The 71921-nt window shown below is 41.5% G+C and overlaps 4 protein-coding genes, 1 long non-coding RNA gene and 1 pseudogene across 8 annotated transcripts in view; 2 read left to right on the top strand and 4 right to left on the bottom strand.

The window, feature by feature from the left end:
* LOC113010258 (uncharacterized) overlaps positions 1–731 on the top strand; it is a 1717-nt gene extending 986 nt beyond the window's left edge. Inside the window, exon 2 of the long non-coding RNA XR_003270311.1 lies at positions 266–731. This is a non-coding gene — a long non-coding RNA (uncharacterized LOC113010258). The remainder of the gene's footprint in view (positions 1–265) is intronic.
* The window catches only part of LOC113019570 (uncharacterized), a 23889-nt gene extending 21510 nt beyond the window's left edge, over positions 1–2379 (bottom strand). For all 4 annotated transcript variants that reach the window (XM_026163332.1, XM_026163333.1, XM_026163329.1 and 1 more), the window contains exon 1: positions 2299–2379. The gene's annotated coding sequence lies outside the window, so the exon portion shown is untranslated. The remainder of the gene's footprint in view (positions 1–2298) is intronic.
* Positions 2380–16166: 13787 nt separating this feature from the next.
* On the bottom strand, positions 16167–19157 carry LOC113014847 (uncharacterized). Its single transcript, XM_026156611.1, has 5 exons — positions 18874–19157; positions 17193–17495; positions 16830–17099; positions 16625–16708; positions 16167–16502 (listed from the first exon to the last, which is right to left on the bottom strand). The coding sequence occupies exons 1-3, from the start codon at positions 19155–19157 to the stop codon at positions 16997–16999; spliced, it is 690 nt and encodes a 229-aa protein (XP_026012396.1). The 3' UTR covers positions 16167–16502; positions 16625–16708; positions 16830–16996.
* Positions 19158–21349: 2192 nt separating this feature from the next.
* Positions 21350–34344, bottom strand: LOC113019588 (protein NLRC5-like; the record flags this gene model as incomplete). The annotated part of the gene is made up of 8 exons (XM_026163361.1): positions 33910–34344; positions 33252–33360; positions 30929–31338; positions 29173–30796; positions 28343–28600; positions 27658–28092; positions 24304–24708; positions 21350–21662 (listed from the first exon to the last, which is right to left on the bottom strand). Coding segments are annotated over exons 3-8 (3417 nt in total), but the record flags the coding sequence as incomplete, so codon positions are not given.
* A 3246-nt stretch (positions 34345–37590) lies between these two features.
* Positions 37591–46025, top strand: LOC113019592 (NACHT, LRR and PYD domains-containing protein 3-like). The gene is made up of 13 exons (XM_026163365.1): positions 37591–37679; positions 38432–38545; positions 39231–39335; positions 39453–39578; positions 39947–40072; positions 41438–41516; positions 41651–41870; positions 42036–43833; positions 43935–44108; positions 44251–44424; positions 45292–45338; positions 45512–45720; positions 45894–46025. Exons 1-13 carry the CDS (start codon positions 37591–37593, stop codon positions 45951–45953), a joined length of 3321 nt encoding a protein of 1106 aa, XP_026019150.1. The 3' UTR covers positions 45954–46025.
* Positions 46026–65004: 18979 nt separating this feature from the next.
* Positions 65005–71921, bottom strand: part of LOC113019578 (protein NLRC3-like) — a 576297-nt pseudogene continuing 569380 nt past the window's right edge.

The raw sequence follows: 71921 nt of genomic DNA, 5'->3' as shown, positions 1-71921 counted from the left end.
GAAAAAATAATATTACAATTGTGTATTAAACAAGTAGATTTTAATGTTTATTACAGTCACTAACTCATCATGTAAAATAAGCCACAGAAATTAGCATTGGTTACACCGCACAGTGCAAAAGTCTTGAGCCACCCATGACATCATTATATTTCCCTTCTAAGGATCCAGATGTTTTTCTAATTTCTTAATGCAACAAGTTTCCAGGTTTCTTTGAATATGGTGTAAATGTTTGTTTCTTTCTCTGCCTGCTACACATCTATTGTAGGATTTGCCCAGCTCGCCTCTCCCGGACAACCTTCTGCTCTAAGCTTCACCTCCACCTACGTCAAGTAAGGCTGCTGCAATCTGCTGCATTGATGACCCCCCCCCCCCTTCCCTTTGTGACTCTTAGCCCTCACCCTAGCACATGTGGGGACTCCTGGCACTATGGTGGCTCACTGAAATGTTTACTCATAGTACTGTTTCATAGTTTATAGCGTTTTTCTCACAGTACTGTTCATACCGGTTCCTTTAGTGCTTCGACAGCATCTCATAGCTTGTAGATCATTTCTAGTGATTCATTTTGTTTCATGCAAAGTGATGTGACTCCTTGTAAAAGAACATCCCTCAGAACTGGTTTTTAGGCTCTCGTCTTTAGTTTGTCTTTCACTAAAAGTCTTGTTTTCATTACTCTCTTTTGTCACACCTGACTTCCTGTAATAAACTTTGAGATCTGAGAGTTATTTATTTCACACTTGGTTCAACAGTTTCCCTTCATACACACACAAACTGTGATTTCCCTTAATATCACACTGCACCCCTGAGTGAACAGGAGCAGGAAGAAGAAAATATTCTTATTAAACCGTGTCCCCTATCTGCACTCCAAATGATATTACAAGTGGGCACCATCAACCAAGGAACACATTAACGTTTGTCTACAGTTCGTAGCACAAAGCACGCAACAAGAATATAACCAGCAATATACCCCACCGCATAATAGCAAGGAGAAGAGAATGACCCCCAGTTAACTCACATTTCTTTCAAATTCATCATATTGATTTATCATTTTAAACATAGCACATTTTAAAACAGCGCATGTTTGTACAACTCTTACAATTATAATGAGCAGTTCCACAATCTTATAACCGTTGGACTCATTTGTGTAGTCCTGCCAACTGATGCTAAAAATGATATTTCCTTCTGTCCTCACCTCCTAAACAAATTGAAAATGATATTTGTAACTTGAGGGCTAATATATTATTTTTTGCCTTATTTTGTCTGTAATTTCACTAAATCTTTCAATAGTTTCAATTTTATGAACAAGTGATTCGTTTGTCCTCTGTATTTAACGTGAATATGAATCCTTTGTGTCACTTTCTTCTGTAATAAATATGGAGGTTTTATGGTATTTACATATGTATCCCCCCAAATTTCTACACAGTAACTAAGATACAGGAAAAAGTATAAAGTATGCATCGCCTTGTAGTCTAATAAATCTCTAACCTTACCCAAAATATAAATGTTTTTAGCCATCTTATTTTAAGTGCTTTTGAGTTGTGTCCACTCCCTCGTTTCGGGCGTGACAATCTGTTTTATTTCTCCACTATTAAAAACACTCTGGGATAACAGCTGAATGATTACTGGTTGATCTCCGGGATTTCACAAAAAACATTAAACAACATAAACTTTCTTTACTGTTTTGTAATGTCTGTAGTTTCTAATTATTGCTTTTAAATCGTATTATTTCACTGCTTAAACTCTTCTGCACAAAGTTTGAAGTCAAAAACATCCCTGGCCTTTGATTTGGTCACTTCCTGTAACCGTGACGGGAAAAACACGAACAGCTGTGTCTGTCAGAGACCCTGCAGTACTGTTAGAATGGTTTATGCATGTATTTGTTGATTGTTGTTATTAACATTATACATTTCTGTGTTACACTGTCTGCTGTAATGTACAATAATCCTTCCCCTGAGTAGCCCGGTATGGCCGACGCATCGCCGTAATAAAGGCAGCCATATAGATATGACCTATATATTTTACAAAGAAACCAAAAAACGTTTGCCGTACATACAAGTTAGAGTCGTAACACTTGTGTCTCTCTTTAAACGTTTACAGCTCAGTTTATGGTTCCCGTGTCTGCAGGAACGACTATTTAACCTCGGAGTATCCTATCATATCCTGAACACATGCGGAGAGTTTACCGCGTGGATCAAGTTTAAAGCGAAAATAACTGAATGTGACGATGTTATGAAACACACACTCGAAGTAACGGCGGGAGTCTGACCGCAAAACATCTTTAAAACTAAAGAGAAAACATACCTGAGCAGCGAAGCAGAGCCTCCGAGCTGAAGCTACTTTCATTCATAAAGAAACACTTCCTGTAGTTCCTCCTCAGCTGTGTAGGTCCTGCTGGTGTCCACACGATGGCGCCATTATAGTAGCAGACAGATGACACAAACCACTTCTGTGGACTTTGAAAATGTTTTCAGTGAGAAACGGAAAACATTAAATGACTGAAATAGAAAGATCATTCTATAAATACACTGACAACAATAAATAGCGTGATATACACAAGGGCACAAATATAAAGAGTGAAAATGTGTAGTCAAAAGCTTCACACTGTCAGCTTTCACCAATACAAAGATCGAGCAGACGCAAAACGAGTACCAGCAAAATATCATTGCTCACTCACATCACTCAGTCGTTACACTGCACCGACAGTTTGCAGCTGCATGCCTGAATGTCTTCACATCACGAAGGATTTAATGTATAGATTTATTTTGACATGTTATTAATATACTGTACTACTTGTTGTAGTTAAAACAAGTCAAACTTGCATCAACACAACTAAATTTCTCTCCACCAGTCTAAACCAGTCCTACAAATATCTCCCAGTGTGGCAGCACAGATAACCACTGGTGTATAAGGTGCTTCTGAATTCACAATACTTTGATGAAGAACCTGCTGAGTAAACAATCAGCCTGTTATTATTGCTTCCTACATCTGCTTTTTGAAAACCTCCCAAAGGCCCGTTTAAGAGCCACGTCAGTGTATTTGTATCTGTTCTTGCTGCATCTTCATTGGTCTGTCTCTCTGTTGCTATCTGTCGTTTTGTCTCTTTAGCTCTTCATCTTTTTGTTTTTGTCAGTTTTTGTCAGTGAGCTGGTTAACTTTTGTGTGTCTGCTGCCTTTGTTTGTGTGTTCTCAACATGATGCGCCCAAATTCAAGCCCTGCACATCTTGCCAGACTCCCAATCAGGAAGCAGAAAAACCTGCTGTCTCCGCTCTGGAAGTCTGTCCACCAAGAAAAGCTCTGACTTCTGCTAAATGGGCCAAACTGGGCAGAAAGTATACAAACACATCCTTATAGAATATGATGTAACACTATAATTCTGAAATATAGTGGGCCATGAAAGATACACCCGACTCATCCTGCAGCCTTCAATTGGAGCCTCCAAAGGATGCAGACCCTGGCTGCGTCCCAATTCAGGGTCTGCGGCCTTAAAGGCCACATTTTGAGGCCAATTGCATCACAGTGACGAAATGAAGGCTGTCCCAACTCAAAGGCTGCTCGAGATGCGGCCTTCATTTCCCTGACAACAACAGCAGACACGTGGTGTGTGTGCGGGTGTCTGCCTCTTATAACCACAGTGATTCTCCTGTGGTTTGAAATCTCACATGATCTTGTGACGTGATCACGAGTCCAAACACTAACAGGTCACCTCAACAAGAACAGATTCGATCCTAATGATTTAGTTACCATAGAAACATGAAATGGTTTGGTTGACAGCACATGTTAGACTGTTGTAAACGTCGCAGCCACACAGTCACACTTCCTGAGTGTTTCTAACATGATGGATGTGAAACACTGAGTGATGCTTCATCACATTCACACTCACAGCTCCTCTGTCAGTGTCTCAGCTATGCTGGCAGCCTGGAGTCACCTGTAACATGACTGTGGGCTGATGCTGAACTCTGACTCTTATATGTGTCTTATTAACCTCAGAGCTGCTCAAACTGAGGGAGGCGGGACTTACAGCACAGGAAGTGATGTCAGAATATAAAGGCTTTTAGTCCTGAGTGAGTGACAGGTTTGACGGTGACGTGGATCTCCTTCAGACCTGGATCACAGTCTTCACACTAAACCCTTTAAAAAGTGTGTCGTTGTGCAGTTAAAGCTGTTTGTGTGACACTCTGCTGCTGCCTCAAACCACATTGTGCGCTGTCTATCTTGCGTGCTGCACAATAGCGTTTAATATTTAGTATCTACTGTTATCTACTGCTAGCTAGTTTATTGTGATGGTGCTGTATTTATTATGTTGCTCTTTTTTTGTTTGCTTTCTCTTCTGTTTTTTTCTCCATACAGGTGATCCAGGTGTTTTTTCTCTCTTCCCCCCTTCTCACCGTCTCTTCTCTCCTCTGGTTTTCTTTCTCTCCCTCTCTTTCTTTCATTCTTTCTCCCTGTCCTATCCCTCAGTCATGTCTGTCCTGTTTGTAACAACCGAAAATAAAATAAACTCATAATTATAATAAAGGTCAATCAAATGGACCAATATGGCAAGGCCATGATGATCCACTGGGTAAAATAAATCCGCTTGGCATCTTTCTTGGCCTTAAGACAACAATTCTGATGGTAAAGATCCAAACGGGACACACAAAAAAAAAAAAAAGTAGAATGGGAGGCAGAGCCTTCAGTTTTCAGGCCCCTCTTCTGTGGAACCAGCTTCCAGTTTGGATTTAGGAGACAGACACTATCTCTACTTTCAAGATTAGGCTTCAAACTTTCCTTTTTGCTAAAGCATATAGTTAGGGCTGGACCAGGTGACCCTGAATCCTCCCTTAGTTACACTCCAAAAACTCTGTTGTTGGATGAACACAATTTAATCATGGCACCTTTTTCTACGTGATTTAACCAAGTACAATAACCGATTTTTGACCATGTCAAACCAACACATTTGGCATTTGGTTGTTTGATGTAATCAGATTACCTTGGATCATTGTAGTATACTCACATTAACTTGAAGAGATTTATTTAAGCATGTAGATTGAAAGTTTTAATTCATTCAACACAAGTTAAAAACTTCAGGAGAACACAATGAAATCTTGTTGTTTGAACAACTACTTTGTTAATCAAGGGAATTGCTGCTAGTCTTGCTTAACGAACCAATATGTGGGTTGATGGTTTAATAGAGACAAACAACCATTTACACTTACATTCATGGGTAACTTAGAATCACCAATAACTCTAATTACACCCTGCAAACCAGCCAGATTGTGGATTTGAACCCAGGCCCTTCTTGCTGTGAGGCTTAACAAAACTAGGAAAGTTGTGATTGATGCAGAGTTTTCTGTATGTTTTTGTCTTTGACAGGTTAAACCACAATAAACAGCAAACACGTAGTGTGGGTGTAGTTGTCTGTCTCTTAAAACTCCAGTGATTTTCCTGCAGTTTGACATCTCATGTGTCATGGTCCCCGCACCTCGCCAGCTGACAGCAGTCAGGCTTTGTTTTGTTTATTCTCCTCTCTCGCCTCTGCTCTCCCTTTCTCTCTCGTCCTCTCCCACTCTCTCTTTCTCCTGCCGGGGCGGAGCTCAGTATGGGCTCCTGCTCCTGGCCCACGCACCTGGAGATGATCAGCACACCTACCGCTGATTATGAGAATTGGAGTCCTACTTAAGATGGCGAGTCTGCTCTACTCGTCGCTGGATCGTTGAGCCGTCAGCGTCAGTCGTCCTGCACTCTGCAAAGTTTGTTCGTGAGTACGTCTGAACCAGGAGACTAACTGTCTCTCTGTCTGTGTATAGATTTCCCCTGGACCTGTTTTCCCTGTGCACGGTGACTGAGCGTGAGCAAGAGTGATAGAGGAAAGAAGAGGAGCTGTGTGTGGTTGCGAGGGCTGTATGGAAATCTCCCGTCCCTGGACTCCTGCCCCTTTCACTCCCGGACCCTGGAACCACAGCCCCTTTTCCCCAGACACCGTTGTGTGTGTATATATATTTCACCGTGGAGAACACTGTAAATAAATTCACTTTTGATTTGAAGAAACTTGTGGTCTGCGCCTGAGTCCGCTCCACTAATCGTGACATCATGGTATCTTGTGAATTTCGTGAGTCCAGGCAACAAACCACTCTTACTAGATTGTATCCTGTCATCTCAACATGAACAAGAATTAAGTTGCTGAGTTTCATGCAGATGCTACATGATTTAATTATGTTCACCATAGAAAAATGAAATTATTTAGTTCAAATTACAAGTTTGAATCTTGTACATGTAACAACCACCCAATAGGTGTAGGCTGCTGGGGGGCTCCCATAATGCACTGGGTGTTTCTTCTTCACTCACTATGTGTTAATACACCTGTACGTCTTTAATCATTAGTTATTATTCATATCTGGCTCTCCCACAGCACATCTTTGATGTCTTCTTTCTCTCACCCGAACTGGTCACATGGCTGCCCCTCCCTGAGCCTTTGGCACATCCTGTGGCTGCAGAATAAGCAGCAGCTCAGGAAACAACACCTACAAAGTGTTTTCAGTTTGACCCACAGAGCTGCAGAGCATGATGGGACCCGGTGATAAACTGGAGCAAAGCTCATGCTAACATCACACACAGCAAACATGTTAAACAGGGAGGACGGTAACAGAGGGAATGATCAGGACAGTGAGCTGCGGTCACCACAGAAACACTGTTTACACAGACTCCACAACATTGTGTCAGTGTTGTGTAATCTGTGCCGAACACAGAACACAGACGTGATAAGAAAACCTCTGATCAAACATGATGAATCCTCAAGTGTCAGTGAGAATAACAGAAAGGGAAAAGTGAGTCATTTGTCTTGAGAAGTGGGGCTGAGGAGGTGGAGCAGGTCACCTGACAACAGAAAGGTCGGTGGTTTGATCCCTGGCTGCTCCAGTCTGCATGCCAAAGCATCTTTGCTGGTCATGTTACTATGGTAACCCAGAGGAGTTTAATATGATAAGTATTCATTTATTCATTAAATGAGACAATCAATCAAAAGACAATCAGTCATTTTTAATCAGCAGTGTTTTTGGAATCATCACATAAATTTAAAGCAAAACCAAAAATGCTGAACAAGTTTGTAAAGTTTCTACAGTGTTTCCACTTTTCTTCTCTCACTTCTTCTTCTTCTTGGTCTCCTCTCTGGGCAGACATGCTTTCACTTCCAGCAGCTGAAACATGAAACATGAGTTACACTTTGCATGTTCACAGTGATGCACGCGTTTGTAATTTTACAAGATTATAACTGATGATGCTGTGACAACATGTTCTGTTGAAACAACTTCACCACAGCTGACACAGAACAATACAAACACGTATTTTAAAGCTATCATTTTATAATTGAATGTTCTCAACAGTAACAGAGTTACAGTGTAAATAAAACTTATTCACAGCGCTGTTTGCTACGATGAGTCACCGTCCTGCACTTTATGAGTGTTTAAGTTCTTTGAGTCGTCAAGTTTACGTCTCACGGATTATTCTGGAACTCCTGTTTGTCTCGGTGTCTGTTTCCCTTCCTCTCTGCATCGAGTCTGCGTCTCTGTCTTCTGCACTTCCATCTTATTTTGCCCGTCTTTTCTTGCATTTAGTTTCCGTCTCCGTGCGTCTGTTCTCTTCTATAGAGTCTCCAAAAGTTGATTCTGTTCATCTGGACGTAGCATTTTGTGTGAGAAACGTTTGGTCACTCATCCAGGTGACTTCTTCAGTCTCAGCTGACTGCAGGTTTCCATTTCTCTCTGATTTGGTTCCGATCACCATCTCCGTGTCCCAGATCTTCTTCCTCTTTCTCTCTCTGTCCCCCATCTTGCCACCATGGGGAGCAGGGCATTCAGCTGCTCTGCTCCTCGACTCTGTAATTCCTCCTGATATAAGGAATATCACTTCCTTCTCTCTTTTTAAAGTGTAGACTCAAAACTCACATGTTCAAAATAGATTATCCCACATAACCTCTCAACTCTGCTAATTTAAATCTGTTTTACAATTTTATGTGTAAACTTCTTGCTTTGATGTTGCTTTTATTATTCTGCTTTGTACAGTGTCACTGAATGCACTGAAAGGTGCTTTCAAATAAAATGTAAAATAATAATAATAATAATAATAATAATATATCATCAACAACACAAAAAACATCACCCCTGCAGGGATGACACCTGACAGGTTTGTTTAAGTGCACTGTTCCAAAATTAAAAATACATATTAGTCCTAGTTTCGGACATGTCCAAGCACAAAGGCTGTCTTTCTCTTAGAAAGAGAAAAAACCCCTAAACTAACTGGCAGGATCAACCTAAGAACACAAAAAACCATCAGACAGATAAATGACGCTGAGGTTTCGCTTCCTGGTGGAACAATATCAGAACTTCGGGTGTCATGATGGTGCTGCACTCACTGTTTCTGGCTTTAACTGGTTACTGATGTTTACTTGGTCTGAACTCAGACCTTAGAGTAACTACCCCCGTTCATTTCCCCCACATAATATTTACTGGTTGCCCACAAGAAATGTTCTTGTTGGCAGCTGCACAGTTCACACAACACTAATGTTTACTGTCAGATGCTTCTGAAACATCACAGTGTTTTATTCCTGGAATGTGAGTTTCTTCCCCGGGTCTGTCTGTTTGTGTGTGTGTGTGTGTGTGTGTGTGTGTGTGTGTGTGTGTGTGTGTGTTTGTCACTTTTACTGCTACCTTCCAGATGTTAGCTGCCAAAAGATTTTGTAGAATTTTTATTATCAACTTGTTTTTTATTTTTCAACCTAAATATCACCTGCTTTAAAGCAGCCTGGTTGTCTAGCAGTACTTTTTTCTTTTTTTCTTCTTTTATTTCTGTCCAGTTTGGCTCTTTTGCATCAGAATTGTTGTCTAAAGGCAAAGAAAGATGCCCAATGGATTTACTTTACCAAACTGACCATCCCAGCCTTGCCGTAATGGTCCATTTGATTCACCTTTTATTGTTTATTTTATTTTCACTTACTGAATACGGGACAGACTTGACTGGGGGAAAGAAGGGGAGAAAGAAAGAGGGAAAGAGAAACAGCTGAGAAGAGGGACGGGGGAGAAGGGCAAAAGACAAAAACCAACAGAACGGGCAGAGAAAAAAAATGCATATATCAATCACCTGGATCACCTGCTGAGAAAGAAAAAAGAAAACAAGCAGAAGAGAACAAGAGTAATAGAATAAACAACATCACAATGATTTATGGGAATATGACAGTAAATACTAAATGTTAAACATTATTGTGCAGCACATAAGATCAACAGAACACAGTGTGCTTTGAGGTAGGAGCCAAAAAGGGTGTAGTTTGTGGGTGTGATCACCCGTGTGTACACCTGTGAGCATGGACGCGCTTGTTTTTAAAAGGTTCCTTCATGTAATGATCTGCTAGAGGGTGTGGGGGGCCACAGCCCCGTCCTCCAGGGCATGAAGCAGGTATGGAGGAGATCAAAACTCCAGACATCCAGAGGCCCCCAGAACACAAGAGACCAAGGAAGACCAACAGAGGGGCAGCTGCGCCACTGTCCCAGAAAGAGCTGAGGAGAGTCCCAGATGAGGGCTCACTCAGCAGCCGCGGAGCAGAAGCCAGGGGGAGTTGCAGTGACGCGCCCGTGAGCTCCGCCGGCAGCCAGCTGCGCCTGAGTGACCGAGCCCCAGGCCGAGAGGCCGGGGGCACCCCACCTCCGAAGTGGCCCGAGCGAGCCTCAGGCTCCAGGCCCCGACAAGCGGCCGCCAAGGAGTGAGCCGGTGTGTACCTGGACGCCCATCCCCGGACACAAAGAACCACCAACGCACCGACGTCTGAGGGAGTCCGCCACTGGCAGGGGAAGTGGTGGTGGGTGGAGATAGGCCTCCAAACCTTGGAGGGCCTGAGGTGTCCCCAGAGAGGTGGCGTCTGATATCCAACCTGACATATAGACACAGACATACAGGCACACACAGATACAAACATCCATTCCCACCCTCATGCTCTCATGTGCACTTACTCCACACTCAACCAACGTGGAGACAGACATAAAGAGACGCTGTACACACGATCACACTCCCCAAGCGTACTCTACAAACCGGGTCTAGGTGCCCTTGCCCCTGGAGGGGGGAACTGCACCCAGACCCAGGTGGTGTTACCCTTTTCCCTGCGGTGGGGGGAGGCAGACCGCCCCGACTCCGCAGCAGCAGGGAGGCCCCACACTCCAGACCGCAGTCGGAAGCCAAACTTCTTTCTGCAGAACTGCAGAGTCTGCATTGTACTCTGAAAACTCTGAAGTCGGTGTTTAGTCATTTTCACTCCATATAATTTGTAATTTGTATTATATTCTTACTTAAAAGCTAAGGCTTATACAATTTTAGACTCTGAATTGCTGTTTATAAATATTTTTGTAAAAGTTTGTAAAAATGAATCTTGGAGGGGTTTTTTTTTTCAGATTATGTCCTTTAATGAACTAAAGATTAATATAGTACCAACTTCCTGTGATTAGCATTATTACAATGTAAAACATCTTAGCCCATAATAGCCTTGGAAAAACCTGAATCACACACTTACTATTTTTAATAATAATAATGATTACTTTATTCATCCCCGTGGGGAAATTCCTCCGATCATGGAGCCGCCACTCTACCTACTGAGCTATCCCTACCCCTGACAACTTCAGCCAAACCAGTGGCCTCTGCTGGGATCACTGGTGAGCCAACACTTGTCCTTCCTTTAGATTTCAGGGCTTCCTTTTGCTCCTCCGTTATAACTGTTCTCTCTTCTCAACAAATGATGGCACAAAGGAATCAGCAGTGACAAAGATGATGCTGAAGAGAAGCACGCATTTCACACATATAACAGACCAGTGCAGTTACACACACCTCTGCTTGACATCAGGCCTAAAACAAAGACACAAACACTAACTTGACTCTAAATAGAAGAAACGAGCAGCTTATACTGTTCTGTGCTTATTTATACGAAGCAACACAGAAACACTGAGAACAAAAGACATCACACACACACACACACACACACATGGAAACACTGAAACCTGTTTTTGGTGCAGCAGCGGTCCCAGCTGCTCGCCTTTATCTAGACTGGGTCGGCTGCTGATCTCAATATAATCAATGTTTAAACTTTTGTTCTCAGTGTTCCTGTGTTGCTGCGTATAGGATCTCCCAGCATCATCACTGTGCTGTCCAATCATTGTGTGCGAGGTTACCCTTATAGTGCGATGTGTGTTTGCACAAAGAGAAGCATGTGTGTCAAATATAAATAAGCACAGAACAGAAACAGCTGCTCGTTTCTTCTGTTTAGAGTCAAGTTAGTGTTTTGTGTCTTTGTTTGCCTGGAGTTCCCCACCCCTAGCCTAATACATCTAGGACACAATTTAAAGCTTTACAAACTTAATTACGATTATGTTGTCTGAGAACTAACACAGAGCAGAAAACGTACCTTGTGATTGAGCTAATTTTTTATTATTCCTCCACAGAGTGGACCAGCAGAGCTCAGAGGTTCCCAGTGGTCAGTCTGTCCAGCAGCATCAAACACAGCTGGACTCCATATTTATGGTCTGTACATGTACAACAACTATTTTTTACATCTATTCTGTTCACAGTCATCTCCATGCTGCTCTTTGTAGACCAGTGGATTGTCAGTGTGTCCAACATGGATCTGATGTTTGGCTCCATGATTTCAGTCTGTTTGGCTCATTCATAAAGTGTTCTGTTCCAGCTGCTGGAGGACAACATCATCACTTTTGTGAAGAACGAGCTGAAGAAGATCCAGAAGGTTCAGAGTCCAGATTACCCAGAATGGGAGGATGATGAGCAGAGGAGCAGCAGCAGAGAGGCATTTGAAGATCACAGTGAACTTCCTGAGGAGAATGAAGCAGGAGGAGCTGCCTGACCGACTCTAGAGCAGTAAGAGGATTTTTGTAGAAAGATTTAACCTTCTGTGTCATGGCACTTGGTCTTCGACCCAGTCTTTCTATCTTTCTGGACTTTACTGGGTTATTGAAATATCGTATGAGGCTAGTTTCATGGTTATGTTTACATCAAGCATCAAGTATGCTTTGGTGTAACAAATATTGAACAAGTTCGCACAATCACCTCTTTACAATGGACTATAATGTTTAAATGATTTGCCTGTGTGTAATAAACCATAACAGCACATTTCACATATCTGTAGTAAGAAAAATCTCTTTCTGAAAACACTGCACGTCTTTAATGTGCTGCTTGCTTGTGACTTCTTGATGTTGGTAAATACAATAAATGAAAAATACATGTACAACACATTATGCTTCTGCTGTGAGGTCCTTTTTTTTGTTATTACTGATATATGACATTCCATTGGAAAGAGATGATTGTGAGAACTTGTTCATTATTTGTTCAATGAACAATTCAGCTGTTACACGTTTCAGTATCTGTTTGTATTTCGTGGAATCAACATTTGTGTGCGAGTACACAAAAATCAGTACAGTTATTGCAAAAGTACCAAAAATAAACTAAGCCGACTCACAACTGAACAATAAAACTGTTACAGCCTCATTTTGTTTTTTCACTAATTGAAAACATTTTAATCACAATAATACAACCTGATGTGTAAATATTGGGATGACCACTAGATGGCTTCAGATCTCCATAAAATAAAAATCCGCAGAAACATGAGACGTGCTCGTTTCTACACAAATAAATAAAACAAAGCATTTTAATAACGACATGAAAAAGAAAATACAGCAGTTGTTAACACTTACTACGCTGACCTATTATTGCTCTTGTATATTACAGATTAGTATGAAGCAATTGTGAGAGTTTTTACGGAGACCATAAAACTACATCTCCCTGATGATGACGACCATGACGACGATGTTAAAGATGATGGCGAGCGCTTCACCAGATCTCAAACTGCGTGTGCTCCTTGAAGGCTGCTCTGATGATAATGATGATGATGATGATAATGACGATGGTGATGATGGCGAGCGCTTCACCAGATCTCAAACTGCGTGTGCTCCTTGAAGGCTGCTCTGATGATGATGATGACGATGGTGATGATGGCGAGCGCTTCACCAGATCTCAAACTGCGTGTGCTCTTTGAAGGCTGCTCTGTGCACGATGTTGTTGCTGAAGAGTGACTGTCAGTGAGTTACTGCAACCATACATAATATCTGGCTCTCTGAGGTCAGCTGATCAGTGCTTGTTGGCTGTCAAAGCTGTGGATCTCACTTCAATTAGACCCACAATCTGTGGTTCGAATGAATAATATACTGATGATGGGATTTTTATTTGTTATAAAGGGATAAAGCTTTATTACATTTAGTAAACGCATGTGAAGAGTGAAAGGATGGTATCAATATGTATCAATATGGATATATTAATAGGGTCATTTTATCCTCTTAACCCTTTAAAACCGGTCCGAGCGGGCACGCTCTCTTTTGCATAACTATTTTTAAATCTCTGGAGAACTGGAACCACATAAGCTAGCGCAATAACTTTTTTGGCATATGAAACCAGAGGAGTTGTACTTACATCTTATTCATTCAGCTTGTCTTAGGCCACGGTTTCCTTCCACATATAGCTTTGCAAAAATTGCATAAAAAGCACTTGCAGCAACAAAAACATAATATTCCAGAAACACGCTTTGCCGATCCGATCAGCTGTTTGTAACACTTCCTACATTGGAATAGACGTCAGCACGAACTATTGCATGTCCGAAATTGGAAGTGACGTCATTTCGCAGAAAATGTAGGGTTTTTTTTTACATGTGGGCCTTGCTTTATAAGCCTATACTGGTGTTTTTAAAACTCATGTTTGACTTCATGCTTTTCTGAATCGTTTCTGGGATGCTTAGAACTCAAATTGCATGAGAAGCTCATCTGTAACCGAAAGGTTGCCGGTTCGATCCCCAGCTCTCACTGTCCTGGTGGTTGTGTCCTTGGGCAAGACACTTTACCCTACCGCATACTGGTGTGGGCCAGATGGCGCGTTATTGCAGCCTCGCTTCTGTCAGTCTGCCCCAGGGCAGCTGTGGCTATGTCATCCAGGGAAGGACGGATGTTGTTTTGCTGTGCTGTATTTTAATGTGAAGTGTACTTATTTATTTTTTATATTGCATGTATTGGTTATATTTTGTGCAGTGTTTTATTTAGTTTGCATGTTTTAGTTACCGTCAAATTGTCCTGGAGAGACTCCGCCCTTTCCCCCGTTTTTACTAATTGGACACACCTGAGAGGAAAGGCAAGGTAATTTACAGAGTGCTCAATGACACATAAGAGGGTTGGAGTTGGGTTCGAGGGAGCACAGAACACCAGCGCGCAGAGGACCAGCGCACAGGGCACCAGTGCAGAGAGTGACAGTACCAGCGGGGAGAGCGGAGACAGCACCAGCGGAAGGCACGGGACGGCTGTGTGGCTTTGCAGTTTTAAAGAAGCGGCGGGCGGAGTTGAGAGCTCTGCCCACCCGGGGTAAGTCTTCGACTTATCCCCTTTTATTGAATAAAAACTGCCGGAAGAATAGTGACTGCCGCTCCTCCCTTTCTCTAGCATATCAAGACGCGAATGCGGAAAGGAAGGAGAGGACTCCGCTGGGTTTCCCTTTTACTTCGCTGGATTTCTTCACTCCCTGGGACTTTTATGCCGTGGTGGATCCCACTGGACTTTTAATGTTGTGTTTGATTGATTTTTATTGTGTTATCCCTTGGCCAAGGTTGTTTTAATTCATTTTACATTTTTAACTATTTAAATATAATAAATTATATTTTTAATTCTACAGTTTTTTTATCATGTGCTTTCCCTTGGCGGCTCCACTGCTCTGCCCGCTTTAAGGAAGGTTTCTTTCCTTTTAAAAAAACACAAACCACCTTGGAAATAAAATCAGCCTTTCCGCTCCGTTACAGCTACAACCGTGGTTTGCCTGCACCAGTGTGTGAATGTGAGAGTGAATGAATAGTGAAATTGTAATTGCAATCCATTATTATTTTGATGCACATGCAGTTTTTTTTCTTTTTTGTTTCAAATTTGCATTGTACTATTTATTTTCTTTTTTCCTGCTGTATATAAAAATTGGTGTATCTCAAAAATAAAACTATGAAGACGCTCAAAAGAAATTTCCTGTTGTTGGAAACTATTTTGTGCAATTTTTTTGTATTTACAGTTTTGAGGGATAAACCTCTTACATTTCTCTAACTATAAATATATGTAAAAAAACAAAAAAAAAGAACGATTTTTTATATTTTTGTAGTTTATTGCACTTTTTTGCAATTTATGTAGTTACTAGAGCAGGGCGACCAAAAGTATTTATCACGATATACATTTGAAAATTTGCGATAACGATATAACTGATGATATAATTGACACTAGACAAAATAATTTACAACTTTATTAGTGTAAAACAAAAAAAAAACCATGTATTTTCACTTAAACAAGCAGCTGTTTTTTTTAATGTGCATTCAAAGTTATATAATATATAATAATATAATAAAAATTTAACAGTGCAAATGCAAATTCCTCGCTGACAGTTTAACCAAAAGGCATTTCCAGTGGAAAATGGCTGACAGATCCTGAGCATAATCATGTATACTATGTACAAAACTTAAAAAGAGGTTACACACACACAATACGGTAATATTATGTTGAAGCACAGCACGTATCACTCCGCGAGGCTCCGCCTACGATAGCCGTAATGCTCCGACAATCCATCAAGCGGTGCGGCTTCGTAGCTTAGCAAAGTCGTACTAAAACATTTGACAGATTTTCGAGTGCCGTGCACATAAAATCGTTTCGAGGTCAGTAAACACAACCAGAGTTCATACATAAGGCACACGGAAGTATAAGAACCTATAACCTATCTGGTTATAGGTTCCATTGGAAAGAGATGATTGTGAGAACTTGTTCATTATTTGTTCAATGAACAATTCAGCTGTTACACTTTTCAGTATCTGTTTGTATTTCGTGGAATCAACATTTGTGTGCGAGTACACAAAAATCAGTACAGTTATTGCAAAAGTACCAAAAATAAACTAAGCCGACTCACAACTGTACAATAAAACAGTTACAGCCTCATTTTGTTTTTACACTAATTGAAAACATTTTAATCACAATAATACAACCTGATGTGTAAATATTGGGATGACCACTAGATGGCTTCAGATCTCCATAAAATAAAAATCAGCAGAAACATGAGACGTGCTCATTTCTACACAAATAAATAAAACAAAGCATTTTAATAACGACATGAAAAAGAAAATACAGCAGTTGTTAACACTTACTACGCTGACCTATTATTGCTCTTGTATATTACAGATTAGTATGATGCAATTGTGAGAGTTTTTACTGAGACCATAAAACTACATCTCCCTGATGATGACGACCATGACGACGATGTTAAAGATGATGGCGAGTGCTTCACCAGATCTCAAACTGCGTGTGCTCCTTGAAGGCTGCTCTGATGATGATAATGGCGATGGTGATGATGGCGAGCGCTTCACCAGATCTCAAACTGCGTGTGCTCCTTGAAGGCTGCTCTGTGCACGATGTTGTTGCTGAAGAGTCTAGAAAGAGACCAAAGCAGAGAGCAGACGTCACTCACACAGAACAACATGAATCCACGTGAGCTCAGGCTGTGAATGATTCCTCTCAGAGTCTGAGAAGAAACTCCTTCATGTTGGCTCACCGCACACAGTGGATGGAGGGGTTGATGGAGAGCAGCTGCAGTAACACGTCGGTCGAAGCATCAGTGATCTGATTGTGACTCAGACTGTAACACAAACACAACATGTGGCTCTAACTGATCGCTGCACATTATATTACTGTAGTGTGTGTGAACAGGCTGATGGTTGTTGGTGCCTCCCACAGGAGGATCAGTGTGTGACACTCACTCTAGGACTTGGACTTTGTGCAGATGTGTGATGAGAGGGAGCAGCAGCTGGTCAGTGAGCTGACAGTGACTGAGGTCCAGCTCTGTCAGCCCTTCACACGAGTCCAGCATCTGGACCAAAGCCCCGCAGACCCTCTGATCCAGCGTGCTGTGACTGAGATCCAGCTCTCACCCCAGGGCTGTACACAGGGACACCGCCCGCCTCACTGCGTCCCTCTCACTGTTCACAGGAACCAGAGACAGCAGCTGGAGGAGGACAGTGTTACTGACTCTAAACAGGACAAACAGAGAAACTGTCAGGATGCATCAACACCAGCGTGAACAAGGTTCTCTCTGGTTCAGACTCTTCGGTGGTCTTTCCCACCTGAGGCGGACCCTGTGGAGGACAGGAAACAACAGGTCCAGCACGCTGTCCTCCACCTCACAGTCTCGCAGGTCCAGCTGTGTGTCCCGGCTGCCCTGTGTCAGGATGGTGGAGACGGCCCTGCAGTCATCAGCAGTCAGACTCAGAGGCTCAGTCTGATCCTCCTCCGGTAGCTCCACACAGGAGGAGCAGGACAGATCCAAGCTGTGCTGCAGAGTCCTCAGCAGGCCTGACGCTGCCTCCTGCTGGACGTCACAGGCAGCACAGCAGTGGATGAACCTCAGCAGCTGGTTCCTGTCAACACTGGAAAGAAACGCATGGAGACAGAAAATCTAAAATGATAGATGCTGCAAACAAACTGCTGGCTCCAATAAAATGTGTTGATCTTTAAAACTAAAGGATTTTAAGAACAGCATCTATGAACTAGCAGCAGACACATTATTGTAATTAGATGTTGGATTTATGCACAGCACTCATGTTATTAAGACAAAGTCACACTGAGCCCAGTTTCCCTGCTTGGGCTGATTGTGCAGGTGGATGTTAACAGATAACAGCTTTAAATGAATAAGGACTCAGTTCATCTGGTAACTCGTTGTTCATGATTTACTGCATTTATCAGATTAAAAGCATCATTTGTCAGCAGTGATGAAGAGTAAATGTCTCCTTTGTGTCCAGGAAGCCACAGAAACACAGCATGTAGCAGATTATTTTAATGGGTCCAGTTCAAATGTGTCTGCAGACAAACTTGTGATTTGCAGCCTTCAGCTTGTTGTTCGAGCAGCTGATAAAAGAAGCCCAGGAGGTGTAATGACAACACTTGATAATAACTATAATTAATACAATTAAATTGTTAATTCGACCAATTTTAATTCACTAAGATTAAAATGACAATAACGCTGATGATACCATTTGGTAAAACCACAAATGAGACACACAAATCAGAAGCAACAAGTCAGAGGCTGCAGTTTGGGAAACACTGAAGACCACCAGAAATGTTTGGGCCTCATTTGTAAACTTCACCAAATGATTTCCAATAATATATTTTTAAACAATTATCTGCATAATTAATGAGAAATTGCAAAGCTGACATTTGTAAACTTTGTAAATAATTCATGAATATTGTGTGACATCTAAAAACAGGACGGCTAATGCTAAGCTGCAGTGTGTTCAGCGATAAGTCGGCCCTTGAGTTACGTCACTGAAGGACTCGTTGAGTTTGCTTTCATGCTGTTTCCATGGCGATGATGGATTCAGGTGTAAAGGATGTTTCTGGCATGTGTGCACTCCAACACTCTGCAGCAGGAGCTCAGTCACATGATCCTATCAAATATAAATCTAACCTTTCTGATGAGAACGTCTTTATTCTAGATGCTGATAAGCATTAAAAGTCGTCTGATATTTATAGAAAATATGAAACTTCATAGCAACAAACAGCTGAACACGTCAGTGAAACACAGGGATGGACTGAGAACGTTTCCCTCTGAAATATGACAGAGTCTGAATACATTTATAACATGATCCATGTAGATGAGGTCAAACATATGATGCTGATGACAAACAGGCAGCACAAGACAAAATCATCACTTTACAATTCATGGAGCTTCAAATATTTCCATCACTTATTTTCACAGCAAATCTTCTCTTACAGATATTTGACTCATGTGAAGAGCATGTTATTTACCTGAGCTGTGAGATAAAAGGCAGACACTGCAGCAAACTCCTCACTTCACTCTCTTCATGTGAGCAGCCTGTCAGCTCCACTTGTTTCTTCTCTGGTTGGAGTTTCAGCAGCTCCAGGAGGATGGAGGTCTTTCTCTCTGAGAGGTCTATGGACCAGACTGCAGGAGCTGACTGGAAAACTGGCTGTAATGATGGAAGGACACTCAGACCTGTTTTAGTCTCACAGTCCTTCACATGGGAGCACAGATCCAACAGGAAGTCTCTCTGATAATGCTTCTCGTCCATGTATCTCTCATGAAGAGGGAATGTCTGATATGTGCACACTGATGCTAACAGCTCCAGGATCTTCTCTCCTGTCTGCTGCTCTCTCTCTGCTGCTGCACAGAACAGATTCCCAAAGATCCTGACTGCTGCATGGAGACGTGACCACAGAGGAAGAACACTGGAACAATAAGAAGGAAACATTCAGAGATGATTTGATGTGAGCTGCATAAAAACAACCACACACTGCTGATGCAGTTGTCCATGTGTGTCCTGTATATAATGAAACAGTCAGTGTTGGGAAGGTAAGTTTTCAAATGTATTCCACTACAGATTACAGATTACATGCCCCAAAAGGTATTTTGTAACGTATTCTGAATACTATGGATTACTTAATATATTATCAAGATTTTACAACTACATTAATGTCTCATTGCTGTGTGATTTATTACTATTACTGAAGGTTACTCACCAGACCAAAACCAACTCGACTTAAAATTTATTTCACACCTAAAACCTTTAGTGAACAATGAAACAAATAAGAGTAAAAATGCAATCATTTACTGGTAGCAATAAAATAATCTTCTACGTCTTAAGCTCTGTCCACACCTATACAGCTTTTTCTATGTGTTTGGGCCTTTCGTTCACACGTAAACGGCATTTTGAATCATCTAAAACTGAGATTTTTTAAACTCCTTCTTTGCATTTACGTGGACGAGGAATACGGGGTTCATCACGCAGCGTCAAAACTTGTGCGTCTTTTTTCACGTCTCACTATCTGCAGTTTTTACACACTTACACACACAGTTACTGTCCCCACATTTAAAGGCAGAGGCCTCATTATTTTATGTTTAAAGCAGACCCTCATTTATTGCGGCAGTTAGGTTCTAAAAAATCCCGCGATAGGTGAAATCTGTACAGTAGTCAGCTTCATTTTTTAAAGTTATTATAGATGTTTGAAGGCTGTAAATAACCTCACTACAAGCTGTACACTTTCCTCAGACAGGTATGAACATTTTCACTCTTCTCTCGCTTGTTTAAACACAAAGTTCAAACCTTGTTAGAAAAATAAGTCCAGTATTATAGAAGAAGCCAAAGATCAATCCCTGTTTTCAGAACATGGGAACAGCTGCAGAGAGTTCAACATTAATGAATCAATGGTACAGAAGTAGACGAAGCAAGAAGAATGAGTCAAGTTTGACTCCTCTGACTGTTTGGCTTTGCTTAATGCGTCTTATAATCTGAAGAATGTGGTAACTTCTAGCTTCCTTTAGCATGTGCAGGAGTCAAACTTTTGGTGCCATAGTTAGCGTCTTCCTCAGCCTTTTGGGAGCTACCACAGGAGCCTCTGACGGTGCAAAAGGTTTCGTCGACATTGTTGTGTTTGTGGGGGAGAAACCCTACAAACAAACAGCACTGCTGCTCTAGGATTTATGTAAATTTGACAAGCTGAACTCGTTCTGTACTGGACAGGAGACACGGCTCAAGGTTGATTGATAATGGTCTGCAACAAATCAGGATGCACAACACAATGCGCTGTTAAAAAAAAGAAAGTAAATCTGCAGAATTGCACGGACCACACTGCCCACGAGGCTCCCGTCTTTAGGGCTGTGCCTGTAACACTGCTCATATTGCCTTACTATTAAAATAGTTTGTCAATAATAATTTTTACAAATATTTCTTACAGCTCTAATGTGCAGCACACAGCGCTCAAACACATCTATTCATTCACTTCTTCACAGATGTTGATCATCCATTCATGTGCTCATGTTTGTGACTGATGAAGGCGGCATTCGATTGGTCCATTTAGTGTGGAAGAAGAGAGAAATAACAAATCAAAGGCCTCCTTTTATGTGAGTGTGGACAGAGACTGAAGCTGAGTGAACACAAAGTTTCCCCCACATTGTCACAGCTGTCATCTCTGACTGCAGGTTTAGCTTTCATCAAGCCAGCTCACACAAAGAAAGCCTGCTTATGATCAAGCTGCTTCACTCTTCAGCTCTCTGTACAATTATACAATTATATTAAAATGCATATACTGAAAAATGTTTCCACTGCTGACTTCAGGGAGCATCTCGTCTTCTGAAGAATTAATCATGTAAAGAAGAATTCATGTACCTGAGCTGTGAGATAAAAGGCAGACACTGCAAGAAACTCCTCACTTCACTCTCTTCTTCTTCTCCTCGCCATATCAACAGCTCCACTTGTTTCTTCTCTGGTTGGAGTTTCAGCAGCTCCAGGAGGATGGAGGTCTTTCTCTCTGAGAGGTCTATGGACCAGACTGCAGGAGCTGACTGGAAAACTGGCTGTAATGATGGAAGGACACTCAGACCTGTTTTAGTCTCATAAGAGTACAGGTCCAGGAGGAAGTCACACCATTTCTCTTTAAGAGGACTGTTTTTGTATGTGCACACTGATGCTAACAGCTCCAGGATCTTCTCTCCTGTCTGCTGCTCTCTCTCTGCTGCTGCACAGAACAGACTCACAAAGATCCTCGTTCGGTCTTCATCTGATGTCTCAGCATCAACTCTGCAACAATAAGAAGGAAACATTTAGTGATGATTTGATGTGAGCTGCATTGAAACAACCACACACTGCTGACACACTTTGCAATGTTTGTGAGTTTAATCTGGATCTTTGCTGATTTTCTGTCTTCAGTAAAATGAAACTTTGATAAAAATCAGAGTCTGTTTATTTCTTTGGAAGTCAGCAAACTCATAAATTGAGCAGAGGATCAAATAATTATGTCACTGCTGTAAAAAGGTAGAACACTGTGAGAACAGCTGTAATACAGTGTTGTATTATTCATGTACGTCGGAGTATTTGGAGAGTTTAGATTTTATATTTGCTATGGTCACTGAATCCTGGTGTTTCTTGGTTTAATGCAGTAACGTCTGTTTTCTACAATGTTTATATGACAGGAAATGCTGTTTGCGTTGGATTTTCTATGATGAAGGAGATGGCGAGCCACCTCTGAACCTCATCACCTCCTTAGCCTGAGCAGCTGCTCTGAGTTTTCACTGTGCCAGACGAGGAGGCCACGCCCCCTTTTTCAGCCTTCACCTGAGTTCACCTGTGTGAAAGCACAGCACCAAACAGCTTAGCTGCTGTGTTTCACTCAGGAGCACTTTGGAAGTGAACCTGACTGGACGTCTTTACTAAAACTGACTGACTACAAACCAGAGGAGCCAACGACAGAACTTCCAAACTCTTCAACATCCCAGAGACACTTTGTTGCATCATCAGGTGACTCCTTGTGATGAGGGAGCAGCTAAAGTAGCCTTGATCGCTTCAATATCAACACTGTGTTCGTGCTGTTTACACTCGTCTGTGACGCTGTGTGAAATATTCACTAGTGTTTTGTGATCATTCACATTTGATTTGATAGAAGAAGTTTCAGGACATTGAAGTTACAGCTCTGAGTGGCTGCAGCTGCTCAGTGAGTCTCTTCCTCTCTTAAAGCCTCAAACTCACACTCTGGCCCTGCTCATTTAATATTCTGCAAACCTTCAGTGAGTTATGTTTGCACTGTGTGATCAATATTTGTATGTTCTGTATCACTTTGTGCGTTTTCCTTTTCCTGTCATGGAGACAGCTCAGACCTGCTGGCGTCTCCAGGTCCTGCTGAGCTTTCAGGTTATGTGATAAATGCTTTGGAAGTCATGGATGGGCCTCACTTTAGACCAGCTCACACAACATACTTCACTAACAACCAGTAACTGTCTGGATTAACTCAGGAATATCTGTAACACATGTACAACTTTATAAAGTGTTCGTCCATCATTGGAAAAGTATCAGACTGCTGTCATTGAACATGTTATATTTGAGCCTCTTCAGCAAAACTTCATCATGTGTATCCATGTTTATGAACGACATACTGAGGAGGAGTAATGCTTCATAAATGATGAAACAAGTATTAACTAACACTAATGCTGAAGAGTGTGCAGCTGTTATAAAGTGTTAGCAGCAAAACACTAAACATCAACAATACAGAAACACACAGAGGGGAACAACAACATCTACAACAGCAGCTTCACCTGCTGCTCACATCACACACGTGGAAATCACATATTTACTAACATTTTACAGTTAATTCATTTAGATTAAGATTTGTTTACACTGAAAATTAGACTCAATTAATATTTTCTGGTTCAGAAAAGTCTTAAACACAAAGATTCACATGTTAGTGGCCACGTTGAGCCTCCTGTCAGTGTTTAGTTTCACCAGACTAGCTCTCTGTACCTGGCTATATCACCATGGTAACAGATGCTGAACACAGCCTGGTGTAGATCAGGTTATGTTCAGTGTCAGATTAAAATCAGCTGTAAGTGACACATTTTCTCTGAGTCTTTTATGTCCAGTCTGCTCTGAGCTGGAGCTCATGATAACATGAACGTCACTTTGATGTGGTGACAAACTCCTTCACCAGATTGTGTGTCAGAGCTGAATGCAGCGAGTAACCTTTCATGTTTAAGTGGATCGAGGTCAAAGTGTCACAGCTGTCAGCTTACAAATAAACTGCAGCACAGAGCGCTCACACACATTCATTCATTCACATGTTAATGATTGCTACCAGCATCGCTTAGTCTCCTTTGATGCAGCAACAGTGTTGCCTGTGTTGTTATAGTTACATATTGTTTATAGCTCTGTGTCACCTGTTAATGTAACAATATTTCTTATTAATGGAGGTGAAATCAGTGGGTCTACTTTGTGTGGAAGAAGACAGAAATAACGTATGAATGGTCGTTGTGTGGATGTGGAGAAGAGAGGCCCCAAATGCAGGCTGAAGCTGAACATCCTGGATGACTCAAACTGTTTCCCTCTGCAGTGACAGCTGCTTGATGCTGTTTTGTTTTAAAGCCCATCAGAAACACATAAATACCTTAACAGTACAACTTTTATTAATATTTTTAATGAAGCTTTTTTTTCCCAGGAGGTCTTAGTGATGCTGTAAATGTCACTAAGTGCAGTTTTATTCTCACAGACAAACTGTCACATGTTAAAAAACTGTTGAAGGTAAACGTTACAAATTTGTGGACTCATTTCTATAAACTGACTTCAATCAAGCAGCAACTAAATTGTCAAATAGAGCTAAAATATTTTCATGAATTATTTTCAGCACTCATTTATTGACAGACAGACTTTATTGTGTGAAGAGCGTGTTATTTACCTGAGCTGTGAGATAAAAGGCAGACACTGCAGCAAACTCCTCACTTCACTCTCGTCATGTGAGCAGCCTGTCAGCTCCACTTGTTTCTTCTCTGGTTGGAGTTTCAGCAGCTCCAGGAGGATGGAGGTCTTTCTCTCTGAGAGGTCTATGGACCAGACTGCAGGAGCTGACTGGAAAACTGGCTGTAATGATGGAAGGACACTCACACCTGTTTTAGTCTCATAAGAGTACAGGTCCAGGAGGAAGTCACACCATTTCTCTTTAAGAGGACTGTTTTTGTATGTGCACACTGATGCTAACAGCTCCAGGATCTTCTCTGCTGTCTGCTGCTCTCTCTCTGCTGCTGCACAGAACAGACTCACAAAGATCCTCGTTCGGTCTTCATCTGATGTCTCAGCATCAACTCTGCAACAATAAGAAGGAAACATTCAGTGATGATTTGATGTGAGCTGCATTAAAACAACCACACACTGCTGACACACTTTGCAATGTTTGTGAGTTTAATCTGGATCTTTGCTGATTTTGTCTTCAGTAAAATGAAACTTTGATAAAAATCAGAGTCTGTTTATTTCTTTGGAAGTCAGCAAACTCATAAATTGAGCAGAGGATCAAATAATTATGTCACTGCTGTAAAAAGGTAGAACACTGTGAGAACAGCTGTAATACAGTGTTGTATTATTCATGTACGTCGGAGTATTTGGAGAGTTTAGATTTTATATTTGCTATGGTCACTGAATCCTGGTGTTTCTTGGTTTAATGCAGTAACGTCTGTTTTCTACAATGTTTATATGACAGGAAATGCTGTTTGTGTTGGATTCTCTATGATGAAGGAGATTCATTTACAATAGAAATGTGCTTAGAAAGGCGCATTCTATTATTAATTGTGTGAACCATCCACTTCACAGTGAGTTTGAGTTGTTGCCTTCCAGCCGCCGTTTTAGAGTACCTCAGAGGAGGACTAAAAGACTCCAGGTCTCTTTTATCCCTACTGCGTCTTGTCTCCTTAATGGCAAATAATTGTCCTTGAATTTTCTATCATTATTATTGTTATTATTGTTTTATAGTATTGTTCTGTTGTTCTTATCCTCCTGCTGCTAAACTAATTTCCCCTTGTGGGACAATAAAGAAAATTGAATTGAATTGAAATTGAGAGCCACCTCTGAACCTCATCACCTCCTTAGCCTGAGCAGCTGCTCTGAGTTTTCACTGTGCCAGACGAGGAGGCCACGCCCCCTTTTCCAGCCTCCACCTGAGCTCACCTGTGTGAAAGCACAGCACCAAACAGCTTAGCTGCTGTGTTTCACTCAGGAGCACTTTGGAAGTGAACCTGACTGGACGTCTTTACTAAAAGTGACTGACTACAAACCAGAGGAGCCAACGACAGAACTTCCAAACTCTTCAACATCCCAGAGACACTTTCCTGCATTATCAGGTGACTCCTTGTGATGAGGGAGCAGCCTAAAGTAGCTTTGATCACTTCAATATCAACATTGTGTTTGTGCTGTTTACACTCGTCTGTGACGCCGTGTGAAATATTCACTAGTGTTTTCTGATCACTTCATTCATATTTGATTTTAAAGAAGACGTTTCGCTACATTGAAGTTAAAGTTCTCTGTGGCTCCAGCTGCTCAGTGCGTCTCTTTCTCTCTTAAAGCCTCAAACTCAGACTCTGGTCCTGCTCACATTTAATATTCTGCAAACCTTTAGTGAGTTATGTTTGCATCTTGTGATCAATATTTGTATGTTGTGTATCACTTTGTGCTTTTTTCCTTTTTCTGTCATGAAGACAGCTGAGACTGGTTGGAGTCTCCAGGTCCTGCTGACCTTTCACTTTATTTGATAAATGCTTTGTGAGGCATGGATGGGCCTCACTTTAGACCAGCTCACACAACATACTTCACTAACAACCAGTAACTGTCTGAATTAACTCAGGAATATCTGTAACACATGTACAACTTTATAAAGTGTTCATCCATCATTGGAAAAGTATCAGACTGCTGTCATTGAACATGTTATATTTGAGCCTCTTCAGCAAAACTTCATCATGTGTATCCATGTTTATGAACGACATACTGAGGAGGAGCAATGCTTCATAAATGATGAAACAAGTATTAACTAACACTAATGCTGAAGAGTGTGCAGCTGTTATAAAGTGTTAGCAGCAAAACACTAAACATCAACAATACAGAAACACACAGAGGGGAACAACAACATCTACAACAGCAGCTTCACCTGCTGCTCACATCACACACGTGGAAATCACATATTTACCAACATTTTACAGTTAATTCATTTAGATTAAGATTTGTTTACACTGAAAATTAGACTCAATTAATATTTTCTGGTTCAGAAAAGTCTTAAACACAAAGATTCACATGTTAGTGGCCACGTTGAGCCTCCTGTCAGTGTTTAGTTTCACCAGACTAGCTCTCTGTACCTGGCTATATCACCATGGTAACAGATGCTGAACACAGCCTGGTGTAGATCAGGTTATGTTCAGTGTCAGATTAAAATCAGCTGTAAGTGATATATTTTCTCTGAGTCTTTTATGTCCAGTCTGCTCTGAGCTGGAGCTCATGATAACATGAACGTCACAAACTCCTTCACCAGATTGTGTGTCAGAGCTGAATGCAGCGAGTAACCTTTCATGTTTAAGTGGATCGAGGTCAAAGTGTCACAGCTTTAATGTGCAGCTGTCAGCTTACAAATAAACTGCAGCACAGAGCGCTCACACACATTCATTCATTCACATGTTAATGATTGCTACCAGCATCGCTTAGTCTCCTTTGATGCAGCAACAGTGTTGCCTGTGTTGTTATAGTTACATATTGTTTATAGCTCTGTGTCACCTGTTAATGTAACAATATTTCTTATTAATGGAGGTGAAATCAGTGGGTCTACTTTGTGTGGAAGAAGACAGAAATAACGTATGAATGGTCGTTGTGTGGATGTGGAGAAGAGAGGCCCCAAATGCAGGCTGAAGCTGAACATCCTGGATGACTCAAACTGTTTCCCTCTGCAGTGACAGCTGCTTGATGCTGTTTTGTTTTAAAGCCCATCAGAAACACATAAATACCTTAACAGTACAACTTTTATTAATATTTTTAATGAAGCTTTTTTTTCCCAGGAGGTCTTAGTGATGCTGTAAATGTCACTAAGTGCAGTTTTATTCTCACAGACAAACTGTCACATGTTAAAAAACTGTTGAAGGTAAACGTTACAAATTTGTGGACTCATTTCTATGAACTGGCTTCAATCAAGCAGCAACTAAATTGTCAAATAGAGCTAAAATATTTTCATAATTATTTTCAGCACTCATTTATTGTTAGACAGACATTATCATGTGTTATTTACCTGAGCTGTGAGATAAAAGGCAGACACTGCAGCAAACTCCTCACTTCACTCTCGTCATGTGAGCAGCCTGTCAGCTCCACTTGTTTCTTCTCTGGTTGGAGTTTCAGCAGCTCCAGGAGGATGGAGGTCTTTCTCTCTGAGAGGTCTATGGACCAGACTGCAGGAGCTGACTGGAAAACTGGCTGTAATGATGGAAGGACACTCAGACCTGTTTTAGTCTCACAGTCCTTCACATGGGAGCACAGATCCAGCAGGAAGTCACTCTGATATTTGTCATTGTAATGAGAATGAAGAGGGAATGTCTGATAAGAGCAGACTGATGATAGCATGTTGAGGATCTTCTCTCCTGTCCTCTGTTGTCTATCTGCTGCTACAATGAAGAGATTCATCAACAACTCAGTTTGATCTGAGAGATTTCCTGATGACTGACAGAAACTGGAAGAAAGAAAAGGAAACACGATGTGATGATTTGATCTGAGCACAACAAACAGAAACAAGCAGCACTGATACCGTCCTAGATTTGTCTCAGATAAATATCTCCAGCATTAAAAATACATTAAAGCCATAAGGTCAGTACTACAGTTGGTTCAATTATTTCTATAAAGTAACTCGACTGGATTTTAAACCACAATTGAAGATCACATGAAAACATTGAGTGTTTAATAAGTAAAACCAAAGAGCATACCTGAGTGAGTGGATGTGGGGTAAATGGTGTAAGAGGAACGAGCTCGCACTTTGACAGACTCTGTGATCACAGTGAAGGCAGACTTTCACCTTCCTCTTCCTCTTCTGCAGGACTCTCACAGCTCGGTCATACAGTTGTGTTTCACTGTTGACTGGGAGGTGCAGCTGATTCTCAGTGAAGTCAAGTAAACTCACGTAATCCACGTCCACCTCACTCAGAAGAGAAATGGTCCACAGCTGGCGTGACAAGGAGTCACTCCTACAGTTGGAAGGTTGGTAGAGAAATTCACAAGTTCACATGTAATCAGCTGCTGAGACCTATTATTATATTATATATGATTATTTATTATTATTATTATATTATTATAGTCTATTTGTGTAGATTCATGCTGAAACTGAAGAACCATGTTCGCTTTTTTCATGCAAAACTCCTAATTTGTGCAAAGCTGCAAGAGGCTTACAAGTTAAATGTGCTTCAGCTGAGACTGAAAACGTCTTAAATAAGTAATAAAATCTCTCATTCAAATGACAAAAGTCCAGGTAAAGTTAGTTAGCTTTCTGGGATCCCCTCACCTGGATTATTGTATATGCATCAAGACTAAAGAATAATGTTACCAAATACCTAAAGACTACGTACAAACTTTCTGCTGTCTACAACTCACTGGAAACATGATGAAACAAAGCTGAAACAAATCCTTCTCACTACTATGTTTTCATTTTTCACTTTAAGAAAAACACATACTGCTCTAAATCACTGAATGCTTTACATTTAAAATATTAAAAACAGATGTACAGAACCCTTTAACTTCAGATCTAAATGTTCTCACTTACCTTTGAAGTTTGCTGAGGCATCCCAGCAAAGGCCTCATTCCCTGTTTTGATACTGTTGTATCCTCCAGGTTCAGCTCTATTTTCCTCTCCTGACTCTGGCTGATTACATAGGCCAGAACACAACACTGCTGAGGATCAAGAGTCTCTCCACTCACATCAATACAATAGTCCAGTTTATCCAGGAGGCAGAGGCAGGCATCAGGTGACTGAGACTCATAGAGGCATTGACATAAGAACATTAAGTCCACTTCACAGTCTTCACTGTCACTACAACCTACAAAGGTGGTCACCAAGTGTTTGAAGAACCAGTCAGACGTGTCTCTGAGCTGCTGAGGAGGAAGGAGACCTTCTAACAAATCAGTGTTCTTCTCATTCAACAGTCCACACAGGAAAGGGACCAAGTGTTTCATGTGTTTGCTGCCCTGAACCAGACACTGCTGTAGAACACATCTGGTCTTCTCTGGATCCTTTAAGACCCACAGAGCTGCAAAAAACTCCTGAACCGTGTAGTGGAGAAAGGCACACAAGGGTTTCTTTACAGTTGGGCTGATTTGAATCAGAAGCTTGCTCAAAATGGCCAAATTAGCACAGCTGTCTAGTTTGGGCAGTGATGTTAGGCTCACATTTTTCCCTTCTGTTGCACAAAAAGCTGCCTGAGATAAAGACAGTATTGCATCCCATTTAGTGCTTTCATTTTCAGGTGTCTTGGAAACATTCCTCTGATTGCAGAAATGGAGGATATTGAGGTATATTTCAGTAACTGTGCAGGGATGTGGAGAGAAATCTGAGCCCTCAAAGCTAAAGCAGGCGACCACCATCAGGGCGTACATGGGGACGTGGCAAAGAGAGAATAACTCCAAGTTACACAAGACTTTGTTGAGGTGGTTCTCACTCAGATTCTTGGATAAGTACTCTCTGATGCCCTGCTCACTGAAGCCTTTCACTTCCACTCTGAGACAGTCCCAATCCAACAGGAAGTCTGCTGACTCCACCTCTGGTCTGCAGGTGATGATGATCTTTGCTTCGGGTAGAAGGGTCTTCTGTATGAGCTTAAACACCACAGATGTAGAGCCAACATCTGTAAATCCATCAAAAATGATGGTAACACTGTCAGCATTATTCTTTATGTCCTCTAAGACCTCATCGTTGCCTTCATCTGGTTCACAGAACACACTGAAGAGAAGATCCTCCAGTTTATGGACCTCTGTGATGTTGGGTGCTTCTCTCATATCAAAGTAGGACATGTAATCCAGACCTCTGTTATCTTTCTCTGACCACAGTTTCAACATCTGATGGACCACAGCTGTTTTCCCAGTTCCAGGTTTTCCTACCAAAAGGATTTTTCTTTCATATGTTTTCAGGAGTTCACTCGGAGAGGTTCCATGTTTGTCCTCAGGTATGTACGTTTTTAGTTTTTTAGGTCGAAGCTTCCTGCTTTTCTTGATCTTTGACTTTTTTATTTTGGATGGTGAAGCCTGTCCTGGTGTGTCTAACACAAGTGAAGTGTAGGACAAAGACGTCTCCTTGTTGAACAGGACTGCTTTACTTTGAGTCCATGATCTTTCTGAAATCTTCTGAGCTTTAAATTTCAGCTTTTGTTGGTATCTGTGACACGGGCTGGGGCCTGAAAGAAAGGAGGTGTGGGAGAAAAAAAAGCAGAACAATTTAATGTCACTGATGTGTCACTGGACAGCATCACAATATGGATGGATTAAAAATCATCAATACGTTAAAATTATTTCAGTTCAAAAAATACCTTGTACATCCATGTTAATGTCCTCCCTGAAGGAAAAGCAGCTGATCCAGTAGTTGAGATCAAACATGTTGGACAGAGAGGACGATGACTCTGGATTTTCTGCAAACGACAGTGATCTCTCTCCAGAGGTTCTCCTTGTTGTGTCAATAATCCTGAGAAACTCATAGCAAGCTTCTTCCCCCATTTCTATAACATAGTCCACAATTCTTCTGGTTTTGTCAAATCCATCACTCTCTGACTTTATTTTATTCACATCTTCCTCTGAGAAAAATCCTCTTGTGGACAGGTTCTCCACAATCTCAGTGAACCCCTTTAATGTTCTCACCAGGTGGTCTCTGGCACTCCTGACGTAATCCAAGGCTGACTGAGATGCACAAGCCATGATCTTTACTTGCTGGATTTCAGAGGTCCTGTTCAGAGAAAAAATATATATCAGGGTGAACAACATGGATTTCAAACAGTGATTTATTCTTTGTGGCATGGAGTGTTCGGTTAAAGCAGGATAAAGCTCACCTCTCTTTTTAATTATCACTGCTGTGCAAACAGATGACACTGGTTAGTCTGCACCCCAGGATTAGAAATGTGGTTGGAAAACAGGCAACATTTAGTTTGTGTATTGGCCTTTGTTACGGCCCTAGCAGGGCCTCCTCCTGAAGTTGCCTGTGTGTGCGTGTCCTACTGAAGGTCCTGTCTTAGGACTCCTATCAGCACTTAAAGGTATTTAAGGCCAGAGAAAGATGAGCTGTGGTGCCAGATAGCTGTTTTTGGTGGGTGCAGCTAGTGAGCTGTGTTCGGTGACTAAACTTTTTTTTTTTTACTTTTCAGTTTACTGACCTACGCCTGAGTTTTGGGCTGGTTTCCTTTAATGCTCACCTCAATGCACTATATGGGTTCTGGAACTAGCCCCCAGGAGAGGGGACGAGGAGATTTAGGAGACGTTCAGAGTTCATTTTTGGATTTAAAAAAATATATAATTTAAAAGAAAAGGACGGCCAATATTATCTTAAGATTAGTTACCATAGCAACAACTTATCTTAAACACATTTAAATACTTGGTTTTAACACTTGAAGACCAAATTCTTTACATTTTGAAGCCAAACTTGGTCATTTTTAAAATGATCTTGAGCCATAGTTCTCCAAGATTTCTAAAGCCAGTAGTGTGTGAGAATTGACTGAATTATAAAGATAGCAAAGAACCATTAGATTTCAATCCTCTGTGCAAAACCATCTAGCAAGTGTGTGATTGACAGCTGCTTCATTTTGCAGCATGCCAATAAACCCAAACACTCCCATTCCGGGTTTGAAAAACACAGTAAAGCACCATCAGTCATAGACTGACCATAGACTGGAGGATCATCTTGACAGAGAACCAAACAAAAGGCAGCCAACATCCAAAGGAGAGCTTTGAAGAAGCCTGCAGAACTAGTCCCGAAGACTAGGGACGTTAAAAAGAATGGACTAACCAACTAGTCTAAAACCAACACACACTCAGATACCAAGTTAAGGCTTAGCCTTGATTAATGTCAAACACACATTAGACATAGTCATTGGAAAAGATGAATACTATCTTTCAGTAATCAGTCGTGCTGCTTAACTGTATTAACAATCAGATTAAACAAGTAGTATTTCTGGTACGGACTATTGGCAACAGCAAAGATTAGCTGACCAGGTCACAGACGTTCCTCCTGATGAGTAAAAGTTCAGACTATAGGGGGAAAAAAGATGGTCATACCAAATACTGACGTTCTTTATAAAGTCATTATTTAGACTATTCTGCACATTTCCATGAACCACAGTACCCGTTTTCCATTTACCAAGAACATTTTAAAGAAACGAGGGCTGGCTCAAGACTTTTGACAAGTACTGTAATATTTCAAAGTATCAATTTGTTGAACCGATGTTATATAATTTTTTTCCCTTTTTTTTTTTAAATGGGTCTACTTTATTTCTAGAAAATGTCAGTTTCATTTATGTGTATAAACATATGGAGCCATATTCTTGCTACAGAACTGCTACAAAAAACAGCAATGCAGTATTTAGGATGAAAATAATTTTATACTGAAATAAGTAGCAAAGTACGTATGCCCTGCATTTGCAATGTGTCTAAAAAGTATGACGTGAAACTGTACCAGTGATGTTTTTGCCATCTATAAACCTGTGCAGCTTAACATTAGTAAAGCGAAAGTGAAGGTGGTTCCAGGATTCTTTGTTTCAGAGCAACATGGATCACTTTTTTGTCTCAGTTTAAACAAAGATAGCAAAGCCAGTCATTTTTATTTTATTTCTAAAGAGCCCAAAAATATCAAGAGGAGGAAAAACAAACCTTGTAGATCTTCTCAGTTTTCCTCATCTGCAGACAGGCCCACTCAGAATGTGCACCTGCGCACTCTGATAACCACGTGGCCGCTGTTTTAAGGCACAATCTGCAGTTTCTGAGTGTGGAAAAGAATCCGGTCTAATGTATTACGACAGTCTGCAGACTACAGAGTGAATTAAACCCTGTTTATTATAGCTGCTGTTACTTTGACATTTATCTTTGTGTAAAGTATTAATGGCAGTCTTCCTGGACTCGCATGTAAGAATGAGAATAGTTTTATTGATCACAGGGGGAAGTTTATGAACATGTGCTGTATGCTTTCACTTAAACTTTTAATCCCATTAATCGTGATGACGGTGTTAGAGTTAACAGCCCTATAGCAAACGCACAAAAATGATGACACAGACTTGTAATTTGCACCGATGTGTTTTCTAAATTCGCAGCACTTGTTGACAGACACGTGACGTCCACACAGCGACATTTTAGTCTAAAAACATATTAAAAGTGGATTCTCGTATTCACGAGTCCGCGGCGTCCTTGAACACACCGGGCCGTTTTTAACCCGCACTTGAAACTTTCAAACGTAAATTAAAACCTACGAAAGATGAAAAGTGAGCAATGAGCTTACACCGAGGTAAACAGGGCGGGAAGACACACAACTGACCTGAACACTCAACATCCCGCGAACGTGACAAAGTTTCAGCCCATTAGGAAGCAGGAACAAAAGAGACTGCAGATAATCCGGGTTTGACCAGAATCACGTCCCACAAGAAACAAACAACTTTCCTCCAACGTTTTTCTTCTTCTTCTTCTTCCTGCTCTTCTTCTTCCTCTTCCTCTTCTAAATGTTATTGGCGGTTGGCAAACAACAGAATGGTGCAATACCGCCACCAACTGGTATGGAGTGTGGTCCAGAACGTCACTTCAGGATTAGATGCTATCATATAAATGTGTTTGTCTAAGAAATCTAATATTACCTGATGATTTTTACTTCGTGAATTGTTTCTAAGTAAAGCATTTAACTCTAGCTTCACTTTGAGGTTTTGAATCAGTCTTCTTTCTTCCACATGGTCTCGACACTGTAACATAACATGCAATGTTACAGTGTTTCCCCTAAACTGAAGTGTGCTGTTTAACCCAGTGTGATCACATCTGACATGTGTTTGTTTCTTCTCTCCTCCTCCTGTCTCCTTCTCATTTCTCCAGTTTTCTTTTGGATTAAAAACAGTCATTTCCTTTCTTTCTCATGAATTAGACATTTATGGCACACTGCAAACTGCATTAAATGCATGCCTGTGAGGCTTTGCTAAAGCTATATAAGTGGGATTTGTTATTCGAACGAGTGTTGATCGGCTACAAGCTGTGAGCGCAGTGCAGTGTAAAACTCTTCCTTCAGTCCTCACGCTGAGTGTTTAGAGGCGAGCACACTTGTTAGTCTTCAGTGATGAACTGAATTGATCTCCTTTCTCTCAGCACATAGTAAGTCACTCTCTCTGCTGCATCTACAACAAATAAAAGAGAAATATCTGTGAAAATGCAGCTTTTAATGAAACTGTTAGATTAATGCCTGCATGTTACATTGTGGTATCATCTGCTATTATGATCTGGCAGCAAATAATATGTTGTGTTTATTGCACATTGCACAGACCAGCTGTTACACACACTGATGCACCGCTCCTCCGGATCAATCTGAGTCCTAATCTTCAGAAGCCTTTAACCTCACCTCTGCTGTTAATAACGAGCCTGAGGGCTTTGGTAGCTAGTATAAGATCCACATTGGCTTTAGAAATCTGGGGAGGGTAGCTCCCTCCCCAGATGGCGTTGTCAGCATTCCTTAGTCAGCTTTACTGGCTATTCCTCCTTCGCCACAATGAGATGAATTTCTACAATGACAAAATCCTGTTACTGAAAATGTAACTAACTATGGTTTTCACACACACACACACACACACACACACACACACACACACACACACACACACACACACACACACACGCACGCACGCACACACGCACACACACACACTTGAAAGATTGAAGGCAGTTGAAAAGTAAAAATTTGCTTCCTTTGCAGAAAAACGCAAACTTCAGAAGGACACCCCCCCCTCCAAGCTTGCGATAAGCCAACATTACTACACGGTCAGGATTTGGCATGTTCTTGGCAGCGTTTGACTTTGTTTTTGGCGTTTACATGTGGGCGGAGAGATTTTAAGAACGGAAAGTCCCCGTTTTCATAAACACCCGTGTGCGTGATAGTGATGGGATTTCCGGCTCTTTTTAGAGAGCCGACTCTTTCGGTTCGGCTCACTAAAAAGAGCCGGCTCTTTCGGCTCCGAACCGGCTCTTCAGGTTGTTTTGTTGCTTTAATTAATTTATTATTAACAATAATATAAAATTATGCACAAAAGGAATTACTAACGTAAAAAAAGTGGTTTTATTTATATATGTTTATATATAAATATATGCGGTGGCCCCTAGAGACAAAACACGTACAAACTCCAAAACACATTTCTAGCATGAACTGAACTTCCAAAGCAGAGCTACTAGATCACTTAAATTAGACAATTGAAAGCATGTGTGTATTGTTTGTGTATTTATACACAGGCACTCATATATATTCAAATAATTTTAAAAAAAGTTCATTTACCTGTTACTACCACACACCAAATCCGGTCGTTGGTACTTGCTGGCTTGTGTAGCCACAAGACAACAAAAGCTTAACATTGCGCCCAGCATCCTGGAGCACTTCTGTTGTCTTTTGTACGTGTTTTGAGTTTTTATGTGCTTCTGAGTTTTTACGTGTTTTGGAGTTTGTATGTGTTTTTACGTGTTTTAGAGTTTTTACGTGTTTTGGAGTTTGTACATGCTTCCGAGTTTGTACGTGATTTGAAGTTTGTATGTGCTTTGTCTGTAGGGGCCACCGTAAATATACTTTTATTTATTCACTCCACATAAAATGTAATAAATAAATCATATAATACAAAAATCAACTATTCACATTTCAACTTTTAACTATTTAAATTTTCAGCTTTTTCCTTTTACAAATTTAAAGTGAAAACAACACAAAACACTGCAAACCACAACACAATTAAATATAAATTATAATATTAAAACAAAAAGAACATGCATATTCTCTGTCATATGGGCCTGCATAAATAAACTTTCTGAATCCTTTATCATCTGCAACCGAAAATGGTTGTGGATGATTACTTTACCTTTCTAATGTGACGTTGTTGTCCCTGGCTCTGTTTCTCTCTCTCTCCCTCTGGCTCTGTTCCTGCTACTGAGTGTAACTACCGCCCCTCCCCCCTCTTCCCAGCATAAAGCACAAGGCTCGCGTGCAGAGTGAAGCGGGAAAAAAGTGAGAGAGAGAGAGAGAGAGAGAGAGAGAGAGAGAGGTGAGAGAAAGAAAAAACTACGTGACGGCTCGCGATAAGGAGTCGGCTCGCGTCGTTCACGTCAAAGAGTCGGCTCTAAGAGCCATTTCGTTCGCGAACGACCCATCACTAGTGCGTGAGGAGGTGCGGCTCTCTCCGTGGAATATGAGACAGTCTCGGTGAACAGCAGCTGCTCGGCTGTTTCCGTGTTCGTTACTTTTTTCCTGAACTTTGTGTGAGTGGACCGTCTCCGTGTGAAGCTCCATGCTCAGGTAACGCAAGGCGTGTGTAATGTTTGTGATGTTTCCCTGTGTGCAGCTTAGTTCACGGTGACGGACTCGCAGCTCCGACGGTGAATACGGCACCGCAACGAGGCCGTGTTCGCCATATTGTGTTAGTTTGTGCGATCACGTTTGGCACAACACCAGAATGTAGACACTCTGAGCTCCGGACGGGACTTTATCTTCACGGTGCTGCCAGAGGGAAAGACGCACTCAATCATTACTTGTTATAAACAGGACTGTTTTGGATTACACACAACGACCTGTGAGTAAAAATACTGCGTCACACTGGCTGTTCTCCTGTAACAGGAAGTCATCGTCTGTAAGGACGGTTGTTACGACACTTGTAACGTTTGTAACTCGGACAGACCGAGTAAGACTGATAAATATAATATAAAATGTAACAGTCATATAAAACTGGGAATAGAAGTTTTAGAGTGGGATCAATAAACAGATATGATAACGGCACAGATATCAGTAAAACCTTTAAATAGAAGCAGATCAGCTGATGGCAGCTTCCTCTGCCTCACACTGCTGTCTGACTGCATCCAGCTGACACTGAGAGGAAGCAGGAAAGCAGCCGCTGATATTTGGACAGCACACATGATGGAAAGCAGGGTTTCAGCTGATGTGCACATGAATGATTTGTGTTTCCTCTGCAGGTAGAAAGTGTGTGAGCTGAGCAGCATGGATCAGTGTGAGGACAGAGAGGAGGGAGTCCCTCCCTCTAAAAGCACTCTGTGTGGGGAACATGAGAGCCAGACCAAAGCTCAGAGGTGAGACGACCATCTCTAACTGTCCATGACTCTTCTCCATGTCACAGCTCAGCACTCACATCACACTCAAAGCTGCAATAAACACATGCTGGATCCATGCTGTAGTGTGTGGGAACATATAACGCAGTGAAACATGCAGGTGTGATAAACACAGCCAGGCTCCACAGAACATGAGAGGATAGTTTAGAGGTTTGATCTGGTTGTGAAATAAATCATTCAACCACAAATCAAAGCTGTAAATAATGAACCCCTTCTTCTTCTATCCTGGTTATTTTTCTAGCATCAAACATCAACAAATACATTACAAGTCGACCAAACAAGTGGCTCAAAGAGCAGATTTTAAAAAATAACGATAATTCTTAAAATTTTCTTAATATAACTTTTTCTTCTGAGTAATACACGCTGAAGGCTGGTGATGCCTGCAGGTGAAGAAAAAAAGGATAAAGTATATAAATACTCATTATTTCTAACATTTATTAGCAATTTTACATGAATCATAACACAAATGAGTTTTAGAATGAAAGAAATGTATATTTACTAATGTAACACCAGCTGTCATAGTTATCTCACTCATAAGGTAAGGTAAAGATGTTCAATATTAGAGAGAGGCGCCAATGATAATCGTCTGTGAGCAGCTCTTGGTGAAAGTGGGGAGGAAGAACATGAAGAGACCTCCTACAGGTCAGATGTCTGTGGAGAGAGACTCTTCTGTGAACAATGATTTAACATGGTTTTCTCTCCATGTCTGCCAGAGTCAGTGGGAGAACCTGTTGGCCTCATGTCCCCCAGAGGTTTTCTGAATCCAGCTGTGTGTCTCTGAGGAGTAATCAGTCCATAGAGCCTCCGCTGTTCTTTGCTCCAGACATGTAAGCTGGAACTGAGTCCTTAATGCCACATTTGTGTGTTCAGTGTTACTTTTCATTAGCTTTGTGTACCTACAGCATGTCAGCTTCATGTGTTCTTACATAAACATAAAGCTGTGCATCAGAATCAGTCAGCAGCTTCAGCCTGCAGATAAATGTGTGAACAAAATAAGAAATATAATCACGACAGTTGATCAACTCCGTGTGATCCTGAGACATTGGTGGGAAAAACTTTCTTCATCAGTCTGACTGACAGCAAAGAGTTAGAGGATGAAGGGTTTAAATGAGGCTGCAGAAGAAAATAACTGTTTGTATTTATGTGAGATGGTTTGAGTTCAGCAGGTGGAAATTCACACTGTAAGTAACTTCGAGATAATTAACAAAGTTTAACAGAAAACGTGAGCATTATATTTCCTATGACTTTGGAGAGAACGGTGAAAACAGTGTGTGGGTCCATCTGTAGGGCAGCGTCATGGTTCAGTTTCAGAAAGGAGAAGGATTAGTTTCTGTAGCTGCTAATAACAGAGTAATGAGCAGAAATGACTCGAATATTTGTTTGTAAATCATCCAGAATTGTTGTTGTTTATAATGTGGTTGCATGTTTTTCTGAACACAAAAATATCTTTTAATTGAAATCTTAATCTTGATCCTGGGACTCGATCTTTCTGTCTGCTGCGATCCGCCTCAGACCATCAGACTATCCTGAACCTGATGCCAGCTGTGTGTCCTTAAAGAGTGATCTGTCCATGGAGCCTCCACTCTTCTTCAAAAAGCAGATTATTTCAGAGACGGTGTAAGTAAACATCAGCTCATCTTCTTCCTCATCTGTCCTCATCTTCAGAATCATGCTATGTCAACAAAACTGAATTGAATAAACTTGTTCTTGGTGGTCTACTTCTTTATCTGGCAGACATGACAGACCAGGCTGCTGTGAGCCTGATCACAGCTGTGTGTCTCTGAAGAGTGATACCTCCATGGAGCCACCGCTATTCTTCAAGAAACCAGCATCAACCTTTAGAGCAGGAAAACCAAAGAGGTGAGCTCTCCTGGAACGTCCATTAGAGCTGTCGCTATAATTACCTGGTTCCCTGTACTCGGGTTTAAGCTGATATTTAGACCTAAAATGGTTGTAAAGATTAATGTGAGTGTTAGTGGGACGTAGCCGTGAGACCTGAAATCCGATTTTGGAAGTTCGGTTTAACTAAGAGACTCACAAGTAACCGACACCAAAACAATGCTCAGAGGTGGTTAAAGCTCTGAGGCAGAACTACAGAAGGTCTTTTATGCATCTCGGTCTACTCTCAGGGTTCTGGATTGTTTTTAACATTTAATGGTTATTCATTTTTAAACTGTATACATTTATGATCTAATTTTCTCTGGGATGGCTCATTGTTTGCTTACCAGGATCTGTCAAAGAACTGTCTTCAAACAGACACGTAGCTGTGAGTCGGTGAAGAGTGATGCGTCCAAGGAGCCGCCGCTATTTTTCAAGAAAAACGTTATACCCTTAAAACCAGGGAAACGAAGGAGGTACGTTTTCCATCAGTACCGTCTCATTAAGTGGCTGTTTGCTCTGTACTGAGGTGTAAGTAGGTATCTACGGTACACTAAAAACACCTCAGGGTACAGAATAATCTGAAGAGCAGTGTTAGTGTAGTGTGTGTGTGAATGTCTGTGTGAATGGGTGAATGACTGAACGTGTAAAGCACTTTGGGGTCCTTAGGGATTAGTAAGGCGCTATACAAATCCAGGCCATGTTTACATATAATCAGGTAGAGGAACTCCGGTTTGAGCAACACAGTCACAAGTTTGTTCTTCAGATACCAAACATTACACAAAGGTTCATAAAACTCAGATATAACATATGAAAAGTAGTCATGACAGCCATGATCTTCTGGCAGAACTTCTCTAAAGTATGAACATATCAGTGCAGACGGAGCATTTACAACCATTAAACATAAAGTGGTAATTAGCTGAGTAAATTCTATTATGCAAAGAACGAGATCTCTAAAACCCCAGATAAGCTTCTCAGTTTGAAACGAAACCCTTAGAGATGCCTTTAACACCAGTTTAGTAACATACTCTGGGCTGCATACTTTTAAAAACTAGTGAAATCTGAAAAATCTTTTGTGATTAATTTTATTAAAGGAAGAAACATATCATTGGCATTCATTCAGGAAGTTTCACAGAAGTTTCAAAACTGGTTTCAAGCAGGAAGCATGTGAGACTCAAACAGGACAACAAGACAGAGAAATTAGAAAAATGAGGGTTTAAATACACATGAGATAATTAGAGAAAGAGACAGCTGGGAAACAAGGTGCAGGGGAATGGAATCACCTAACGAGCAGGGGGTGGAGAAAACTGAACATAATGCACAAGAGACTATGAAAATAACACACTGCAGTTTCATATAAACATGTTGTGGTTTTCCCTACATTCAGGTTGAGAGTATTATAATATGATGGTGTTGCTTTGACTGCACAATCCCACGAAACGATATAGAAAATATGTAAAATATATCAGCTGTGAATAACCTCCTAATTGCATTGTATAAAAAGGAATGATTGTCTGTAGGTGCAGGGAGCGCTGTTAGCATAGACCAGGTTAATTCTGTCCATTTGCAATTACAATTGCTTAACTAGCTAACTAAATAGATTCTGCGCATGAGAAGAGTGTCTGTATTTGCATTTGGACTGTCCCTTTCACACTGCAAATTTTTAAATTTAAACAAATCCCAAAAGTGTTAAACTTAGATTAGCCACAACTTGAGTAAGCAGGCATGACTAATTTATTTGAAAGCGTAAATGGCACATTAATAACCAGGTGACCATTTTACGTGGCTGGATGTATATGTGGAAAGATAGTGTAATGTAATTCTTCATGGTTCTTCCACAGTGTGGACCAGGAGAGCTCAGAGGTTCCCAGTGGTCAGTCTGCCCAGCAGCATCAAACACAGCTGGACTCCATATTTATGGTCTGTACATGTACAACAACTACTTTTACATCTATTGTGTTCACAGTCATCTCCATGCTGCTCTTTGTAGAGATCTGATGTTTGGCTCCATGATTTCAGTCTGATTGGCTCATTCATAAAGTATTCTGTTCCAGCTGCTGGAGAACAATATCATCACTTTTGTGAAGAACGAGCTGAAGAAGATCCAGAAGGTTTTGAGTCCATATTATGAAGGCAGTGAGATGGAGGATGAAGCAGTATTGCATTGTGAAGATGAAGAGCAATGGAGGAGCAACAGAGAGGCAGTTCTGAAAATCACAGTAAACTTCCTAAGAAGAATGAAGCAGGAGGATCTGGTTGACCGTCTGAAGAACAGTGAGGATTTCTCTAAAGATTTTCTTTTGCTGAGTAACTGGAACATTTACTAATGTTTCAAAAGAGGGACCCACATGTGTTGAAATGCTAATGATTTAGGGCATGAAATTGTTGCCTGAACTTTCTAAACATTTAGTTGGTATATTTGGTCTGTTGTTCTTTTAGGAACTCCCAGCAGAGTTTGTCAGCAAAACCTTAAATCTGCACTGAAGAAGAAGTTCCAGTGTGTGTTTGAGGGGATCGCTAAAGCAGGAAACCCAACCCTCCTGAATCAGATCTACACAGAGCTCTACATCACAGAGGGAGGGACTGCAGAGGTCAATGATGAACATGAGGTCAGACAGATTGAAACAGCATCCAGGAAAACCGACAGACCAGAGACAACAATCAGACAAGAAGACATCTTTAAAGCCTCACATGGAAGAGATGAACCAATCAGAACAGTGCTGACAAAGGGAGTGGCTGGCATTGGGAAAACAGTCTTAACACAGAAATACACCCTGGACTGGGCTGAAGACAAAGCCAACCAGGACATCCAGTTCATATTTCCATTCACTTTCAGAGAGCTGAATGTGCTGAGAGAGGAAAAGTTCAGCTTGGTGGGACTTGTTCATCGCTTCTTTACTGAAACCAAAGAAGCAGGAATCTGCAGCTTTGAAGACCTCCAGGTTGTGTTTATCTTTGATGGTCTGGATGAGTGTCGACTTCCTCTGGACTTCCACAAAACTACAATCCTAACTGACCCTAGAAAGTCCACCTCAGTGGATGTGCTGCTGATAAACCTCATCAGGGGGAAACTGCTTCCCTCTGCTCGCCTCTGGATAACCACACGACCTGCAGCAGCCAATCAGATCCCTCCTGACTGTGTTGGCATGGTGACAGAGGTCAGAGGGTTCACAGACCCACAGAAGGAGGAGTACTTCGGGAAGAGGTTCAGAGATCAGGAGCAGGCCAGCAGGATCATCTCCCACATCAAGACATCACGAAGCCTCCACATCATGTGCCACATCCCAGTCTTCTGCTGGATCACTGCTACAGTTCTGGAGGATGTGCTGGAAACCAGAGAGGGAGGGCAGCTGCCCAAGACCCTGACTGAGATGTACATCCACTTCCTGGTGGTTCAGGCCAAAGTGAAGAAGGTCAAGTATGATGGAGGAGCTGAGACAGATCCACACTGGAGTCCAGAGAGCAGGAAGATGATTGAGTCTCTGGGAAAACTGGCTTTTGATCAGCTGCAGAAAGGAAACCTGATCTTCTATGAATCAGACCTGACAGAGTGTGGCATCGATATCAGAGCAGCCTCAGTGTACTCAGGAGTGTTCACACAGATCTTTAAAGAGGAGAGAGGACTGTACCAGGACAAGGTGTTCTGCTTCATCCATCTGAGTGTTCAGGAGTTTCTGGCTGCTCTTCATGTCCATCTGACCTTCATCAACTCTGGACTCAATCTGCTGGAAGAACTACAAACAACCTCCAAGAGGTCAAAACCAAGATACTTTACAGAGACACATTTCTATCAAAGTGCTGTGAATAAGGCGTTACAGAGTCCAAATGGACACCTGGACTTGTTCCTCCGCTTCCTCCTGGGTCTTTCACTGCAAACCAGTCAGACTCTCCTCCAAGGTCTGCTGATACAGACAGGAAGTAGCTCACAGACCAATCAGGAAACAGTCCAGTACATCAAGGAGAAACTCAGTGAAAATCTGACTGCAGAGAAAAGCATCAATCTGTTCCACTCTTTGAATGAACTGAATGATCGTTCTCTAGTGAAAGAGATCCAACAGTCCCTGAGATCAGGAAGTCTCTCCACAGATAAACTGTTTCCTGCTCAGTGGTCAGCTCTGGTCTTCATCTTACTGTCATCAGAAGAAGATCTGGATGTGTTTGACCTGAAGAAATACTCTGCTTCAGAGGAGGCTCTTCTGAGGCTCCTGCCAGTTGTGAAAGCCTCTAAAAAAGCTCTGTAAGTACATAGATAGCATTTATTTATGAATGAAAATGATACAAAGTAGCTTACAACTATAGAAAAGGTAGAACACTTTTGTATTTTGTTTGTCTCTTTAGGCTAAGTTGCTGCAACCTTTCAGAAAGAACCTGTGTAGCTCTTTCCACAGTCCTCTGTTCCCAGTCTTGCAGTCTAAAAGAGCTGGACCTGAGTAACAACAATCTGCAGGATTCAGGCGTGAAGCTTCTCTCAGTGGGGCTTGAAAGTCCTCAGTGTACACTGGAAACTCTCAGGTCAGATCAAGAGCTTTTTAAACTTACATTTAGATAGGAAAGACATGGTTATAGCTTACTCTCTTTCTCAGTTATTTTAAGTATAGTATAATAATTTTTTCAAAAAACGTTAAAGACATTTGCTAAATTTGTGGGACTCTAGTTTGTCAGGCTGTCTGATCACAGAAGAAGGCTGCACTTCTCTCGCATCAGCTGTCAGCTCCAACCCCTCCCATCTGAAAGAGCTGGATCTGAGTTACAATCACTCAAGAGGCTTTGGGATGCAACGGCTGTCGGCTGGAATGAGTGATCCATGCTGGAGACTGGAAACTCTGAGGTATGGAGAGTCTTGTGACAGCCACACATGAATAGATAGAGAACACACATTAAGATTAAAAGTCAAGAGGATCAATTTCACTAAATAGTTTTGAAAAATGATTATTTTCATGAATACTTGTGCAAAGAAATAAAGAAGTCTGGTGCATGGGCAGTGACAGTGCAGCCTTCCTGAAGCATTACGCAGAGGTTTTTGGCCCACACATACCCCAGTCTGGGTTATCTTTGGAAAGTTTAAATACAGTGAAGTGCATAAGAGTTTTTTGTCATAATCTTGGCACACTCAATTTGCTGGTGGGATTGTAGCATGAGACAGGTTATTTTAATGTGTTTCAGGTGAGAGCAGTACACAAACCTTATAGACATTTTGATAATTACAGGTTAATTTAAGCTGCGTCTTTGAGTTCATTAGTATGAGATGAAATAAGGAAGCTAACTGAAGCTAGCTGCTATAAGTAATGTGGAAATGTTAACTTTCTAATTGTGTTCTTCCTGTCAGCTATCATGTCTGAAGGCAAATGGAAACATTTGGAGTGTAACAAGCTATAAAACTAATGTTAGTCCAACCCTTTTAAATGTTAGGTTTTCTGGAGTGCACAAATTTGAATACAGAAGACAGCCAAGTTACAAACATAGCTGCAGAAATGAATCACCTACAGCATGTTCCAGATGGTTACCGCTGTAAAGATGCTGAAAACTTTCTGACAACCAAAGAAATGTGGATTGTAAGAGTCAGATGTGTGGTAGCAGGACCTTTCTATTCCCGTTTTGTTAGCAAAGTCAGTGTCTAACAGTATGTGTGTGAGAGCCATGTAATGTCCATGTGTGCATGCTGACTGTGCTGGTCTGACCCCCCTCCTCCTTTCAGGGTGGAGCCTGCTGGAGAACGATGGTTGAGACCAGGTCTGAGGAAGTGTAAGTGTGTTTTTAATGTGATTCATGAAAACAAAGCAGCACACATTCAACCATCATCAAACTGTCACATCACTCATTCACATCTCTGATGTCAGGAGTCATCATCAAAGTGTCAATCAATGAACAGATGATGGATCAATAACTGCAGCTGGATTGTTTGTTCTCTCCATCAGATTCCTGTCAACTCACAATCGACACAAACACAGTGCACAGAGAACTCAAACTGTCTGACAACAACAGGAAGGTGACACGTGTGGAGGACGTTCAGTCATATCCTGATCATCCAGACAGATTTGATCAGTATCCTCAGCTCCTGTGCAGAGATGGTCTGACTGGTCGCTGTTACTGGGAGGTCAAGTGGAGAGGAATGGTTGATATATCAGTGAGTTACAGAAGAATCAGAAGGAAGGGAGACAGATATGACTGTGAACTTGGATTTAACGAACATTCGTGGAGTCTGAGCTGCTTTGATCATGGTCCTCATGCTGTCTGGCACAATAAGATAAAAACATCCATCTCCTCCTCCTCCTCCTCCTCCTCCTCTGTCTCTAACAGAGCAGCAGTGTATGTGGACTGTCCTGCTGGCACTCTGTCCTTCTACAGAGTCTCCTCTGACACTCTGATCCACCTCCACACCTTCAACACCACATTCACTGAACCTCTTTATGCTGGGTTTGTTTTTGGGTCAAATTCTTCAGTCTTTCTTTGTGCAGTCTAAAGGCTGTCCTCCTTTTACAGAAACACTTCAGAAGTCAGATTTTCAGCATTTTTAAACAGGCTGTTTGTTATTAAAGGTTTATTTTATTGTTCAAGTGTGATGTAAGTATACAGTATAGTGTGGATATAGAACTGGTGTTCCTTCTAATTAGTTGTGTTGCTCATATTTGTTGTTGTGTATCATCTCCTGTTCCCATCAGGCACTACAATATCATAGATCAAACGGTACACAATTTTTAAATTCAATTCAGAATGTCTGTATGGTCTCCTGAACCTTCCTCCAGTATTGATTATATATTATTTAATCAGTAAACATTGATAGTGAGAACATCACTGATTCATAGATGTTCTCACTATCAAAATACTCCATAGTTATGTTTTATCGGTCTGATTGCTAACTTTTGCTAAAGCTGGCACTGCAGACATCTACTGGATCCACTCTGACGTATGTAATTCTCTAACTTATAAGTAATTGCACAATATACCAACAGTTACATTGTTAGGGCCCTGAGTTAGTGAATTGGTTTTTATTGTCATTTTAACACATTGGATTTTAATATGGAACAGCAGTGTAATCTCAAACTTAGCACTTTAACATCAGTGAGAGGGTGGTTGAGAAACCAAAATCAAAGTTTTTAAAAATTATTTTGCAATCTGAAAGTTAATTTAATGTTTAATCATTTAATTTTAAAGGCCGGGACACCGTGTATTATTTTATTTTGGTTCAGAATTGTATAAAATCTCTTTTTATGGTTTCAATTATATGTTAGGTTCAGTTACTTGATTTCGTGCTGAGAAAACTGTATATATAATGTAAAATAGAAGCTCAGCATTTCACCTTACTTTTTTGAAGAAGTAACTATATAATTAATTACCCAACATTGGTCATTATTTACTGTATTTTGCAGACAGAGTTACAGACTCTCTCCCAGACCACAGACTCATAATACAAGTCAGAGCTTTATATATAAAAAAGAAAGTTTTGTTTTCATAATCGGAGTTCAAGTTATTTTTACTTCCAATAGTGTTGACATGCTACACCGGTCATGAACAAGATTGTTTTTAAATTTTCATTGTAAGTGGTCTAAAGCAGTTAATTAAAAGTAGTCTAACATAAATTTAAATGTTGTAATTTGGTTATTTTAATAAACATGTAACTTGGATGGATTGGATGCTGGCGTGACCACAGTGCACACGTCTTATGTTGCTCACAGTGGTCCAAGGGATGCTCAGGGAGTTTGTGTGTTCGCTCAGACACGTGAAAAATTTGAGGGAACATTGACTTCAGATTAAAATTTAAGAACCAATCTTTAACTCTCCATGAGGTAAACAAAAGACATTGCAACAACTTTGTTAAAGAGTGAGCAGGTTGGTACAAAGCTCTGCAAAGGAAACTCTTGGTGAAGAAAACATCTGAAGGTCACCTTTTGTCTTCTCACTGGAAGAGATGGTGTTGCAGTCTCTGCTCTGAACACCACAGGATGTTCAGAGCAGAGACATTGATACCACACATTGGCAGTGTTGGGACTAACGCGTTATTAAGTAACGCATTACAGTAACTACGTTATTATTGTGGTAACTAGTTAGTATGCCAACATCAGGAACGCATTAATCGTTACTGGGTTTAGATAGGGTCGTTATTCGTTACTTCTTGCGGTGGCTATCGCGGAGCTTCCACAGATTTTTTGAAAAATGTATTGATAGCAATGTTGAACATTATTACACAGGGAAAAAACAACTACACGTAAAATAATCCCACTGTGATGCCTCTGCCTTTGTAAATGGAGGGACAGTAGCTGCTTGTGTAAGCATGTAAAACCTGCAGATAGTCAGATTAACAGTATTATACAACAATTAAAAAAATAATTACAGTACTATACAACAGTAACAGTATTTTGTCTCTATGTATCCCATGTAAACAATAACGTGGCGCACAGCGTGATGTGAGAAAGGGCACATACCTTTGACGTTGCATGACGAACTCTGTATTCCTCGTCCACACGTAAACGCAAAAAAGGAGTGTCAGTTTTCGGTGATTCAAAATGCCGTTTACGTGGACAAAACAGCTGCGTTTTCAAAAATACCGTGTAGGTGCGGACGCAGCGTAAAAGAGAAAAGCATCAACCTGCTCCACTGTCTGAATGAACTGAATGATCCTTCTCTAGTGGAGCAGATCCAACAGTCCCTGAGTTCAGGAAGTCTCTCCACAGATAAACTGTCTCCCGTTTAGTGGTCAGCTCTGGTCTTCATAAGATAAGATATCTGTGCAATTGTCATTGCACAGTCATACATAGTACAGTAGTACAATGAAATTGGAAAAACTGTCCTACGTCGGCACTACATATAACACAACATGACATGATATGACACATCACAACGCAACAAACAACACAACACAGTATATTAACTTAGTATAAAAAGAAGAATAAGTGTATGTGTATTTGTTACACCCCGGCCTAGGCAACCGGCGTGCAACACAGAAAAAATAAAAATAGGGGGAAAAAAAACTACTACGGTTCTCCAAAACGTAAGTATCGACAACTATTTACATCAAAGCCAAATGGGACATTTATTTACATCAAAACACCAAACTATTTACAACTGGGGGGGAAGATCACGAACATGACAAACTGAAACACAGGGCTTAAACACACAGAGGGAGCAATCAGGGAATGGACAACAGGAGGGAAACACAGCTGGGGCAAATCAGAACTGACGAGACAAGGAAGCGTAAACTGAACACATTGAGATAAGACAGACTTTCAAAGTAAAGCAGGAAACACATAACAGTCACGCCTAAAACAAAACACTGACAACACCGAAACGTAACAGTATTGCACACTATTATTATTGCACATTAATTATTATTGCACCTTGTTATAAATATAAATATTATTGTTATCCTTTTAAACATTGTTACCTCCCCCCTAAAAAGTCCAGGGAGGTATCCAGTCAGGTCAGCTATTTACATTGATCAGGGCTGTTGCCCTGTTGTAACAGCTGTCCTTGAGTCTGTTTGTTCGGGACCTCAGCAGCCTGAACCTCCTGCCAGATGGCAGCAGCTTAAACACCCGGTGTCCTGGGTGTGTGCAGTCCCGTAGGATGCTGCGTGCCCTCTTGAGACAGCAAGTGCTGTACAGGTCCTTCAGGGAGGGAAGAGGATGTTCAATGATTTTTTGGGCCATGTTGATGACCCTCTGGAGTGCCTTTCTGTGTGCTGTGGTGCAGCTGGAGAACCACACACCGATGCAATATGTCAGCACACTTTCAATGGAGCAGCGGTAGAAGACGGTCAGCAGCTCCTTCTTCAGGTCCATTTTTCTGAGGATTCTCTGAAAGTGGAGACGCTGTTGGGATTTCTTTAAGACCGCAGAGGTGTTAGAGCTCCATTGGAGGTCTGTGTCTATGTGCACACCCAGAAACCTGAAACTGGAGACCCTTTCCACGCACTCCCCGTTGATGCTGACAGGCTGCAGGCTCATCTTTTTTTTTTTTTTTTTTTTTTTTTTTTTTTTTTTTTTGGCCTGTCCCGTTTGGCTCTTTTGCCATCAGAATTGTTGTCTAAAGGCAAAGAAAGATACCCAACGGATTTACTTTACCAAACTGACCATCCCAGCCTTGCCGTAATGGTCCATTTGATTCACCTTTTATTGTTTATTTTATTTTCACTTACTGAATACGGGACAGACTTGACTGGGGGAAAGAAGGGGAGAAAGAAAGAGGGTAAGAGAAACAGCTGAGAAGAGGGACGGGGGAGAAGGGCAAAAGACAAAAACCAACAGAACGGGCAGAGAAAAAAAATGCATATATCAATCACCTGGATCACCTGCTGAGAAAGAAAAAAGAGAGCAAGCAGAAGAGAACAAGAGTAATAGAATAAACAACATCACAATGATATATGGGAATATGACAGTAAATACTAAATGTTAAACATTATTGTGCAGCACATAAGATCAACAGAACACAGTGTGCTTTGAGGTAGGAGCCAAAAAGGGTGTAGTTTGTGGGTGTGATCACCCGTGTGTACACCTGTGAGCATGGACGCGCTTGTTTTTTGTTTTTTTAAAAGGTTCCTTCATGTAATAATCTGCTAGAGGGTGTGGGGGGGCCACAGCCCCGTCCTCCAAGGCATGAAGCAGGTATGGAGGAGATCAAAACTCCAGACATCCAGAGGCCCCTAGAACACAAGAGACCAAGGAAGACCAACAGAGGGGCAGCTGCGCCACTGTCCCGGAAAGAGCTGAGGAGAGTCCCAGATGAGGGCTCACTCAGCAGCCGCGGAGCAGAAGCCAGGGGGAGTTGCAGTGACGCGCCCGTGAGCTCCGCCAGCAGCCAGCTGCGCCTGAGTGACCGAGCCCCAGGCCGAGAGGCCGGGGGCACCCCACCTCCGAAGTGGCCCGAGCGAGCCCCAGGCTCCAGGCCCCGATAAGCGGCCGCCAAGGAGTGAGCCGGTGTGTACCTGGACGCCCATCCCCGGACACAAAGAACCACCAACGCACCGATGTCTGGGGGGGTCCGCCACTGGCAGGGGAAATGGTGGTGGCTCATCTTACCGTCATCAGAAGAAGATCTGGATGTTGTATGGAATATCCTGACCTATGAACTTCTATCCCTGAGATTCAATTGTACAGTTTGAGCAGTAGCTGAATAACGCGACTTAAAAAATCGCACAGTGTATGCCCAGTTTAACCAGGTCAGACCTTTTAATTCCTGCAGTCATGGTCAAAGCCATGTTTCAGAAAACATCTGAAACTGTCTCCACAGTGACACGTGCTACTACACTCGATGATCTGTGATGATAAACCTGCAAAGCTTTTAATAAACGTCCTTATTATAAACCTGCTGTCTGTGAGTAACTATGATGAACAAGTGGCCAGATCTCATTTTGAACATGTTGAGACTGTAAAGATTCTGTGCTTCTAACACGGTTTCTGCCTCTGTGAACAAGTGAGAGTGTACAATAATAACTCAGTGCAAAGCACAACAAACTGAGTCATTAGATATGATCTCCCCTCGTTATGTTTGCAATTATAACAATGGAGGTTTTCACTCTGGGCCTGCGTCAGCTTCACATGTCATGTGATCAGGTGTGCTCTATAACGCTGTGAGGAACCTTGGAGTCATTTTTGACCAGGACATGTCCTTCAACGCACATATTAAACAAGTATGTAAGACTGCGTTCTTCCATTTGCGCAACATCTCTAAAGTTAGAAATATCCTGTCTCAGAGTGACGCTGAAAAACTAGTTCATGCATTTATTACTTCCAGGCTGGACGACTGTAATTCATTATTATCAGGATGTCCAAAAAACTCGCTGAAAAGCCTTCAGCTGATCCAAAATGCTGCAGCAAGAGTCCTGACAGGGACTAGAAAGAGAGAGCAGATTCCCTTCATTGGCTTCCTGTTAAATCCAGAATTCAAAATCCTGCTCCTCACATACAAGGTCTTAAATAATCAAGCCCCATATTATCTTAATGACCTTGTAGTACCATATCAGCCTATTAGAACACTTCGCTCTCGCTCTGCAGGCCTACTTGTTGTTCCTAGAGTATTTAAAAGTAGAATGGGAGGCAGAGCCTTCAGTTTTCAGGCCCCTCTTCTGTGGAACCAGCTTCCAGTTTGGATTCAGGAGACAGACACTATCTCTACTTTTAAGATTAGGCTTCAAACTTTCCTTTTTGCTAAAGCATATAGTTAGGGCTGGACCAGGTGACCCTGAATCCTCCCTTAGTTATGCTGCAATAGACGTAGGCTGCCGGGGGATTCCCATGATGCATTGAGTTTTTCCTTTCCAGTCACCTTTCTCACTCACTATGTATTAACAGACCTCTCTGCATTGAATCATATCTGTTATTAACCTCTGTCTCTCTTCCACAGCATGTCTTTATCCTGTCTTCCTTCTCTCACCCCAACCAATCACAGCAGATGGCCCCGCCCCTCCCTGAGCCTGGTTCTGCCGGAGGTTTCTTCCTGTTAAAAGGGAGTTTTTCCTTCCCACTGGTGCCAAAGTGCTGCTCATAGGGGGTCATATGATTGTTGGGTTTTTCTCTGTACCTATGAAGCACCTTGAGGCGATTTTTGTTGTGATTTGGCACTATATAAATAAAATTGAATTGAATTGAATTGCTCTGGTCTTGACTTTGTTTTCATAATAAATATCTAAATAAATAAAAGACATGTTTTTCTCTTAAAGGCTAACAGTCAGTCAGAATGAGGCTGCAGCCAAACACAGAAAGGTGTTTTTATAAAGATGAGCCCAGAGATGAAACACGAGTGTTCACAGACATCAGAACCTCAGAGGTGAAACATGAGGTTGGAGTCCTCCTCAGCATTCAGAAGAGCTGCTGTGAAACCCGGAGTACTCATGACAGACTCTGATGGCACAAACACATCATGATTCAAAAATAAAGAATATGACAAACATGGAGCTCCTGATCCTCCTGCATGAGAACAAGCTGACATGAGCGCTGTGTCTGAGTGTCTCCCTTTCACAGTGAGAATAACAGAGCTGCTGATCTGAGCTCACAGTCATTAAACTGACCTGAGGTCAGCTGCTAGGACATCTCTGTGCTCCTTACATATGAATATAAACCATGTGACCTCACCTCAGTCGTGTGGATGACTGTAGTCATAGAAGAGTAGAGGTGTAGCAGGTGGTGTGAGGCTAAGGAGGAAGAGGTGGATTCTAGTCAATGCAGTACTTAGAGGCTCCACCAGAGGGCTCTGTTAAGTCCTTATTGTAATACAGTTACTGTGTGCAGTTATACCTGATACAACATCTGCACTTATTTAAATCATACGCGTAAATGCTGTCAGTAAATGATTGATTCCTATTTATTCTACTTCCTGTTGACTAGTTTTATTAAAATGAAACATTTAAGCACAGCTGATCGAGTGACTGGACGTAAACAGGTAATGGATTTCATGTAACAGGTTCACACCTGAATCTGGGCCTGTGGTGCCAAAGTGTTCAGACCTGGTGAATGACCTGCAGAGAGCTGGGACCAAAGTAACAAAGGTCACCATCAGTAACACACTACAACGGCAGGGAATTGTTGTCAAGAAAAACATGTTATTTTATTCTCACTGTGATATCATTCATAAAGCACTGTCAGTATTTCATCGTTACTTCATTAGTCTGTATTACTTATCATCAGTTTATCATGTATCATTTATCATTTATTTCAGAGCATGCAGGATAAAACCTATTCTAGAAGTAATACTCTATTATGTGTCGAAAACACCAGCAGAAGCTGTGGGTCCAGTCAGGCCACAGTACAGTCATATGAGGACACTCAACTTTGGTTGGCCTGAACTCACAATATCACAAAACTACACATTCTACACACTATTGGTTAAGTTCCCAGGAAAGCCTGAGTGGAAACATCTGGAACATGTTGTTGTTGTTAGCCATAGAAGGACATAGAAGTGAGAACTGACTGATACTTATCATGTGACTTGACGCCATCATTGCAATAAAACCCTTGTGAAGAAACTGTTCGGAGGGAGATTGGCTCTTAAAGGCTTGTGATGCTCATCTTCCCCATATGTACATATGTATAATAAAAATCACTATTCTGACATCTACTGAGACCATGCAGTCGTTTGTCTTCTCCTCAGAAACTCGAATCATGACATTTTTGGTGCTCGAAACCCCGTTTGAGGAGGAGAGGAGACTAATAATGGAGCTTGGCTGACGGTCTAGTGGTGTCAGACGGACGGCCGGGAGCTCCACTGAGTGATGGGCCCCGAAATATGAGAGGTAAGCACCGCCTGTTGATGGATCTCCAAAGGTGCTGAATTTGAAATTAAGCGCTAAATTAAAGGTTCACTCAGTGGAGCTTCGGTTCTGTCCGTGGTGATTTTGGGGTAATTAGTGTTAGATGTTTGGGAAATATTTTACTGATAAAAGTTATAGCTGTATATTGTGGGAAGCAAATTTTGAGTTAAGAAGTTATGTGTTTAAGTCAAGGTGTGACAGTGTGTGAAAACTGATGAAGGTTGACTGGAGCCAGCCAGTCAATCGGTAGTGTAGGGAATTTGGTTTTTATTAATTAGCAGAAACGCGGTTTCGGGCGTCAGGTAATTAAACTGGAGGGCAGAGTGCCCACAGTGAGGCTTTTAAAACAACTAAACGTTTTTTTAGGACGCGGGACGCGGTCCCCTAAGGGCGCAGAGGCTCAGCGCTGTGGCGGCGACTCCTGATCGTGGACGCATGGTTAGGCTATTTGCTCGGTTGGTTGCTGGGGGAGGTCGAGCACCCCGAAGAAACCAAAGTGGTCGACGGAGACCACTTTCTTTACTGCGCTAGATTGGTTGACAGGGTCGCGGACCCGGCCGGGACCACCCAACGTCGTTGGCCTGTGAGCTTTAAGTAAAGCTGAAAGCGTGGGTTTGATACTAGCGCCAGAGGTGGAGCTCCTTCCCAGCTGCGGGAAACGGTTATAAATTAATTAGAGCTTAGGAATTAGACCGCGGCCGGCGAGGGCGTTCCCGACGTGTGTAATTGATCAGCAAGGGCGCGGCCCTGGGCTATAGATGCTTTTAAATTTGTATAAAAGTCAGGAATACCGGTATAGAAATAAGAAGTGAAATAAAGAAGATAAGCTGTTCTGGCAGGTCGTGTTTTCTTATGTCTATGTGGGCCCGTTTGTAAATAGAATATATATTACGTGGGTGTGTAAATAAAGTGTAAATAAGTTCTACAAACTGTCATCCTGTTAAACCTGAAACTTCCTCTCTATAAACTCTTTTCTTTTCTCTCCCGCTTTCTCTCAGAAGGTTTTGTGTGTGTGTATGTGTGCTGAAAAAAAAGAGGAAAAAGCGTCTCTGTCTCAAGCAGCTGCAGAGAGGGGGGCTTGGTGAATCCTGCAGTCTGTGTGTGAGGAGAGACAGAGACAGAAAGGGGGGCGCATGTGCCCATTCAGTATTGAAGGAAGATAGGGGAAACTGTTTCTCTCTATTTGTTTAACTGTTCAACTGGTCAACCGGTACAGAGGTTCTGTGGAGGTGTTAAGGAACCGTTGAACAACTTGTCTTGGCAGTTGGTGTCTTTTGTCATGTGATACAGGCCTGTGTATATAAAAAAAAGTGTGAATCGGCTGTGTAAAGCGCTTACAGTAATTATAACCGCGTGTGTTTGTGAAAATGATTTAATGCAATGAGTGTGTGACGACTGCAGGGACGTGCAGAGGGGGGGGGGGGGGGGGGGGGGGGGGGGGCTAGAGGGGCTTGAGCACCCGCCCCTTTCCTGATGAGTGCCCAAAGTGCCCTTTTGTTGAGGCAACTTTTAAATTTTTTTATTTATTTATTATTTTTTTTATGTGTGTGTGCGTGCGGAGTCCTGTCTGTGCCCCTCAACAATAATATTTAACTATTAATCACAGTTTTGCTAAATAAAAGGATCTGGCTTGCATCAGTCACATGATCACATTTAACCAATGATCGCCCTCGACAGCAGAACGCGCTGGTTGCGAGCCGGGAACGAGCTCACAAAGAGCACGCGCATTTTTAGCGGTCCGGAGCTGTAGGAGAAACACAAGTTAACTCAGAGACACAGACTGATGCGACACAACCAGTAAGTAGGTGTACAGCGCACACTGTAGTGTGTAGCACACAGGAGTGTTAGCTTATTACGTACACGTTGGTAAGCTGTCTTGTTGCAACTGACGAACTGAAACAAACGAGCGTGCTGTGTGTGCAACAGCGCGACAAACATTACCTGTCCTTTTATTAACTGCACAAGTAGTGCTGGTCACAGCTGCTGGCTACCTGTGTAAGGCTGTCATGGGTCTGTAGCTCTGTCACCGTTTTAGGGAACATATTTAGTTTTAAAGTAAGTTTCCGGGCTTTTCCTGCCTTTCTGGAGGGATTATATTTCACTAAAAACGATCTAATATGCATGTCCACATAATAATTATTATAATTATAATATATTAAAAAACACACGCTGTATTTTAAAGAACATACATTAAGAAGCAGATTATATTAGATTTATATTTTAAATAAGACAAAAGTTGGATTTTACAGCAGTAAAATGATTGTATCTCTACAGTTTAAACATGTAATAAGCTTTGCCCTGCACAGAGTGGATAGTGAAACACATGGAATCATCATAATGACATTATTTCATATTTATTACTTCCCCCTCCTCTTTGCTTTATTATTGTAGCTCTAGTAATAAATAATAATGTAAGGATGCCCATAGTATATACAGTATTCTGAAGAAGGTCTAAAATGTCACTGTGTGTGCATGTGTGTGTTTTATTTAGCTGGATTTAAAAAAATATTACTCATGATATAACATTGTGCAGACATGGCTGGTAAGGACATGAGGAGGAAACAGCAGGAGCTGTGTGAGGCTACTAAAGGCAGGGCTATAACATTTTTCTGTCATCATTTTATTATAGATTAAGTGCAGGAGTTGTTAGGTGTGGATAATTAGATTATAGTTTATTGCAATAGCAAGTTGTGCCTTGTTCTCAGATAGACAGCAAGTGCAGAGTGATATATGAAATGATGGGAAGGAAGAAGAGAAGCAAAGAGTGATTCACAGGCAGAGCCGAGTTTATGTCACAGTTTTTTCGTTGCCTTATGGTTCCAAGCGCTGTCACCAATCTTTGCATTTTGTTATTATCTCATGACACTTGTTTAATCAGCTACCATCTCTCCTGTGGACTTTTTAATGTCTACAGTCTCAGATCAACACAGCCCTGCCCTTCCCAAATTAGATTCTTGATGAATGTGTGTTGTTGTTATTCAGCCTGGTTCAATGTGCCCCTTTTTAACTTTGAGCACCCGCCCCTTTAAACCTCTCTGCACGGCCCTGGACGATTGAATAAACAGTGTGTGTGGTTTTATATATTTTTTTTTAAAAAGTAGGGAAACTGCCCTCTGTGGCGCAGTTTGAGGAGTTGTGAACTGCTTGAGAGCCACGGCCACGCGCTTTGTCTCTGTGTTGGGAAGAAAAAGGTGGGGGCCTGTGAGAGTGTGTGTGATAGGAAGTGTGCATGCCCATATAAGGGTTAAGCTCTAGGCCGATAGGAAAAAAGGGAAAGTGTGTCTCTCTCTCTCTGTCTCAAGCAGCTGCAAGAAGGGGGGCCTGTAACCCTGCATTGAGTGTGTGTGAGGAGAGAGAGAGAGAGGGCCAGCGTGCGTCCATTTAATATTGAGGAAAGTGCAGAAGCTTTTTTTTCTGTTTCTTTAAGGTTGAATGGGCATGAAGCGAATGGAGGTTTTAAGAAAATAAATTAAAATCATATTAATGCTATGTTTTAGTGTGTCAATACAGGTTACAGATGAATACAGGTGGCCTTCTCTCAACCTGGAATTTTGAGTACGGTGCCAAAACCAGCAGAGTAGTATAATTGGGAGAAAACAGGCCAGATTTTGGCTTAAAGTTTTACAGCTTGACCTGGCACTTGTCCCTATCCTGAGAAGAAGTACAAAAGGGCAATTAATTGCCTGATGAAGACCAATAGAACATCGTGACCACTTGAGAAGAATTTACAAGCAGCCAAAAGACAATGCAACTGAAGTGTTAACCCTGAAATCAAAACTGACATGCACTCTGAGTTACAGGCTGGACAGTCGAACGGTGGGAAAGCACTGGACACTGATTGTCAGATTTGCCATGCTTGGAGTAATCGTGAAAGAGACGATTGAAAGCATCAACAGAGAAGAAGAAACCACGTGATGGACAATGCACGTGGACTGCAGGCTGGTAAGAACAGTGTGATATGACACTGAATGTGATATTTTGCCAGGCTGGGACTTAATCCAGAAGGAAGATACTGAAGAGAAACAGAGAGGAAACTGTGTTTGTTGGAGAATTCAGGACCACAAAAGGACATTGAGAGAAGAGGACGGGAACCTGTGTGAGGTGAAGCTTGACTGCGAAAATACAGGGTATAATTAGATTGAAATGAAAGCCTGAACTCATGATGGTGTTTAGAGATGTCCACTAGAAAACTAAAAGAGGTAAACAGAAGAAGATAAAATAGAGAAAGAAAATAACTGATAGTTACATGAGTGAATGGAAAACACACATACACAAAGTGTTACACGTGAAATTATGTTCTTATAAGGAATCAGAAGTGAGATAGTTTTAAATTAAGAAATCAGTGACACGATGCATGAATTAATTCTGACTATAACATATAGAGGCAATGAAGAAAGCAGCTTACACGCACTGAACATTAACAAAAATACATAGGAACAGCAATACACATGACATAAGCTGGTATTTCTGACCAGAGAAGGGAACCTGGTAGCTTAAGTACTCATGACGATAATAAAATGTCTCAGTTATGTTTTTTCAGGTGGAAAATAAACAGACCTGGATCAATTCTCCACGTGCAGCGGTCGGGAGGAAAAACCTATAGGTTAACTTGACTGGATATGTTAAGGCAAGTTTCTGGTTGAATTGTTCACAGCGCCATGTCTCGATGAAACCTGACAAGTGGGCCCTAACTTCTGGCTGAGGACCAGGAATGTTGTTAATAAGGTGGGAACTTAAAATTTGGGTTAGCAAATTTGGGGGAAAGAAAACTGACGGCTCAAGTGGAGAAATGTGTAGGAGTCTGACAGACTGCAAAAGCAACACATGCAAATTCACATATATAAGCAGAAAATGCATTAACCCTACAAAGACAAGACAAGCCCATGATGATTAATGCATAGACATCGATTAAACCTGGCTTAGAACATAAACATACGCAATAAAAACAGCTTGCTGTTTGTATGAGTGATAGAATGGTGTGAATGGTTAATAAAAAACATTTGAGTATGTTGAATCTAGGCATGTTAAAGTGCATAAAGGGGGTGATTGTTGTGTGCAAATTGTGTGGTTTTAACTAGACTTTCGGTGTATTGAGGAGGTGGAATTATGTGGTGACAATACTTGTGTGTTTAAGGGTTTGAGGTTGTAGTGGAGATGGGCTGATCCTGTCAGCTAGGGTGGAATTGTTTTTGTTTTTGGGAGTTTTATTAAACATGGACATGTATTAGAGGGGCCCATTATTTTTGTAACAGTGCACTCAAAAAACCCCCCAAAAAAACCAAAACCTGTCAGGTGATTGTGTTTTGTGTTTTCATGAGCTAATAATCAGCTCTCTTTTTCTTATTTTTGTTCTAAGCAGGCCTGCAACAGTGAATAACAGCACAAATTCTCGGGAAGAGCAAATATAAGGTGGGCTTTCCAGATTACAACTGGCTGGGGAGAAAGCTACCTGTGGGGATCTGATTAGGTCGTAAGTTCCTGTCTAAAGGATTGTTGCAATTCAATCCAGTCCAAAACCTAAGGAACTATTTTCCTATGGAAAATAAAAATGAAGGAGCTCAGTTTGAATAAATCTGGACAAACAATTTGCTTTTACTAGAGAAAGTTTCTGTTTATTGAGTGGGTATTTTTCATCTATAAGAGAAAGAATATTCAGTGACAAGTCCGAAGACCCAGGCTTCTTTTTATTTACTTTTGATTTTTGATTTATATTTTGAACAGTGCACTGATTTTTGTTTGTGAATCTTTTCTTTAAGCAGATCTGCATATCAGAAATTACAAGTGTTACAAGTCGGCGAGAAAAAGTGTTGTAAGTGGTTTTCTCCACATCCGATCTCAACTTTTTGTTTTTCTTTTTGAAATGACGTCATTTTGCTGAGGGCGGAAATCTAAATGCGGCGATGGTTTCCACTATCAGCAAAGAAAGAAAGAATGGATGAATGGATGAATGGATGGATGAAAGACTGGAAATAAAAACAAACGGACTGACTGGTAAAAGATGACAAGACTTGACCACGACTCAAGGTTAACCACCTCCACCTAGATAGGATAAAAGGGTCGATGAATTCATGTGTTTCTTTCTACAGGAGCAGAAGGAGGACAGCGACATCTGAGGTTGCATGACAATTTAACTTTAACTTTCTGTGTATGTGAAATTGTGTGTACACACTTGCGCAGCGTTAATATTTGCATTTTCTTCTTTACAGCTGACGCCTAACTCGAGATGGTCAATGTGCTGCTAATGTTTGCTTTGCTTCTGTGAAGAATGCGTGAGACGGGTGCAGTAGAAAACAGACAAGTGACATGAAAACAAGTAATAATGACAAATAACAAATTTGGGGACAGTTTGACATAGAGCTCACTAACTGGCCAATTAGGGGGCTCTGAGTGATAAACAAGTGGAGTAATATTGCCCAAGTGTGACTAAGACAAATTGTGGCAATAATAGTGATTTAATGATTGGAGAAATCCTGAACATGATACTTGTCTGTTTTGCTGAATCTTTTATTACTCTTATGATTTACAGGGGGTTGTAAATGAGCTGTTTGATTTGACGGATTTGCTTTTTAGGTGAATGGGGAATTAAAGGAGCTTAATAGGTAACTGCTGACTAATGTTTTTACACAGGGTTACTGGTCGGCGGGAGAGTGTTTTAGAGAGGATGTGTAATGTTCTTGTGCAGATTGCAAATACAACTAGAACGATTAATTGAGACTAATCAAAACTAACCTGAAACAGAGGAGGTTTTAGATAAGGAGGAATTAAAAAGGATGTAAAGTGCATTTGATCTTTAATTGCAGGTGTGACCATGAAGATTTTTGGTACATATTGCAGGTGGTGGCTCATTATAGAATTGTGCTCAGCTTCATAAGGCAAAAAAGCTTTATCAGGGGTCGATGATTTCGTTTGTGTCCTAATGATTTAGGTATGCCAAAATTAGAGGTTTTTTGACAATTTAGAGAACCAGTGAGGAGCATAACTAGATGATCAGAAACTGAGTACTACATTTAAATGGAAGTTAGAATTAAGAATGCTCAATTTGTTTGAGGTCTGTAGTTCACTTTTATACACACACTGCAAATGTGCTTATAAGGAGCTGGCACTTAGTCTGTGAAGGTCAAAAGCTTCATCCGACAACGGATCGGATTGATATATTGGAGGTATTGACTTCAAGTGCAGAGGGTTAAATGCATGCACGCTTACACACATAGGCATGGCATAGGATTGGAATAAACAAAGTCAACAATATTAGGTTAGGAGAGCCAGCGAGGGAGATGTGTTGGCTTTCTGTCTCTTGCAGAGGAGGGAACAGACACCAGACAAGGTCACAGATAGGTGAGGATCCTTCGCAGCAGAGATAGACACTGTGACGGCCGAGACACCACCTGGGTCCAAGGGTCATGGCGTTTGGGCTCCGGGTAGTCCCCTCAAAAGGATGGGTCCCATTAACACAGCAATAACCATGAAGGGGTGGCGGAAATCCAGGAACACCAGACCAACGAGGTTCGAGAGGCTTTTGGGCATAAAGGGGGGCACGTTCCGGTTTCTTTTTCTGGAGGATACATAGGACCTGAGGATACACAGATCGTTGTTCGAAATCGGGGCAGAATAATCCCCTGATCTGTGCCACGACTGAAGGGTTGTCTAACCCCTGAGGTTGAAGAAAGAAGAGCAGAGGATCACCCAACTGGACGACACTGGTAGCTGCAGCAATAAGATAAAGGCTAAAAGCTCCTTGGACAGAGGTTGTAGTTTGAGTACGTTTGAAGGGTATAAGGTAGCACCACATAAAGCTGTGGGAAAACTGGGGAGTGAGACAAATCCTGGTGTAAGTTGGGCTGGCAAGACAGCCCAAAAAGGGGGAGTGTTGTCAAGGAAAACATGTTATTTTATTCTCACTGTGATATCATTCATAAAGCACTGTCAGTATTTCATCGTTACTTCATTAGTCTGTATTACTTATCATCAGTTTATCATGTATCATTTATCATTTATTTCAGAGCATGCAGGATAAAACCTATTCTAGAAGTAATACTCTATTATGTGTCGAAAACACCAGCAGAAGCTGTGGGTCCAGTCAGGCCACAGTACAGTCATATGAGGACACTCAACTTTGGTTGGCCTGAACTCACAATATCACAAAACTACACATTCTACACACTATTGGTTATGTTCCCAGGAAAGCCTGAGTGAAAACATCTGGAACATGTTGTTGTTCTTAGCCATAGAAGGACATAGAAGTGAGAACTGACTGATAATAATAATGGATTGGATTTATATAGCGCTTTTCAAGGCACCCAAAGCGCTTTACAATGCCACTATTCATTCACTCTCACATTCACACACTGGTGGAGGCGAGCTACAGTTGTAGCCTCAGCTGCCCTGGGGCAGACTGACAGAAGCGAGGCTGCCATATCGCGCCATCGGCCCCTCTGGCCAACACCAGTAGGCGGTAGGGTAAAGTGTCTTGCCCGAGGACACAACAACCAGGACAGAGAGCCCGGGGATCGAACCAGCGACCTTCCGGTTACAGATACGCTTCCCAACCCCCTGAGCCACGGTCATTGTGACCGTCAAGACTTATCATGTGACTTGACGCCATCATTGCAATAAAACCCTTGTGAAGAAACTGTTCGGAGGGAGATCGGCTCTTAAAGGCTTGTGATGCTCATCTTCCCCATATGTACATATGTATAATAAAAATCACTATTCTGACATCTACTGAGACCATGCAGTCGTTTGTCTTCTCCTCAAAACTCGAATCATGACAGAATCAAATCCCGCAGTGCCAGACGTGTTCCGCTGCTGAAGCCAGTGCATGTCCAGGCCCGTCTGAAGTTTGCCAGAGAGCACATGGATGATACAGCAGAGGATTGGGAGAATGTCATGTGGTCAGATGAAACCAAAGTAGAACTTTTTGGTATAAACTCAACTCGTCGTGTTTGGAGGAAGAAGAATACTGAGTTGCATCCCAAGAACACCATACCTACTGTGAAGCATGGGGGTGGAAACATCATGCTATGGGGCTGTTTTTCTGCCAAGGGGACAGGACGACTGATCCATGTTAAGGACAGAATGAATGGGGCCATGTATCGTGAGATTTTGAGCCAAAACCTCCTTCCATCAGTGAGAACTTTGAAGATGAAACGAGGCTGGGTCTTCCAACATGACAATGATCCAAAACACACCGCCCGGGCAACAAAGGAGTGGCTCCGTAAGAAGCATTTGAAAGTCCTGGAGTGGCCTAGCCAGTCTCCAGACCTCAACCCCATAGAAAATCTGTGGCGGGAGTTGAAAGTCCGTGTTGCTCGGCAACAGCCCCAAAACATCACTGCTCTCGAGAAGATCTGCATGGAGGAATGGGCCAAAATACCAGCTACTGTGTGTGCAAACCTGGTAAAGACCTATAGTAAACGTTTGACCTCTGTTATTGCCAACAACGGTTATGTTACAAAGTATTGAGTTGTATTTTTGTTATTGACCAAATACTTATTTTCCACCCTGATTTACGAATAAATTCTTTACAAATCCTACCATGTGGATTCATGGATTTTTTTTTCACATTCTGTCTCTCACAGTTGAAGTGTACCTCTGGTGCAAATTACTGACCTCTGTCATCATTCTAGGTGGGGGAACTTGCACAATCGGTGGCTGACTAAATACTTTTTTGCCCCACTGTATCTTGGCAGCATCATCTCGAATGACGGGGTCTCTGATAGGGATGTCGACGCCAGAGTAGGGAAGGCGGTTGTGTCCTGCGACGTCTCCAATCTATTTGGAACTCGACCTCCCTGAACGTTAGGGTCAAGATCAGACTATTGAACTCTATTGTCTTTCCTACTGCACTATACGCTAGTGAAACCTGGCGCTCAAGAAGTGCAATTACTCAACACCTGAACGTGCTTCAACAACGTGGCCTGCGGCGAATCCTGAGAATTTCCTACCGGGACCGAATAACAAATGAGGAGGTCCTACAAAGAGCAGGCACCCGCCCGTTAGCCAATGTTGTTGCAGAAAGGCGCTTCTGCTTTGCGGGCCATATTTTATGCCTACCCCCGCATTGCCCAGCTAAGATTGCCATTACATGGTGTCTACGCACTGGCAAGCGAAAGCAAGGCCGACCAAAGACCACATGGCGTTGAACATTCATGGACGATCTGAAAACTGCCGACATTGCCTGGGACGAAGCTGATGCAGTCGCTGCTGACCGACATCAATGGAGATCACTAGCTGCCCGATGCGCCACACGGCATAGGAGGAACTAAGTGCTAAGTAAGTGTGTCTTTGCCCTCTGTGTCCATCTGTGTGTGTGTGTCCTTCTGCCTTGTTTCCCCTCCTTGAGAATTGATGTGTAAACTCAGAGATATATACTCCAAAAGACAGAAGGTTGTTTCAAAAGAATTTTTGTGTAATTTTTTAAAGTTTTATTGACATAAATACATCTGACATCACTTCCTTAATGTTTTTCACACAACATTTTATTAAATGTGAAGTTGAAATTATAACAGTGATTCTAATATTTCTATATTAAAAGTAAATTTAATGTCGGTCACCAAATTCCACAAGTTTCTTCACCAGGACCCTTTGTGATAGTTTAATTTTTATAGAAGCTGAAGTGATACACAATATGTATTTAGTTATTTCTAAGAAAATTAGAATACACCATATTCTTATTCAAAATGTCTCTCAAAACACAATGCAAGTTTAAAATGTTTAATGCAGCCTTTATATAGTCACATGCATTATGATATCTCAATACAATCAGATTCTGCTTAGAACTGGATTCAAAACTATTGAGCCAATATTTTCAGCTTATATGGCTGAAACATTTTCAAAGGATGAGCTTCCAACAATGAGTGAAACAGTAAGAGCATGTGCAGAAACATCCCATTGAGAAAGAGAAATCAAACATTTGGATTCATTTTAATGAGCTTAGACTTGTTGAAAATGCAGAGGAGCTGGTTGTGAACTGAGCTTCAGAGAAACACAGCATACTGATATGCACTGTGAAGCTTTGAGTGGAACAAGACAGAAAAACAACATGTAGATCCTGTAATAACGGGAGCTTCCATCTTTAAAGGACTGAAGAGGAAGAGCTTTACAAGGAATAATTTAGAACAGTTTCAAACATCAACTGATTGAATCCATGAATCTGAAAATGTATTTCTGACTGAAAGAGACAGACATGTACAGACTGAACTATCTGTTCAACAGTCAGTGTTTCTCTAACAGGAGGAGACTCTTTACACTCAAATCAGCACAGGGACACTGACGAACGAGACCAGATAAAAAACCCAGGATAAAGTTTTAGAGTGAATGTGGTGTTGACGGTGTGGAGGTGGTTCAGAGTGTCAGAGGAGACTGTGTAGAAGGACAGAGTGCCAGCAGGACAGTCCACATACACCGCTACTCTGTTAGAGACAGAGGAGGAGGAGAAGGAGGAGGAGGAGATGAAGGAAATAGGCGTGTTTCTGTTATTGTGCCACACAGAACGAGGACCATCATCACGGCAGAACAGACTCCAGGACTGATCATTATATCCAAACACACAGTCATCACTGTCTCCCTTCCTTCTGATTCTTCTGTAACTCACTGATATTGTAACTTCTCCTCTCCACTCGACCTCCCAGTAACAGCGACCAGTCAGACCATTTCTACACAGTAGTTGAGGTTCATAATCAAATCTGTCTGGATGATAAGGATATGACTGAACCTCGATCACACGTGCCACCTTCCTGTTGTTGTCAGACAGTTCGAGGTTTGTGTGAACTGTGTTTGTGTCGATTGTGAGTTGACAGGAATCTGATGAGAGAACAAACACAATCCAGCTGCAGTTATTGATCCATCATCTGTTCATTGATTGACACTTTGATGATGACTCCTGACATGAGACGTGAATGAGTGATGTGACAGTTTGAAGATGGTTGAATGTGTGCTGCTTTGTTTTCATGAATCCCATTAAAAACACACTTACACTTCTTCAGACCTGGTGTCAGCCATCGGACTCCAGCAGGCTCCACCCTGAAAGGAGGAGGGGGGTCAGACCAGCACAGTCTCTTTCAGCATGCACACATGGACATTACATGGCTTTCATACATATAATGTTAGACACTGATAAAGGAACAGTCCAACATTTTCAGAAATACACTTCAATCCATACGTGGATCAAACTGCTGATGATTTGGACTGATCCTGGGTCTGTCAGTCCTTTGAAGCAGTTGGTGGAGTGGTTGTTGGAGCAATGAAATCTGAGTTGACATTAGGGCTGCCACGATTAGTCGACTAGTCACGATTACGTCGACTATCAAAATCGTCGACGACTGATTTAATAGTCGACGCGTCGTTTGAAGCTTTGTAAGATCCCAAAAGATGCAGGAATAAGTAGCAGGATTTAAGAGTGTAATACTGGACTGAAACAGAAGATGGCAGCACTGCATGTACAAGGATGCCAGCAGCCATTAGACCCCGAAGAAGAAGAAGTGTCCCAGAATTCATAGCGCGGCCCAGCTCAGTTTCCAACAATGGCGGCAGCTAATTAGTTTTAATGTTACTCTTATTATTCTTTCTTGTCCTGTTATATTTTAGATAGCAAGGAGTTTATTAAACTTCACCGAAACAATCTGCAAATTTCATTAAAATTTAATAAACTATCATCTTGTCTTTATTTTTAGTTAGCACAGACCTGAAACACTTAAAGCTGTAAGCTAATGATAGTTATATAAGAGCAGATGCTGCTGGTGCAATAAGCTGTACGTTTTACGTCCAATGGATGATGATCTGATTAGTCGACTAATCACAAAAATAATCTGTGACTAGTCGACTATCAAAATAATCGTTTGTGGCAGCCCTAGTTGACATCCTTTGACTGTTCTCCACTTGAAATGTTCTCCTTACTGTCAGTAAAGTGATTATTAATCCACCTCAGAATAACAAAATCCCCCAAAGATTGATGTTTTTGAGTGGCTATGTCAAAGTTTAGAATTAATTCTTATTTAGATACTTTGGCATGACCATTATTGTAATAATTTTTATTCTTCTTTCTTTCTTTCTTTTTTGTGCTTGTCCCATTTGATTCTTTTGCCATCAGAATTATTGTCTAAAGTCAAAGAAAGATGCCCAACGGATTTACTTTAACAAATGGACCACCTTTGTTTTTATTGTTTATTTTATTTTAACTTACTACACACGGGACAGATATGACTGGGGGAAAGAAAAGGGAGAAAGAAAGAGGTAGGGAAAGAAAAACAGCGGGGAAGAGGAACGGTGATAAAGGGCAAAAGACAAAAACCAACAGACAAAAAATACATATATCAATCTCCTGGATCACCTGTTGAAAAAGAAAAAGAGAAAACAAGCAAAAAAAAAAAAAGAGAGCAACATAATAAACAACATCATCATGATAATCTATGGGAATATAACAGTAAATACTAAATATTGAATATTATTATGCAGAATGTAGGATTGAAAGCGCACAGTGTGCTTTGAGGTAGGAGCCTAAAAGGGTGTTTGTGTCTGTAAGGTATGGAGGAGATTAAGGCTCCAGACATCCAGAGACCCCCAGAGAACAACAGACCAAGGAAGACCAAAGGAGGGGCAACCGTGCCACTCTCCTCGAAAGAGCTGAGGAGGGCCCCAGATGAGGGGTCACTCAGCAGCCGTGGAGCAGAAGGACCGGGGGGGTTGCAGTAACGTGCCCATGAGCTCCGCTGGCAGCCAGCTGTGCCAGAGTGACACATAGATATAATGCACCTAATGAAACCAACAGAACCACGGCGTCTACAACAAGGATAGATGAGATTCTGAGGCCATCAAAGTGGAAGCCTTCCACTACATAGGTACAACAGAATTTTTCTGTCCATAAAAGTAAGGAACAGAATCAGCAAGAAAGGTCAGCCCTGTCAGAGTCCACAACACACCAGGAATGAATCCAATTTTTTCTGCTGGCAATTTGGCCCAAGCTTGACATGTAATTAGTGGGGTTAGACTAATTGGTAATTCTACATTGACCATAGGTGTGAATTTGAGTGTGAATGTTTACAACACACTGCCATTCTGTCCAGGGTGTACCCCACCTCTTGTCCTGTTATAGTTGGGATAGGCTCCAAGAAAGGGGTGAGGACAGTCCCTTGTCGTGCTCCAGTGCTGCTGATCACTGAGCCTGGTTCTGCCGGAGGTTTCTTCCTGTTAAAAGGGAGTTTATCCTTCCCACTGTCGCCAAAGTTCTTGCTCATAGGGGGTCATATGATTGTTGGGTTTTTCTCTGTATCTATGAAGCGCCTTGAGGCGACTTTTGTTGTGATTTGGCGCTATATAAATAAAATTGAATTGAATTGAATTTGTCAGACTGCGGTCTCTTGGACTGCAGCCCACACCAGACATTCCCAGCACAACCTCACTATATGTTTAGGTTTGCCAGTCCTGTCCAGCATCCTGCAGTGCCAAATGATCCAACTCACCACCAGGTGGTGATAACTTGACAGTTGACCTCTCTTCACCCAAGTGTCCAATTATAGGATTACAAAATCAATCATCGATCTATGGCCTAGGGTGCCCTGATCCCACATGCCACTTATGGACATACATAACTTGAAACAAACAACCCTCTCATCCACTGGGAAAAAAAACAGCCTAGAGCAAGCAAGATGAAGGTTTGCAGGACGATATGGCTGATGGCTGTCTCCCAGACAATCGTGAATAAATTGTTAAATTTCCAGTAATGAAACTTCTTTCTTCAGACTTCAGTACAACAAAACAAACAAACAAACAAAAATTCTCTCCATACCTGAGAGTGTCCAGTCTCCAACTTGGATCCTTCAGTCCAGCCAACAGCAGCTTCAATCCTAAGCCTCCTGGATAATTGTAGCTCAGGTCCAGCTCTCTCAGATGGGAGGGGTTGGAGCTCAGAGCTGAGGCCAGAGAAATACAGCCTTTCTCTGTGATCAGACAGCCTGACAGACTGCAGAAACACAAAACAGTAATCCATCAGTGAAAACTTCCCGCAAAGCTTGTTTTTATTCATTTATGTTACTTTTTTCAATTAATTTAGTAGACAGTCAATGCCAGATGAATGTATGAATTGCATCATTTTAAAATCTGGTAAATTTCCTACTGTAAACCACCTGTATTTTTTCAAATGTTCTTCTCCGCTCTTTACCATCACTCCACATTGTAGTGATGATAAATTTGATTCTTTTTACTGAATCGAGTTTTAATGAGTCACTGACTAAAGTGGATTGGTTTTTTTGAGTCATTTGATTCATGTATTTCTCTTTTCATGTATATCCTACTGCTTATGGAACGCCAGGACTGCCATAATGAATTAATTAAATACACCATTAAATAATTAATTAAATGTGGCAATAATTAATTAAAATTGGAATTAATTAATTAAATAAATAGTTATGACACATGTAATTAATTAATTATTGACACATTTAATTAATTATTTATGTATTTCACATTTTAATTAATTATTGACACATTTAATTAATTAATTATTGACACATTTAATTAATTATTTATGTATTTCACATTTTAATTAATTATTGACACATTTAATTAATTAATTAATTATTGACACATTTAATTAATTATTTATGTATTTCACATTTTAAGTAATTATTGACACATTTAATTAATTATTGACACATTTAATTAATTATTTAATGATATATTTATTTATTTCATTTTGGCAGTCCTGACGCCTGGCTCTCGTCATGAAATAATTTTATCTGTCAGCCTCACCCATCAAACTCAGGGGGCGGGGTTAACGCTGATCGAGTCAAAACCATTGCTTTGGCCTGGTGGCCATTGTTTCTAGCACACAACAACCGGCATGTGGAAGCTAACAGAACTGAGCTTTGAAAAACCCTGTTTGTGTGTTACCAAATACCATTTTAATATTTTTTTAGCCGAGAATGTAGTGGTTTAATCTTCATGTGTCTGGTCGGTTTGTCAAGATACAGCCTCTTTGCAAAAGTGTATCGATTATTTCGGAGATGTCTGCCCTGATCTCTAATCATTAGATAGAATTTTTTCTCCAGTGTCATGTTCATGAGTCATTTTAACAAACTGAAAACAAAAAAAAAATGTGAATATGGAGCGGTTTTCCAGACAGAAATTGAGAGACAAACAATTCACAGATATTAGGCAACTCTGTGAAAGTTAGGCTTTTTATGCAATAAGATTAATATGACCATAAGTGGAAAGTCTGAATCCTGACCTGAGAGTTTCCAGTGTACAGTGTGGACTTCCCAGTCCAGCAGATAGAAGCTTCACTCCTGAATCATGGAGATCACTGTTACTTAGGTCCAGCTCTCTGACACTAGAAGACTGGGAGCCTAGAAATGAGGACAGAGCTTTACAGCTTCTCTCTGAAAGGTTGCAGATACTCATTCTGAAGAAAAAACAAAGATATTTGTGGTCAGATTAAATAACATGTAATGAAGAATGATTAGCAGTGATCTACTGCAATTTGTGACAACTGGTTGCCCAGCTGAAAACAAATAAGAGAGGAAAAAATGGCACAGGAACCTGTGTACCATTTTTTTCCTCTCTAATTACAATGACGGCAGTCATAGCAGAGAAAAAAAAAGACAAACTGAGTCGTGAGTTTTATAAAGTGCTTTCAGTGCTCAGATATAGTAGAAAAGCACTATATAAGAACCAGTCCATTCACAATTACACTGTTCATGTTTTTTAAATTATACATGGAAGCTTTTAGTAGAATCAACATTAGGTAGAATAGAAAAAAATAAAAGCACAAATATATTTACACAGCTTTGTGGGAGGCTTTGACCACTGGCAGCAGCCTCAGAAGAGCCTCCTCTGAAGCAGAGTATTTCTTCAGGTCAAACACATCCAGATCTTTTTCTGATGACAGTAAGATGAAGACCAGAGCTGACCACAGAGCAGGAGACAGTTTATCTGTGGAGAGACTTCCTGAACTCAAGTACCGTCGGATCTCCTGCACTAGAGATCGATCATTCAGTTCATTCAGACAGTGGAACAGATTGATGCTTTTCTCTACAGACAGAGTCTCACTGAGCTGCTTCTTGATGTACTGGACTGTTTCCTGATTGGTCTGTGAGTTACTTCCTGTTTGTGTCATCAGGGCTCGTAAGAGAGTCTGATTGGTCTGCAGTGAAAGACCCAGGAGGAAGCGGAGGAACAAGTCCAGGTGTCCATTTGGACTCTGTAAGGCCTTGTCCACAGCTTTCTGGTAGAAAAATGTCACTGCAGATTCCACGTCTCTTGACTCCTTTTTTGCAAAAAATTTAGACCATATAGCGGTCTTCTGTTGTTCTTCCAGCAGATTGAGTCCAGAGTTGCTGAAGGTCAGATGGACATGAAGAGCAGCCAGAAACTCCTGAACACTCAGATGGATGAAGCAGAACACCTTGTCCTGGTACAGTCCTCTCTCCTCTTTAAAGATCTGTGTGAACACTCCTGAGTACACTGAGGCTGCTCTGATATCAATGCCACACTCTGTCAGGTCTGATTCATAGAAGATCAGGTTTCCTTTCTGCAGCTGATCAAAGGCCAGTTTTCCCAGAGACTCAATCATCTTCCTGCTCTCTGGACTCCAGTGTGGATCTGTCTCAGCTCCTCCATCATACTTGGCCTTCTTCACTTTGGCCTGAACCACCAGGAAGTGGATGTACATCTCAGTCAGGGTCGTTGGCAGCTGTCCTTCCTCTCTGGTTTCCAGCACATCCTCCAGAACTGTAGCAGTGATCCAGCAGAAGACTGGGATGTGGCACATGATGTGGAGGCTTCGTGATGTCTTGATGTGGGAGGTGATGGTGCTGGCTAGCTTTTTTCCTCTGAATCTCTTTTTAAAGTACTTCTTCATCTGTCGGTCAGTGAACCCTCTGACCTCTGTCACCATGCCAACACAGTCAGCAGGGATCTGATAGGCTGCTGCAGGTCGTGTGGTTATCCAGAGGTGAGCAGAGGGAAGCAGTTTCCCCCTGATGAGGTTTATCAGCAGCACATCCACTGAGGTGGACTTTCTAGGGTCAGTCAGGATTGTAGTTTTGTGGAAGTCCAGAGGAAGTCGACACTCATCCAGACCATCAAAGATG

This window comes from Astatotilapia calliptera, chromosome 3, assembly GCF_900246225.1.
Source record: "Astatotilapia calliptera chromosome 3, fAstCal1.2, whole genome shotgun sequence".
Taxonomy (NCBI): domain Eukaryota; kingdom Metazoa; phylum Chordata; class Actinopteri; order Cichliformes; family Cichlidae; genus Astatotilapia; species Astatotilapia calliptera.
The sequence above is the reverse complement of the archived record's forward strand: the minus strand, read 5'-3'. Positions and strand labels throughout refer to the sequence as shown.

Coding starts and splice junctions, on each gene's coding strand:
- LOC113014847 (XM_026156611.1), bottom strand. CDS start 19,157: ATGGACGAGAAGCATTATCAGAGAGACTTCCTGTTGGATCTGTGCTCC. Junction 17,496..18,873: donor CCTTTTATCTCACAGCTCAG/GTAAATAACATG, acceptor GTTTCTTTCCAG/TGTTGACAGGAACCAGCTGC. Junction 17,100..17,192: donor CTCCACAGGGTCCGCCTCAG/GTGGGAAAGACC, acceptor TGTCCTGTTTAG/AGTCAGTAACACTGTCCTCC.
- LOC113019592 (XM_026163365.1), top strand. CDS start 37,591: ATGGATCAGTGTGAGGACAGAGAGGAGGGAGTCCCTCCCTCTAAAAGC. Junction 37,680..38,431: donor AGCCAGACCAAAGCTCAGAG/GTGAGACGACCA, acceptor CATGTCTGCCAG/AGTCAGTGGGAGAACCTGTT. Junction 43,834..43,934: donor AAAGCCTCTAAAAAAGCTCT/GTAAGTACATAG, acceptor TTGTCTCTTTAG/GCTAAGTTGCTGCAACCTTT.